Genomic DNA, 59376 nt, shown 5'->3' with positions numbered 1-59376 from the left:
CTTTTCCTTTTGTCTTTTAGTGTTATGGGCCACACCTGGCAGTGCTCACGGATTACTCCCGGCGGGGTTCAGGGGACCGTGTGTGCTCAGGGGAATCGAACTTGGTACCGCAACGTACAAGGCAAACACCCTGCCAGCGTTACTATCGCTCTGCACCTTGCTTTCTTCTTTTTCTTTTTTTTTTTTTCATTTGTTTGTTTTGCTCGAGGTAAAGCTCTCCCGTTGATCGTCGATTTGCTCCAGCGGGCCCAGTAACGTCTCCATTGGAGACTTTGTTGTTACTGTGTCTGGCATATCGAATACTCTCGGTAGCTTGCCGGGCTCTCCGAGAGGGGCGGAGGAATCGAACTCGGGTCTGCTATGTTGGCCGCTTGTAAGGCGAACGCCCTACCCGCTGGGCTAGAGCGATAGCACAGCGGTAGGGCGTTTGCCTTGCACGCAGCCAACATGGCCGACCTGGGTTCGATTCCTCCGCCCCTCTCAGAGAGCCTGGCAAGCTACCGAGAGTATCTCGCCTGCACGGCAGGGCCTGGCAAGCTCCCCGTGATGTATTCAATATGCCAGACACAGTAACAATAAAGTCTCCAATGGAGACGTTACTGGGCCCGCTCGAGCAAATCGACGATCAACGGGAGGGCCTTTACTTACTTTACTTGTTTGTTTTGGGCCACACCCGGCAACACTCAGGGGTTACTCCTGGCTATGCACTCAGGAATTATTCCTGGCAGTGCTCGGGGGACCATATAGGATGATTAAACCCGGGTCAGCTGTGTGCAAGGCAAGAGCCCTGCCGGCTGTACTATAGCTCCAGACCCCACTCCCTCCATTCCTACCCCCACCCTCCATTAAGAACTGACAAGTGGATCCAAGTCTTGACTACAAATTTTTTTATTGGGTTGTTTTTTGTTTATTTTTGGATCACACTTGGTGGTGCTCAGGGCTTAGGCCTGGCTCTGGGTTCTCCGGAAGGGTACTGGGGAACCATATGGAATGCTGAAGATCAAACCTTGACAAACCCTTGTGCAAACCCACTGCTCTGGCCCCTGACTCCAAATTCTAGTAAAAAGTAAAGTAAAGGCCCTCCCGTTGATCGTCGATTTGCTCGAGCGGGCCCAGTAACGTCTCCATTGGAGACTTTGTTGTTACTGTGTCTGGCATATCGAATACTCTCGGTAGCTTGCCGGGCTCTCCGAGAGGGGCGGAGGAATCGAACTCGGGTCGGCCATGTTGGCTGCGTGCAAGGCAGACGCCCTACCCGCTGTGCTATCACTCCAGCCCAAATTCTAAACTTTAAATTTTACAGTACTAGCGTCCATGATTTAAAAACAACAACAAGGGGTTGGTGCTGCCAGCAGGTCAATCTGTACCTGTGATGCCAGTGCATCAGCAGCCTGATGGTGCCTTCAGATTTCCAGATACTCCCAAATTGCAGCTGTGCCTTTGGCCAGAACCCAAAAACTTAGGACAAAGTTTACCAAGAAAGTAAATGGCCAAAAGTTAGGTTTGTGGGAGACACACCCATAGACCACGTCCAGCTCAGCTTTACAATTGGAGGCAAGGCCCTTTGGTTCCTGATCAAACTGCTGAACAGCCATGATCCCAGAGACTCAGAGACAAATCTCGGAACCCAGCGGTTTTTGGCAGAGATGCGTCCGGACTCCGCAATGGGTTACTGGCGCCAGATCACCCCAGGGGGTAAAGGGAGTTGTCCCTCCACCTGCTCCCCCTTGGAGGCTCAGGGGCCACGTCTTCCAGAGGTCATTGGACAGTTAGGTTTGGGACCGCAGTGTCGAGACACATAGGGCCTCATGGGATGGGGGTGGAGCCCGCCCTTTCCTCCCCGCCCCAACAAGACCCCTGATTCGCTGCCCACAACCGCCCTCTCTGGCTCCTGATCAAGCTGCTTAATGGCTATGATCCCAGAGACTCAGAAACAAATCTCAGACCCAGTAGCTTTTGGCAAAAATGTATCCGGTCCCCACAGTAGGTTACTGTCACTAGGCCACCCAGGGCGGAAAGGGTGTTGGCCCTCCACCTGCTCCCCCTTGGCAGCTTGGTGGCTACCATCCTCCAGAGATCATTGGCCGGTCAGGTTTGGGCCCGCAGTGACGAGACATGCAGGGCCTCACGGGATAAGGGGTGGAGCCGGCCCTTTCCTGCCGCCCCAAAGAGATCCTGAGTGGCCACCCACGAATGGCCTCTCTAGCTCCTGATCAAGCTGCTTAATGGCTGTGATCCAAGAGACTCATGAACAAATCTTGGAACACAGCAGGTTTTGGCAGAAATCTCTCCATATTTAATTGTTAAAATTTCAGAATTCCAAAATTGCGCGGCCACTACTGCAGCCGTGTGACATCATATGTGTAGGATGACATTGCTCTGTTCTTTCTCCCTTTCTCCACAAGGAACTTAGGTTTATCAGGTTACACCCATCACAGTGCTTCCAAGTCACTCCCAATCCCTTCATTTATCTGTAACCACTTCTCTATGCTCTCTTCCCCAACCAGTTAATCAGTTTTTACCCTAATCAGACTCTTAACTTGTAAGGTCAGATTCCTCAGAAATCTGTGATTTTATATGCATGAGTGAAATATTGTCTTTCTCCTCTCCTTATGTCTTATGAACAGTTTACTTTAAAGCAATGCCCTTTTTGTATAGATACAGGAAGACCGTTAATATTATGCTTTGTAACTTAGGATTTAATTGGCTCTGAATATTATTCACTCCCGGGCATCTGCTTTCTTGACTTAAGCCTCAGTTGCCCTTGGTTCCTAACACCCCAGAAGCAGGGTCCTGACGAGGAACTGAATGGACCCAGGGCAAGCGGTGAGCTACCCTGGCATCGAAATGGGCCAGGCCAAAGTGCCACGATTCTTAACTATAAGTTAAGAGTTTGATCATAGACAAATGCTGTCATGATTCAAAAGTAACGATGAGACTAGGACCCTGCTAGGGATAGGAAAGACTGTCTGGCCTGAGCATTGTAGTCTGAGATCAAGATGGCCCTAGGAGGGCAATTCTATAAGTTTAAGGTATTTCTTACTGTATCCATACAAAATGATTGATATTATATATGCTTATATGTTTGTTAGACAAAGAGAGGAGAAACACACCCACAGGAATTCGCTCTAGGGTGGATTGATCTGATAATGAGAATCTGTTCTGGGAGCGGATGTCCCCAAGGGAAAGAATTCTACCCCTATTGATTGTGATTGCACCTATGTGTAATTGTTACCCCAATCCCTCATGCTGTGGGATATAATGAGACTGTAAGAATGGGCAGGAGGTGGCAGAGGAGAGAGAGACAGGAATGAATGGAGAGAGGATTGGAATAAACTTCAACTAAGACCAACCAGCCTGGCCCTCGTTTCCATCTTTTGCCTGCCCATCGCCACCGACCTCCCCGGGGTGGGGGAAGCGAACGCTGGCGGCGGGACAGATAGACCACTGCTGCTGCTGTGCTCTTTTTGAGTTTACACAATATGTTATTCATAACCAGCAATAGAAAACAAATTGTCTACTGTTGTCTTTTCGGCAGATCTGAGTGTTGGGGTTAAATCCCAAATAATAATGGTGGGTCCAGGGGCTGGAGCAATAGCACAGCGGGTAGGGCATTTGCCTTGCACACGGCCAACCCGGGTTCAATTCCCCGCATCCCATATGGTCCCCTGAGCACTGCCAGGGGTAATTCCTGAATGCAGAGCCAGGAGTAACCCTTGGGCATCACCAGGTGCTACCCAAAAAGCCAAAAAAAAAAAAATGGTGGGTCTGGTGTCGAAATAGTGAACATAATCAAAGTAGAGAGAGAGTAATGTGGAAATCATTGTCCCACAGCTATGGGGAGGGTGTGGCATGAGGGAATATACTGGGGTATTTGGTGGTGGAAAATGGGCACTGGTGAAGGGACAGGTGTTTCATTGTATGACCGAGACTTAAACCCGAAAGCTTTGTAACTGCTCACACGGTGATTCAATAAATGAAATTATTAAAAAGGGGGGGAAAAGGAAAAGAAAAAAAACAACAACCCCCCCCCCCCCCAACAAACAAAACTGGGACCTGAGATATAGTATAGGCAGAGCCCTTGCCTCACACAAGGCTGATCCAGGTTCAATTTCCAGAATTCCTACATGGTTCTCTGAGCACTGCCAGGAGTGATTACTGATTGCAGAGCAGGAGTGACACCTGAGCACCACAAAGTGTGACTCAACACCCCCCCCCCCCCGCCAAAAAAAAAACCACAAAACTGAGCTTTTAGGCCTGGGAAACGCCTGGGGATTAGCATGTGGGAGCTCTGACTTTGATCCCTAGAACCATCTGGTCTCGAGAGTGAGGAGTGACTCCTTAAGCAATGAACCAAGAACAGTCCCTGGGTGTGGTCCCCCAAAACCACATCAATAAATCAAAATTTCATTTTTGTTTAAACTAGTGTGTGTGTGCATGTGTGTGTGTGTGTGTGTGTGTGTGTGTGTGTGTTGCCAGAGACTGTTCCCTTGCCTGAGATTTTAATTTTGAACATGCATACACAGCTCGATAGAATAGTTGATTTATTCATTCTGTGTTAACTACTTTCTACTATATTCCAAAATTCCTTTTCCCAGAGCCTTAGCTTGAGAAAAAATACCACCCCCAGTAAGAAGCTGAAGTTACAACTTCTGGCACCAATGGAGCCCTGGTCGTTTCTCCTTCCACATCTCTCCCATCTGAGATGCCCCCAACAAGTCCTTCTGGCTCCTGGGGAGGGGCGTCTTCCTTTCCTCCTGTCATGCTGGAGATCAGCTTGTGAACTCCTGCCTTCACTGCAGGCTTAAGGGCAGTGCCGACCCATAGGCCCGTGGGTCCTGCTGACAGTCCAGTCACGGTCATCAGCAGGTCATAACCCAGATCAATGGCTCCATCTTGGCCTCGTTCCTTGGCCTTGTCTGAGCAATTCTGCGTAATGTAATACAAAGCTGTGCCCAGGTTATAGAAGGTAGCCACTCCTGGCAACATCTGGACTATTTTGTACACTCTCTGCTCCTCCTCATTCTCGCATTCCTTCATGGGGAGAGAGCGTGGGGTCCTCTCATGGCCTACTTGCTGCTGTGCCAACAACTGCAGGGCAGACACCTCGGCTTCTGCTGACACTCTCCTCCCAGTGCTTCTGCCTTTCTGGAGCTCTCGAAGATGTCCAAGGAGGATCTGTGTAGCTTCTACACCCGCCTGGCGGTGGAGCTGAAGCTGTAGGGCCCGAGCATTGTCCTGGCAGCCAGCCTCCTGCAGCGCTATCAGAAGCGGCAGGCTGATGAGGAATTTGGGCAGAGGGGCCATGTGGGTGAAGCCAGGCAGGAATTTTGGGTGCAAGGTCTGGCAAGACAAGCCTGAAGAAGGCGACCAGGATCCCACGGACGAGGGAGGGTGCATCTGAGCGTTTGTCTGGTTTCCATGTGAAACGGCATCCACAGGGTGCAACAGGAAGTAGAGAAGAAGTAACTTAAGTGGTATAGTGAGAAGACTGAGGCCACACATGTCTGGCACAGAGTACACTAGAAAGAAGAGAAACTGGAAATATACAAACTGCTTAATACGGGGGCCTGGAAGAGCCAGACCTCAGGCATACTACCTTTCCCGCCTTCACGTTCCTGTTCTTTCCAGGCCAGGAAAATGCAACCCAGTTGTTCTCATTTGGCCTTCCCCAACTTCAGGTCATCAGGGGCTCCCTCTGTTGTATTTCCTCCACCTCTTTATGGGGGGAGGGGTCCCAAATTACCACGTCGTGGAGTCAATGAGAAGTGAGGCAGCCTTGATAGGTTTGGTCCTCCTCAGTCTGTTATATCAGTCTCTGTCCTGTGAGACAAAGGGCATGTTTGCTTTCCCCATGACCAATAGGTGCTGTAATCTTTGAAAATACTTTTCCGTTGGTGCTGGCTACGCAAACCTTGTCCCCGTGTCATACACTCAACTTCAATACCTAAGACCCTGTTCTTGGGCTTTTGTGACATGCCCCTGACTCAGTTCCACTGTACCTCACAACAGAGGCTGGGAGACCCCAGAATCAGGAGAGGGGTTTTCTTGTTGTTGTTGTTAAGGTTTGGTTGGTGTTTTATTTGGGGGAAGGGAATGTTCCTAGCAGTGTTTGGGGCCTCCATCGGTACAGTACCACGTAGTACTCAGGAGACTATGTGTTGTCACATGAGCCATCATTATATTCTGCAAGGCGAGTAGCTAAGAGCAGGATTTTCCCAAACTTCCCTATGGCCTCCCTTCAGTTTCTCCAGAATGACGGTGCTTCATTCCTTCCCTCCTCAGTGGGCTAAGTACTCTCACAGAGGAGGGGCTCAGCAACATCCTTTCTTGCCATCCTAACAAGCTGGCACTGCAGACTGTGGGCCTCCTTTGGTCAGCTGACCTCCAGAGCAAGCTCGACAGCCAAGTTGCACAGGTACTCGGGCAGAGGGACCTAGGAAGGGACTGAGTGCAAGAGGTGCTGGCAGGTCTCGGCATCTGGGAGAGAGCTGCCGGAAGTACACGTTTGAAAGAGTCCCAGTTCTTGTGAGAGATGGATGTATGTGCAGGGATCCTTTGGGGGCATTTATTGGACTATTTCTCTCAGGAACAACAAGTCACAAGAATGTGGCAAATATTTTGGATCGAGATGGGTGGGAAGAAACTGCCTATTGGAAACAATCTTCACTGGCTGGGAATTGGGGAAAGGCTTGGGACAAAGTCATATCAAGACTGATCAGGGCTAAGGAAGTATCTTAGCCCTTGCAAACCTTTGTGTATGTGTGTGTGGGGGGTGATGGGGGCACAGCTGGTATTGCTCAGGACTTACTCCTGGTGGAGTTTAGGGCCCATATAGGATGCCAGGGATTGAACCCTGGCCGACTGCATGCAAGGCAAACCCCCTACCCACTGTATTATTGTTCTGGCCCCAGCCCTTGGAAACTAGATATGCTTCAATCCCACTCTTCTGTGTGCGTGTTGTGAGGCTTCCCAAGCAGTGCTCAGGAGGTCCTGGGTGATTCCTAGTGACTCTTGGTCTACTGGGCTGACAGTTCAACATGAGAGCCTGAGGATATGGTGTTGCTTTGCTCTGAGTTGCCACAGACTATCCTGGGTTCACAGCAGTGCTCTGCGCTCAGGGAGCCTCTGGGACCTTACTCCATGGTGCTTTGGGGCTTATAGGCTGCACCTGGTGGTGCTGAGGGGACCAGGTGGTGTTGGGGATTAAACTGGGGCTAGCCACATGCAAAGCTTGTGCCTTCACCCCTGTTCTATCTCTTGACCTCCCCACTCTAATTTTATTTTTGTTTTATAGAGCCACACCCAATGGCGCTCAGGGCTTGCTTCTGGCTCTGGGCTCAGAGATCATTGTTGAATATTAACCCTAAGTGTTTTAGGCTTCATCAGTGAATTGCTCCTTTTACTCCCCCAGAGAAGCTTGCAGTGCTCTTGTGAGCATCCCTAATCAATCCCCTGAGTTTATCTTTTACCTTTCCTTTATATTTTACCTCTCATCGTCACAATTCCCCAAGTCAATGGTTACTTATAAGCGAAAAGTTTCTGGTAACTCTGGACTTTGAATTTGTAGTGAATTACTTGCTTTTCTATTTCCCCTATAGCCTTTTCATATTTCACTATAGAGCAGTGTTCTTTGCTGAAAGACAGAAAGACCGTTAATGCTGTGCTTCTAATACTTGAGAATTGATTGACTCTGAAATATATCTACTCCTGGGCATTCATCATCATTACTTGACTCACGCTTCAGTTGCTGTAGTTCCTAACACCCCAAAAGGGAGGTTCCACCATGGGACTGGGATGGACCTCTGGCGAGTGGTGAAGTTACCCAGGCATCGAAATGGTACAGTCTAGAAAGCAAAAAAAGCATGGTCTTGATGCAAGCTGTTCTGTATGGCATTAGAGTCAGGACCTCCGTGGGGAAGGACAAGCTGAACTGGCCTGAAGATGTAGTCTGGGATTTATAGTAAAAATCTTGCTTCCTTGTTCTCAAAAGAGGCAATGGGTGGCAATCATGTTTGGTCTATAGTCTACTTTCAGCATGCTTCTCCCATCCTGGGAGGATCCTTCCAAGAACAAGGGGGAGTGCTCTGCCACAGAGGCAGGGTGGGATGGGGGGGGTTGGGGGTGGGAGAGTTACTGGGATCCGTGGTGGTGGGAAATGGGCATTGGTGGAGGGATGGGTATTTGATCATTGTATGGTTGAGACCCAAGCACAGAAATTTGTAAGTCTACAACTGTACCTCATGGTGTCTCACTAATAATAATAAAAAAAAATCTTGCTTCCTCTCAGAGCCCAGAGAACTAATTTTTGGAATCTATATTTCTTACTATGTTTATCCAAATAACTGCAAGTATTAATAAGAAATAAATTTAATTATTTAACATGGACAACTTAAGGGAAAGAGAAAAGCAATACAGATGTCCCTGGGAGCAGAGTGTCTCCTTGAGTTAATCTCCCCAAGAGAATGGCCTCTGCGAAGATGTTTTACCTCTGTAAATGATCAACCCTCACCTATGTGCAGTCCTATACCTCAACCCCCTTCAGATGTTCTATAAGTAAGCTAGCAGCTCTGCATTAAGTGGGCCATTTTTATCATAGTCTGTGGTCCCCCATCTCTTTGTTTCTCTTCTGGGGAGACTGAGGAAGTGGCTCTCAACCTCAAAATGTGAACTCACAGTTTATGGCAGGGCTCAGGGGACCCTATGGGGTTCTGAGAATAAAACCTGAGTTGGTTGCATGAAAGGCAAGCACCTTACCTGCTGTACTATTTCTCTACCCCACAAATTCTTTTATTTTTTTTTTTTAAGAAGTTTATCTCTTTCTATTTCTCTGTCTATACACACACACATACACACACACACACACACACACACGTGTATTGACTTATTTTTCAAGCTGGACTCAGGAAACCCTAGGGGTGATGGCCAACTACTGCATGGCTCAATGAGGGCCACCAGTAGGGTCACTCTAATTAGTGCTCAGAGACCACCATGACCAACCCCATAGTACTCAGGGACATGCAGGGCTACATCCAATATTCTGGGGAAATTGCTGTGCTAGAAATTGAAGCTGGGTTCAATGCAAGGCATGTATCTTTGAGTTCAAACTCTCTCCCAGGTCCCTCAATCAAACTCCCTTTATTTAAATTTTATTATTATTATTATTATTATTATTATTTCAGTTTTTGGCCACACTGGGGAATGCTCAGCAGTTACTCCTGACAGTGCATGGTTTTCCATATGGGAAAACCAGGAATTGCACCCAGGTCAGCTACGTGCAAGACAGATACTCTACCCGCTGTGCTAGTGCTCTGGTCCCTCAATTCCACACTAAAGAGCTATGAGAAGCCAGAGGAATAAGGGTCCAAAAATCTTTTTGGCTTTGGTAGTTTTTCGGACCCAAATGATTCTTTTGAGGTGTGTGTGTGTGTGTGTGTGTGTGTGTGTGTGTGTGCGCGCGTGCGCATACCTTACCTCTTGTCCTATCTTTCCTATCTGATTTGTTAATTGTTAGTATTTTTTGTTGTTATATTTATTTATTGAATCATGGGAAAAATTACAAAGCTTTCTGGTTTAAGACTCGGTCATACAAAGATAAAACACCTTCCCTTCACCAGTAGTTATTTTTCACCATCAAGAACCCCCAATATAGGGGGTATGGTGTCGCCAGCAGGTCAATCTGTACCTATGAGGCGAGTGCATCAGCAGCCTCATGGCACCTTCAGACTGCCAGATACCCCAAAATTGCTGCTGTGCCTTTGGCCAGACCCCAAAAACTTGGGTCAAAGTTTACCAAGAAAGTAAACGGCCAAAAGTTAGGTATGTGGGAAACACACCCACAAACCACCTCTGGCTCAGCTATATAATTGGAGGCAAGGCCTCTTTGGTTCCTGATTGAACTGCTTAAAGGACATGATCCCAGAGACTCAGAAACGAATCTCAGAACCCAGTGGCTTTAGGTAGAAATGCATCTGGTCTCTGCAGTAGGCTACCGGTGCTGGGCCAACCCAGGTGGGAATAGGTTTTGTGCCTTGGCTTGTTCCCCCTGGCGGCTCCTTGGCCGCCATCCGTCTGAGGCCACTGGATAGTCACATTTGGGCCCCCAGTGATGAGACACACAGGGTCTCATGGAATGGGGGTGGAGCCGGGCTTGTCCTCCCCACCCCAATGAGACCCCAAGTCATCGCCCACGAATGGCCTCTCTGGCTCCTCATCAAGCTGCTCAACGGCCTTGATCCCAGAGACTCAGAAACAAATCTCAAAACTCAGCGGCTTTTGGCAGAAATGTGTCTGGACCCCGCAGTAGGTTACTGTCGCCAGGCCACCCCAGGGGGGAATGGGTGCTGTCTTTCCGCCTGCTTCCTCTTGGCGACTTGGTGACTGTCATCCTCCAGAGGCCATTGGACAGTCAGGCTTGGGCCCGCAGTGATGAAACTTGTTGGGCCTCACGGGATGGGGGGCGGGGGGAGCCGGGCCTGTCCTCCCCACCCCAACGAGACCCCAAGTCATCGCCCACGAATGGCCTCTCTGGCTCCTCATCAAGCTGCTCAATGGCCATGATCCCAGAGACTCAGGAGCAGATCTCTAAACCCAGTGGCTTTTGGCAGAAATCTCTCCAGATTTAAGTGTTAAAATTTCAGAATTTCAAAACCACATGGCCCTACTGCAGCCACACGACATCATATGTTATTCATAACCAGCAATAGAACACAAATTGTCTATTGTTGCCTTTTCAGCAGATCTGAGTGTTGGGGTAAAATCTCAAATAATGGTGGGTCTGGTGTCGAAATAGTGAATGTGATCAAAGTAGAGAGAGAGTAATGTGGAAATCATCTGCCCCACAGGCAGGGGGAGGGTGTGGGATGGGGGTATACTGGGATTTTTGGTGGTGGAGAATGGGCACTGGTGAAGGTATAGGTGTTTCATTGTATGACTGAGACTTAGACCCAAAAGCTTTGTAACTGCTCTCACGGTGATTCAATAAATAAAATTATAAAAAATGGAAAAAAGAACCCCCAATATAGAAAGCATTTGACAAGATCCAGCATCCATTTATGATGAAAACCCTAGCCAAAATGGGGATAGAGGGGACTTTCCTCAATATAGTTAAAGCCATCTACCATAAGCCTACAGCAAGCATCATCCTCAATGGAGAAAAAATGAGAGCCTTCTCTCTAAGATCAGGGACGAGACAAGGATGCCCACTCTCTCCACTGCTGTTCAATATAGTACTGGAAGTACTTGCAATAGCGATTAGGCAAGAAAAAGATATTAGGGGCATCCAGGTAGGAAAGGAAGAAATCAAGCTCTCACTATTCGCAGATGATATGATACTAAGAGAACCCCAAAACCTCTACCAAGAAACTTCTAGAAACAATAGGCTTGTATAGTAAAGTTGTAGGCTATAAAATCAATACCCAAAAGTTCATGGCTTTCCTATATGCAAATAGTGAAAGAGAAGAAAGTGATATGAAGAAAACAATCCCGTTTACAATTGTGCCCCAGAAAAGCAAGTACCTAGGAATCACCTTAACTAAGGAAGTAAAGGACCTGTACAAAGAAAACTACAAAACGCTACTTCAGGAAATAAAAGAGGATATGAGGAAATGGAAAAAATATTCCCTGTTCATGGATCAGGAGAATTAACATTGTCAAAATGGCAATACTTCCCAAAGCACTGTATAAATTCAATGCAATCCCTATTAGGATACCCATGACATTCTTCAAAGAAATGGAGCAAACACTCCTGAAATTTATATGGAGCAATAAGCCCCCATGAATAGCTAAAGCAATTCTTGGGAAAAAGAAAATGGGAGGAATCAACCTCCCTAACTTCAAACTCTACTACAAAGCAGTAATAATTAAAACAGCATGGTACTGGAACAAAGACAGAGCTGTAGACCAATGGAACAGGGTTGAATATACTGACATTTCCCCACAAGCATACGAGCATCTAATGTTCGATAAGGGGGCAAGAAAAGTGAAGTGGAGCAGGGAAAGCCTCTTTAACAAATTGTGCTGGCAAAACTGGATGGCTACATGCAAAAAAGTGGGCTCAGATCTCTGCCTAACACCATGTACAAAAGTAAGATCAAAGCGGATTAAAGATCTCAACATCAGACCGGAATCCATAAGGTACATTGAGGAAAAAGTTGGCAAAACCCTTCGTGACATAGAAGCTAATGGTGTCTTCAAAGATGTCACGCCGCTGGCCAAGCAAGTGAAAACAGAGATAGACAAATGGGACTATCTTAAACTAAGAAGCTTCTGCACCTCAAAAGAAACAGTGACCAAAATACAAAGACAGTCTACAGAATGGGAAAGGATATTCACCAAATACACATCCAATAAGGGATTGATAACAAGATATACAAAGTACTGGTTGAACTCCACAAAAAGAAAACATCCAATTCCATCAAAAAATGGGGAGATGAAATGAATAGAAACTTTTACAAAGAAGAAATCCGAATGGCTAAAAGGCACATGAGAAAATGCTCCACATCATTAATCATCAGGGAGATACAGATCAAAACCACAATGAGATATCATTTCACACTACAGAGACTGGCCCAAATCCACAAGAACAAAAGCAACCGGTGCTGGTGCAGATGTGGCGAGAAATGGACACTCCTTCACTGTTGGTGGGAATGCTGACTGGTTCAGCCCTTTTGGAAAACAGTATGGACGATTCTCAAAAAACTAGAAATTGAGATCCAGCAATACCACTCCTGGGAATATATCCCATAGAGGCAAAAAAGTATAGTTGAAGTGACATCTGCACTTGTTTGTTTATTGCAGCACTGTTTATGATAGCCAGAATCTGGAAAAAACCTGAGTGCCTGAGAACAGATGATTGGTTAAAGAAACTTTGGTACATTTACACAATGGAGTACTATGTAGCTGTTAGAAAAGACAAAGTCGCGAAATTTACATACAAGTGGTACTACATGGAAAGTATCATGTTAAGTGAAATGACTCAGAAAGAAAGGGATAGACATAGAAAGATTGCATTCATCTGGGGAACATAAAGTAACAAAATAGGAGACTAACACCCAAGAATGGCCGAGATTAGTACCAGGAATTTTACTCCATGGCTTGGAGGCCAGCCACACATGCTAAGGGAAAAGGGAGCTCAGATAGAGAAGGGAACACCAAATAAAGGTGTTGGGGGGATATGGTGCCACCAGCAGGTCAATCTGTACCTGTGAGGCGAGTGCATCAGCAGCCTCATGGCGCCTTCAGACTGCCAGATACCCCAAAATTGCTGCTGTGCCTTTGGCCAGACCCCAAAAACTTGGGGCAAAGTTTATCAAGAAAGTAAACGGCCAAAAGTTAGGTATGTGGGAAACACACCCACAAACCACCTCCGGCTCAGTTATATAATTGGAGGCAAGGCCTCTTTGGTTCCTGATTGAACTGCTTAATGGACATGATCCCAGAGACTCAGAAACGAATCTCAGAACCCAGTGGCTTTAGGTAGAAATGCGTCTGGTCTCCGCAGTAGGCTACTGGTGCTGGGCCAACCCAGGTGGGAATAGGTTTCGTGCCTTGGCCTGTTCCCCCTGGGCCGCCATCCTTCAGAGGCCACTGGATAGTCAGGTTTGGGCCCTCAGTGATGAGACACACAGGGCCTCACGGGATGGGGGTGGAGCCGGGCTTGTCCTCCCCACCCCAATAAGACCCCAAGTCATCGCCCACGAATGGCCTCTCTGGCTCCTGACCCAGCTGCTTAATGGCCATGATCCCAGAGACTCAGAAACAAATCTCAAAACCCAGTGGTGTTTGGCAGAAATGCATCCGGACTCCACAGTACGTTACTGTCGCCGGGCCACCCCAGGGAGGAAAGGGTGTTGTCCCTCCGCCTGCTCCCTCTTGGCGACTTGGTGGCTGTCATCCTCCAGAGGCCATTGGACAGTCAGGCTTGGGCCCGCAGTGATGAAACTTGTTAGGTCTCACGGGATGGGGGGCGGGTGGAGCCGGGCCTGTCCTCCCCACCCCAACGAGACCCCAAGTCATCGCCCATGAATGGCCTCTTTGGCTCCTCATCAAGCTGCTCAACGGCCTTGATCCCAGAGACTCAGAAACAGATCTCGAAACCCAGCGGCTTTTGGCAGAAATCCCTGCAGATTTAAGTGTTAAAATTTCAGAACTTCAAAACCACATGGCCCTACTGCAGCCACACGACATCATATGTTATTCATAACCAGCAATAGAACACAAATTGTCTATTGTTGCCTTTTCAGCAGATCTGAGTGTTGGGGTAAAATCTTAAATAATGGTGGATCTGATGTCGAAATAGTGAATGTGATCAAAGTAGAGAGAGAGTAATGTAGAAATCATCTGCCCCACAGGCAGGGGGAGGGTGTCGGATGGGGGTATACTGGGATTTTTGGTGGTGGAGAATGGGCACTGGTGAAGGTATAGGTGTTTCATTGTATGACTGAGACTTAGACCCAAAAGCTTTGTAACTGCTCTCACGGTGATTCAATAAATAAAATTATAAAAAATGGAAAAAGAAAAAAAAGTAAGGTGGAGTTCGTGTACAATTCAATCAGCTAATCAGTGGCTGAATAAATAGCAGTACTCCAAAAAAAATAAAAAAAAAAAAAAAGGTGTTGGGAGGATCCTCCCAGAATGGGAGAAGCATGCTGAAAGTAGACTATAGACCAAACATGATTGTCACCCATTGCCTCTTTTGTAAACCACAACATCCAATAAGAGAGAGAGAACAAAAGGGAATGCCCTGCCACAGAGGCAGGGTGGGATGGGGGGATGGGGGATGGGAGGGATACTGGGATCCGTGGTGGTGGGAAATGGGCACTGGTGGAGGGATGGGTATTTAATCATTGTATGGTTGAGACCCAAGCACAGAAATTTGTAAGTCTACAACTGTACCTCATGATGTCTCACTAATAAAAAAAAAAAGAATCCCAATATAACCCCCCTTCCCACCCCTCCCAATGCCTGTGAGGCAGATGATTTGCACTTAACTCTCTCTCTACTTTGATTACATTAAGTATTTCGACAAAAGATGCACCATTATTGTTTGGAATTTCCCCCCCCCCAACAATCAGAACTGCTGAAAAGGAATTGTGAAATAATTTGGTTTCTATTGCTCGTTATGAAAACCATATGATGTCGCGATAGCGGCTGCGCGATTTTAGATTTCTGATATTTTACTAGTTGAGTCTGGAGGGATTTCTGCCAAGAGCCGGATAATTACGAGATTGGTTTCTGTGCCTCTGGAGCCATGGCCGTGCCGGAGAACAGCTCGTGGGGGGCAACTTGTGGCCTCGGTAGAGCATGAAGGACGAGCTGGTACCGCCCCCCTTCCCATGAGACTGCAGTTGCCCCATCGCTGCCCGCTTATACCTGGCTTTCCTATAAGCTCCGAGGCGGCGGCCACCTTGCTGCCAGGGGGGAAAAAGGCGGAAGGGAGCAACACCCTTTCCCTCCCGGGGAGGCATGTAGTTTAACGCATAGTCCATTCATTTTTCTGCCGCAAGCTGCCGGGCTCTGGGTTAGTTCCATGTGCCTCTGGTGCCATGGCCGTGCAGGAGAGCCGCTCATGGGGGGCAACTCGTGTACTCAATAGGCCGTAAAGCAATTATTAGTATTTTTTAACCCTACCTGTCCCCTTACCCATCCAGCATCATGAGGGAGCCAGAAAGATGGTAGCTTACCCCAAGAGTGAAGGACGTGGATTTGCAAATATTTAGGCAGATCTTTTCTGCTCCCACTGAGTGTGCCTCACCTTTGCACCCTCGTAGCAAACAAGCCTTTCTCTGTAAAAAACAAACAAACAAACAAACAAACAACTACACATGCTGAAGGGTGTGTGTTCGCGGGCTCTCCAGGTGGCTCTATCTACTGCCCGTGTTCAGTGCTCTAGAGCCACTGTGTGTGGGCTGGATTGGGACGGCTGTTGACCACGGGCAGGCAAAGGAAGGAACAAGAGCCAGACTGGTTGGTCTCAAGAGGCGTTTATTCCAATCTCATCCTCGTTCACTCCTGTCTCTCTCTGTCTTCTCGCTTGCCCCCGAACCGGACTCCCTTTTTTCCTTCTGGCTCTGGCTTTGGATCCTACAGCCCATTCTTTTTTTTTTTTTTTTTTGCTTTCTTTGGGTCACCCCTGGCGATGCACAGGGGTTACTCCTAGCTCTGCACTCAGGAATCACTCCTGGCGGTGCTCAGGGAACCATATGGGATGCTGGGAATTAAACCCAGGTCGGTCGTCCACGTGCAAGGCAAACGCCCTACCCGCTATGCTATCTCTCCAGCCCTCCTACAGCCCATTCTTACTGCCTAGTTAAATCCCAAAACCTGAGGGATTGGGGTTTACACATAGGTGTGGTCACAATCAATAAAGGGTAAAGTTCTTTCCCTCAGGGGGTGCTTCTTCTAGGACAGATACCCTCTCAGTAGGAAGACCCACCCAAGGGCGGAATCCCATGGGTGTGTTTCTCCTCTCCTTGTCCAACATTCACAATATTAATAAGCACTCATAATATTAGGGCTGGAGCAATAGCACAGTGGGTAGGGCATTTGCCTTGCATGCAGCCGAACCGGCCAACCCAGGTTCGATTCCTCCACCCCTCTTGGAGAGCCCAGCAAGCTACCGAGAGTATTTCACCCTCATAGCAAAGCCTGGCAAGCTACCCTTGACGTATTCGATATGCCAAACACAGTAACAAGTGTCACAATGGAGACATTACTGGGCCCGCTCCAGCAAATTGATGAACAACGGAAGGACAGTGCTACAGTGCTTCAGATGGACACAGTAAGAGATACATTAAGCTTATAGAATTGCTCTCCTGGGGTCATCTCAATCTACAGTGCTCAGTTCAGATTAGTCTTTCCTATCCCTAGCAGGGTCCTAGTCTCGTTACTTTTGGATCATGACAGCATTTGTCCATGATCAAACTCTTAACTTTTATTTATTTATTTATTTATTTTTTGCTTGTTGGGTCACACCTGGCAATGCACAAGGATTACTACTCCTGGATTTGCACTCAGGAATTACTCCTGGCAATGCTCAGGGGACCATATGGGATGCTGGGAATTGAACCTGGGTCAGAACATGCTAGGCAAACACCCTACAAGCTGTGCTATTGCTTCAGCCACTCAAGCTCTTAACTTGTAGTTAAGAATCGTGGTGCTTTGACGTGGCCCATTTTGATGCCAGGGTAGCTCAGAGCTTGCCCTAGCTCCCTTCATCCCTCGTCGGGACCCTGCTTTTGCGGTGCTAGGAACTGAGGGCAACTGAGGCTTAAGTTGAGAAAGCAGATGCCCTGGAATGAATAATATTCGAAGCCAGTTAAATCCCAAGTTACAAAAGCATAATATTAATTGTCTTCTTTTGTCTATACAAAAGGACATTGCCTTAAGGTAAACTATTTAAAAGATATAAGGAGAGGAGAAGGGTAATATTAACTTACAGTACAAATTCAGAGTCTTAGAAAGATCTGACCTTATAAATTAACAGAAACTGATTAGGGAAATAAGCTGATTAACTGGTCGGGGAAGAGAGCATGGAGAAGTGGCTACAGATAAACAAAAGAATGGGAGTGACTTGGGAGCACTTTGATGGGTGTGACCCAATAAACCTAAGCTCCTTGTGGCAAGGGAGAAAAGACAAAGCAAGGTCATCCTACATTTCTCTGTACTGGCCTGCAGGGACTGTCCCGGACCCCTGCCGCCCTATATACAAGATGAGAACAAGTTCATGTCTGTCATCTGAAGGGGACATGGGATAAAGGCAGGAAGGGATATGACCTCTGGGAAGGGATCCCCAAATAATTCTTCTTAGAAAGATGTATTGGGGCTGGAGAGATAATGTGCTAGGTCTAGCATTGCCTTGCACGCAGTTGACCTGGACTCAATCCCTAGCACCCATTAGAGCCTTATAAACCCTATCAGGAGTGATTCCTTACCACAGAGCCAGGAGTAATGCCTGAGTGCCGCCGATGTGACTCCAAAACAAAAAGAAACGGACACTTGAAGACCAGGGACCTAGTTCAAAGAACTGTAGTGCCTATTGTGCCTATGGGAGCCCTGGGTTCCATCCCTGGTACCTCATAGTTCTCCAGCACTGCTGGCCACAACTCCTGAGCACTGAGCTTGAAGTAGTCCCCATAGCCCTTCTGGGTGTGGCATTTCTCCAAAAACGATTTTTTTTGGCTTACACCCAGCAATGCTCAGGAGGTATTCCTGGCTCTGCATTCAGGAATCACTTCTGGCAGTGCTCAGGGGACTGTATGGGATGCCAGGGATCAAACCCGGGTGGGCGGTGTGCAAGGCAAACATCCTACCTGCTGTACTATTGCTCCGGCCCCTCCAAAAAAGATATTAATGGGAAGATGGCTCAAAGGACTGATTCACTGCTTTGCATATGTGTTCGATCCCTGATACCACATGGTTCCCCAAACATGGATCTAGTGGTAGACCCCAAGTACTGCAGGTATGCCACCCCAATTACATAATGGACCAAGCAACAAAAATCTACGTAGAGACCTGTAGGATGACTCAGTGGCAAAACGCTCCTGCCTTTACAGCATGAGACTGGTTTGATCCCTGGTCCCACCCACATGCGCTGCGGCCTTGTGGGATCCCTGGTGTCACAGCGGTGTGTGATCTCCAGCACCCCAGAACCAAGTGGCAGCCTCTGATCATCACAGTAACAAAAGGGCAGGGAAAGAGGATTTAATAATTTGTAGCAAGAATTTCATAATTATAACAACAATAAAAATAGTGGTTTTCAAGTGAAGATGATGTTGCTGCTCCGAGGACATCTGGCACCCCCTAGAGCCCTTTCTGCTCCCACATACGGGCCAGGAGGAGGGTTTGAGGGGGCAGTGAGTGTGGAGAGGCCATCAATACCCCTAACTACTGGAGGGCACCCAACAGCTGTTAGGATTCGCATGTCCCAACGGTCAGGAAACCCAGGTGAGCAGCGCAAGAAAATTTAAAAAATGGCCAGGAACATAGCTCAACAGGCTTGAGCACTTGCTTTGCATGTGGGAGGCCCAGGTTCAAGTCCTGCCACTTCATGGCTCCCCCAGCCTGCCAGAGTGAATGCCAAACAACAACAAAAACAAGAATAAAGAAATAGGGGCCAGAGCAATAGTACAACAGGTAGGGCATTTGCCTTGCACACAACTGACTTGGGTTCGATTCCCAGCATCCCATATGTTCCCCTAAGCACCTCTAGGAGTAATTCCTGATTGCAGAGCCAAGAGTAACCCCTGAGCATCACTGGACGTGACCAAAAAAAAGAAGAATATGAGGAAAAAGTATAGCTCATTGGGGCCAGAACGATTGTACAGCGTGTAGGGCACTTACCTTCCACAAAAGCAACCCAGATTCGATCCCTGTCATCCCATATGGTCCCCCAAGCTCAATCAGGAGTAATTTCTGAGCACAAAGCCAGGAGGAACCCTGAGCACTAATGGGTGTGGCCCTCCCCCGAAATATATTTTTATATAGCTCAAGTAGCGGATGGACTTACAGGAAAGGTCCATCATTTTGTGAAGGCAGATGAATTGCAGGATGGCTCTACAGGAATACTGAACCGAAGTGACAGGAAATAAAAACCAGAAGGAAGTGTTGCATTCGGAGGTCTGTTAAAAATAGTTTGAGGTTGTGTTTAGCCTCATTAGCTCTTGCAGCTAAATTGCTGTAGCTAAAACAATTTTCTACAACTCTGATCTGGCGTTGGAATTCAAGGGAGAGAATGGTGAGGTTTTTTGTTTGTTGGGGCGGGGGTACACCTGGCTGTGTCCAGGGCTTTTTACTGGATCTGTGCTCATGGATCACTCCTGAGGTAAATCAGGCAAACATATAAGCTGTCAGAAATTGAATCTGAGTCAGCTGTGCAAGATAAGCGCTTTACCCACTGTACTTTCTCTCTGGCCCCTCAGTGAGATTTCTGACACTCCAGTGCATGTCCCAAAAGAATTGGGGGCTGGATAAGCCTGAAGTTGGATGAGGCAAAAAGGAAGCCAAAAAATTACAAAAGATTATTCAATCTTGGGCTGGAGCGATAGCACAATAGGTAGGGCGTTTGCCTTACATGCGGCCAACCTGGGTTCAATTCCCAGGATCCCATATTACTCCTGGCTCTGTACTCAGGAGCTACTCCTGGCAGTGCTCAGGAGACCAAATGGAATGGTGGGGTGGGGATCGAACCCAGCTTGACCACGTGCATCAAATCCTGGTAGGGCAAATGCCCTATCCACTGTACTATTGTGTACTTTTTTTTTTTTTTGCTTTTTTGGGTCACACCCAGCAATGCTCAGGGGTTACTCCTGGCTCAGGAATTACTCCTGGCGGTGCTCGGGGACCATATGGGATGCTGGGAATCGATCTGAGTCGGCCGCATGCTAGGCAAATGCTCTACCTGCTGTGCTATCACTCCAGCCCCCAAAATGGAACATTTTTTAAAAGGTGCTGATAGTATGATCATCTTACACCTTTACAATAGTGTGATTCCTTTTGCAAGAGCAGAAAGCCCCTTGATGATAAATATTTATAAAGAGCCCTCAGTGTAAGGTGCATTGACATTTATTTTAATTTCAGCGTTGCTGGGGATTGAATTCAGGGCTACAAATATGTGAAGCAAAGCAAGGGTCTGCTGCTGAATTATCTCCATGGTCTCAAATTGCTCTGTTTGAGAATATTAGATTTGTGCTGTCTACTATGGTGACCACTAAACACTTGTGACCAGCCACTAGTCATCTGTGGATAATACTATATAATTTCACTTAAATGAATACCTAGAGAAGCTAGTCCTTAGAAACAGAATGTAAAGGGCCGAAGAGATAGTACAGTGGGTTGGGTGCTTGCCTTGCATGCAGCTGACCCGGGTTCGATCTCCACCTTTCTGTATGATTTTCCAAGCACTGCCAGGAGTGATCCCTGAGCTCAGGGCCAGGAGTAAGTCCTGAGTGGCCCCAAAGCAAAACAAAGCAACAGCAGCAGCAACAATGTAAAGGGTGATGGTTAGGGACTGAGGAGCGGTGGAGATGAGGACTTATGATTTCTTTTCTTTCTTTCTTTTTTTAAAAAATCAGTGCTGGAGATTTAATCCAGGCTCTCATATGTGCAAGGCAGATACTCTATTCCTGAACTACATCCCCAGCCTCTGAAATTGTTGTTTGTTTGTTTATTTATTTATTTTTTGCTTTTTGGGTCACACCCGACAATGCACAGGGGCTACTCCTGGCTCATGCACTCAGGAATCACTCCTGGCAGTTCTCAGGGGACCATATGGGATGCTGGGAATCGAACCTGGGTCAGCTGCGTGCAGGGCAAATGTCTTACCCACTGTGCTATCGCTCCAGCCCCATATTTATTTTTATTTTGTGTTTTTTTTTCTTTTGGTCATACCTGACAATTCCCAGGGGTTACTTCTGACTCCGTACTCAGGAATCACTCCTGGCAGGGCTTGGGGACCATGTGGGGTGTTGGGGATCGAACCCAGGTTGGCTGCATGCAGGGCAAATGCCTTACCCACTCTACTATCTCTCCAACACTGAAATTGATGGTTAATGGGTATAGAGTTTCAGTTTTTCAATATGAAAAAGTTCTGGAGATGAGCTCCAAATAAACATAACATTACTGAAATGTACACTCTCAAAAAGTAAGGGTGTTAAATTTTACATTGTGCTTTTTCCAATTACAATTTTAAGAAACAAAACCCAAAGAAAGGAAGTGAGAAAAAAACTTTTAAGTTTTGAGATTTATTTTTAGAATACAGAAAAATTTTCAGATGGGGTAGACTCACGGGCTATCAGAAAATGGATGGGGAAAAAGAAACAACAACAACTTTGTGATCTGTGTGTCAGAGCCACCAAAACAAAATACCACAGATCGGGTGACACAAGAAGAATTGATTGTCCTACAGTGTGGAGGCCAATTCCAAGACTGATTTCTCCAGAGACCTCTCATGTTGGCCTGCAAATAACTGTCTCTGCCCTTTAGACTTCCATCCCTGCAAACGCACGCTAGAACCCCTTCCATTTCTTCTAAGACCACCTTCCCAGCCCCCACTAAAGGTTCAAGTACAGAGCTCACCAGTAGCCTATGGGCTCTGAGACAGCCCATAACCACCTCATTCCTTGGGTTATTGGAAGAGCCGTGAGCAGCTTGTTACAAAGCTAAGTCTGAGTTTGTAGAAGGTCCCCACTCCCGACAATAGCTAGAGCACACTCTATGTGTATTGTTCTTGCTTATGCCAACCTTCTAAACTGCCGATGACACATGTGAATCTCTCGGGACCAGCCTGGATCAGCCTATGAACCGCAGAGCAAAGAGCAGGCCGTGCGCTATTTATGTGGAACCAGATATACAGTTAAAGACAAACTGTGCATGACTGTGCACCCCTTAACCTATAAGGACGAAGCTGCAGGTGGGAGAGGATCAGGTGGGAGATCAGTTTGTTTTGGAAAAAATTCAGTACTGGACCTCAAATTAAGATCCTTAGTAGAGAAGCGATGAGTGAGGGGCCAGGTAAGAATTTCACCCGAGATATATAAAGCAGTCACAAAACTCAAAAAATCAAAAAATCCAGTGATCCCATCAAAAACGGGGGAAGATCAACGGTCACTTTACTTAAAGTCAGCAGGCATATGAAAAAGTGTTCATTAACAAACATTTATTTTAGGCTTTTTTTTCTATTTGGGGGGCTGGAGCGATAGCACAGCGGGTAGGGCGTTCGCCTTACAAGCGGCCAACATGGCCGACCCGAGTTCGATTCCTCCGCCCCTCTCGGAGAGCCCGGCAAGCTACCGAGAGTATTCGATATGCCAGACACAGTAACAACAAAGTCTCCAATGGAGACGTTACTGGGCTCGCTCGAGCAAATCGACGATCAACGGGAGGGCCTTTACCTTTTACCTTTCTATTTGGAGGCTACATGCAACAGGTGCTCAAGGCTTACTCCAGGCTTTGTGCCCAGGGGTCAATCCTATTGGGATTTAGGGGACCATATATGATGCCAAGGATCAAACCCAGTTATCTGTGCATAAGGTGAGCACCCTATCCTCTGAATAATTGCTCCGCCCTTCCCTTATCAAAAAACACTTATTAACAAAAGAAACCTTGGTACATCTACACAATGGAGTACTATGTAGCAGTTAGAAAAGATGAAGTCATGAAATTTACATACAAGTGGTACTACATGGAAAATATTATGCTAAGCGAAATGAGTCAGAAAGAGAGGGACAGACATAGAAAGATTGCATTCATCTGGGTAACATAAAGTAACAAAATAAGAGACTAACACCCAAGAACAGCTGTGATAAATACCAGGTTGTTCACTCCATGGCTTAGAGGCCAGCTGCACACTCTAGGGGTAAGGGCAGCTCGGATAGAGAAGGGAGCACCAAATAAAGGGTGCTGGGAAGATCTGCCCAGGATGGGAGATGCCTGCTGAAAGTAGTCTATGGACCGAACATGATTGCCACCCAATGTCTCTTCTGCAGACCACAGCACCCAAAAGGAGAGATAGGACAAAAGGGAGTGCCCTGACACAGAGGCAGGGTGGGATGGGGGATGGGGGGGTGGGAGGGATACTGGTAAAGGTAGGGGTGGAGAATGGGCACTGGGGAGGGACAGGTACTCGATCATTGTATAACTAAAACCCAAGCACAACAACTTGTAAGCCTACAACTGTACCTCATGGTGTTTCACTAAAAACAACAACGACAACAACAACAACAACAACAAAAACACTTATTAACAAACAGTGAGTGAAGGGAGGGAATGAAAATCAGAACAGTGGTAGGGACAGAATACAAAGTGACTTTATATTTAAGCACTATAAATTAAACACTACTGGATATCTACTACCTGAACTATAATTTAAAAAACATTAAAGGTATTTACGAGTAAAAATGAGGAAAAAGACCCCAAGTTTAAAAACTTTTTTTGATTTTTGGGCCACATCTGGCAGTGCTCAAGTCTTACTCTTGGCTCTGTACTCAGGGATCACTCCTGGTAGGCTCAGGGGACCATTTGGGGTGTCATGGTTCGAACCCTGGTTGGCAAGGCAAATGCTCTACTTGCTATACCATCACTCTGGCCCTAAAAGACCCCAAGTTCTTTGGGATCCACATGAAACGGCAATCACAGAGTACAGCAGGAATCAGTAAGGAAGCAGGCCAGGATAGTGCCAGTGATGCCTGCATGGAGCAGAAAATGCTCACATGGGAAATGACTTCTCCTGGGGTGTGGGCTGAAGGATTCCAGGAATCAGATATCTATGTTCTATGTGACTCTGGGGCCAGGGAATTCCTCTACTTCACTTCAAGCTGTTGGGGTCCCAACCACACAGTTGACACTGAGACTGAGTCTGCTCTGGGACATCACTCTGCCAAGTTCTTAGCAGGCCAGGAGGAGGGGAAAGGATCATGAAGAGACATAAGCTCTCAACAAGTGTTTGTCAATAGTATTGACTGCTCAAGCCTTGTCTTCTCATCACACTCAGCCTCGGAAGACTGTAGTTCTCTGACACTTCCCTGCCCCCAGCTTTAGCTCACATAGCTATGAAGACCCAAAGTCAAGAGAATAGTTGGGGCCAGAGAGATAGTACAGAAGGTAAGGTGCTTGTCTTGCACCCAGTTTGACCAGGCTTGATCCTTGTACGGCATATGGTCCCCTAGCACAGCTGGGTGTGACCCAACACCCCTCTCCCCCCAGAAAAGACAGAGACATAACAGATAATTGTCACTCAGGTAGAAAGCCAGCTTTTAATTTCTTGTTTCCACTTAAAAATTAACATAAACAAGCTAGAAAATAAGGGGACACAAATGGAGAAGGATGAAAATACTCTGCGTGTCGTCTAGTGTATAATTGAAAGAAACTGGGAGACAAGTATGGGCGCGAGGGGGCTGGTGCGATAGCACAGCGGGCAGAGCGTTTGCCTTGCACGCGGCCAACTAGGGTTCGATTCCCAGCATCCCATAGGGTCCCCTGAATACTTCCAGGAGTAATTCCTGAGTGTAGAGCCAGGAGTAACCCCTGTGCATCGCTGGGTGTGACCCAAAAAAGCAAAAAAAAAAGGGAGCGAAGGCCAATTGAGAGAGGACAAAGTTGACTCTAGTCACATGTCTTTAAGTGCTCAGCTCTAACGAGGGGTAGACATCTGCACAAATTTGTCTCCAAACTTTCAGCTACTTGATGTGCTCAGTCCTTAAATAGAGTTTTATTGGAGACACTGAGAAAGGGAGGGAGCTTTCCCTAACCGAAATAATGCTTTAGTACTTTAAGTATAAAGTTGAGTATAATCCGCACCAGAATGCTTAACAATCTCTTGAAAAAGTAAGTCTTATCATTTAAAGACATTGAGTCTGTGCGAGTTTCAGGACTTTTCATTAGCCGTTTGGCTACCTCTTCCAAACGCTCCCAAGACTCATTAGTGCACTCTTGGGTGACTTGGATTGCAGTATTTTTTAACTCCTTTACCAGGTCAGTGGCAGGGAGCTTGTCAGCAAATTCAGCTACCAGTGTTGCTGACTCATAGGTTAGCCAACTATGCTCAGACTTACATGTCTCAGGAAGGGCAACTGAGCGCTGGACCCGCCTAAGCTCCCCTGGGGATACCACAAGGTCTACCCTTGGATCTCCCGAAATGACTTGAGTATTGCCATCCTCTCCCTCTTCGCTGGGCTTTATACTCTCATGGAGGGTCTCAGCGATGTCCTTTCTTGCCATCTTATCAAGCTGGCGCTGCAGACTGTGGGCCTCCTTTGGGCAGCCGACCTCCTCCAGAGCAAGCTCAACAGCCAAGTTGGACAGGTACTCGGGCAGAGGGGCCAAAGAAGGGGCTGAGTGCAAGAGGTGCTGGCAGGTCTCGGCATCTGGGCGAAAGAGCTGTTTGAAAAGCATGTTTAGAAGAGTCTCAGTTTCTCCGAGAGATGGTTGGGTGCGCAGGGAGCCTTTCTGGGCTTGTGTCGGAAAGGCAATTGCTGGAAACAGCCAGACCCAAGAGAGCAGCAGCACAGCCTGGATCATGGTGGATCGGCAGGAATGACCCTGTTGGAAGGAATCAGTGCTCAGGTAGGGCAGCAGGGAAAGACTTCCTATAAAGACACACCCAGGTAAGGGGCTGGAGCAATAGAACAGCGGGTAGGACACTTGCCTTGCACATCGCTGACCTGGTTGGGCCCCTGGCGTCCTATATGGGCCCCTGAGGCCACTCAGAGTGATCACTGATCTCAGAGACAGAAGTAAGCTCTGAGCACAGCCCAGTATGGTGCACAAACAAAACAAAATTTAGAAACATAACTAAAAGAAGACACACCAAGGACCAGAGAGATAGTAAACAGGGGTTAGGGTATATGCCTTGCATTCCACCAACCTGACTTTAAATCCCTGGTATCACTGAGTCATTCCTGAGGGCCACAGAGATAGTATAGTGGGTAAGGCATTTGTCTTGTACATAGCCTGGGTTCGATTTCCTATACAGTCCCCTGAGCACCACCAGGAGTAATTCATGAGTGTTGAATCAGGAATAACCCCTAAGCATCCTGGATGTGACACCAAACTGTGTCCCTACCACAAAAAAAAAAAAAAAACCCAAAGACCCCCCCTGCCCCCCCAAAAAAGTCTTTCTGAGCACAAAACTAGGAATAGTCCCTGAGCACCTCTGGGTGTGCTCCAAGCCAACTTTTAAAAAAATTAAAATTAAGTAAAACCCCAGGCTGGAGCGATAGCACAGCGGGTAGGGCGTTCGCCTTACAAGCGGCCAACATGGCCGACCCGAGTTCGATTCCTCCGCCCCTCTCGGAGAGCCCGGCAAGCTACCGAGAGTATTCGATATGCCAGACACAGTAACAACAAAGTCTCCAATGGAGACGTTACTGGGCCCGCTCGAGCAAATCGACGATCAACGGGCCTTTTTAACCCCCCCCCCCCAAATTGGTCGAGTACAGAGAGTAGGAATGCTTGACTTGCACAGGGCTGACTTGGACTCCATCCCTGGCATCAAATATGGTTCTCTGATCCCTGCCAGGAGTTATCTCTGAGCACAGAGCCAGAAATAAATCCTGAATACCACTAGGTGTGGCAAAAACAAACAAACAAAAACACCAAAACTGGTCTGTGCAAATGAAATGTTTTAGTCCTTGGAAACCTCAGTTACTGCAGACATAGCTTCACCTTATTGATTGTGAGCTGAGCTTACCTGTTTTGGAAAGAATCAAGCCACAGGAAACAGATGATCCACGTAAGTCCTTTGCCTTGATGCTTCCCAAATCGAGTGAGTGCTTTTATAGCTCTCATCTCCATTTTACTCCAATTATTGTTTGTCTTCTGGAAAAGTGAAGGACTTAACACTTAAAAAAATATTTACTCACAGTTTTTTGTGGCTTGGACTTCAACCTTTCTTCTTTGGCTCATGCTAACCAACAAGCCTTTTACCCATGTGGCAAACGCTTTTACTGCCCCACATCCATGTCATCCTCAGGATTTCTCTAGACCTATTTTGAATTTGAATCCGGAAAAATTATAAATTCTGGAAGATAAAAAGAAGCAATACTTAGGGGTTCGAGCAATAGCACAGAGGGTAGGGTGTTTACCTTGCATGCGGCTGACCCGAGTTCGATTCCCAGCATCCCATGGGGTCCCCCGAGCATTGCCAAGGAGTGATTCCTGAGTTCAAAGCCAGGAGTAACCCCTGAGCGTCGCCGGTGTGACCCAAAACAACAACAACAACAACAACAACAACAACAACAAAGCAAAAGAAAAAAAAAGCAATACTTAGAAGGCAATAGATAAAAAGGCAATGATTTTTGGGACAGGAATCCCCAAATAACTCTAAATCAATGGGCTTACAGGTAGAAGAATGGGGAAACAGAACCTACTGATAAGGCAGACCAAATCAGGCAACTTTTCAGTTTTGGGGTGGGGTCGTCTGAGGGGTCTTCCAAGTGGTGCTGCTCAAGTCCTGCAGTGCCAGAGACCACCGGAGCCACTCAGCAGTGCTCTGAGGCCTGGGAAGTGCCTGGGGTTGAACCCTGTTCAGGCACGCTGTCCATCTCCTCTAGTCTCAACATTTTAGTTTTATCTTAATTCTAGTGAACTAGCCAAATGCTTATTATCATGAAAATATTGTAAGTGTGATGACAGTATTGGGTAAGGACATTATATGTCAATCAATAATAAAGCTTAAATATTGAAATATAGACCTGAGACTGTCAGGTTTGGGGTAAGGGAGTGAAGGCAACGATTAGGTTGACTGGAAGTAACATGGGGACATAAATAGAGGGTCTGGAACACACGGGTTCTAGGTTAGAGAGGTAGTAAGCACTGTAGCACTGTCTGTAGCACTGTCATCCTGTTGTTCATCGATTTGCTCCAGTGGGCGCCAGTAACATCTCCATTTGAACCATTGCATCTTTTATTATTGTATGTCCTGTATATATCAATATGTTTATCTGGATTTTAATTTAAAAAATTGGGGAGGGCACATCCAGTGGTGCTCAGGGATCACTTCTGACAAGCTTGGTGGACAATATGGGATGCCAGGGATTAAATCCAGGTGCATGCAAGGCAAGAACCCTACCTGCTGTACTATTGCTCTGGCCCTTAACTGGATTTTTAAATACCATACATAGAGTTTGCAAAACACTAGAACTATTTCCTGTGATAGACAGACAATTATGCCTATCTACCTTTTGGGTGGGTGAGTAGGGGCTCACAAGAGGTGGTGTTCAGGGTTTACTCCTGGATTTGCACTCAGGAATCATTCCTGGAGAGGCTCAAGGGACATATGGGGTGGTGGGGATTGAACCTGGGTCAGCCGTGTGCAAGGCAAGTACTCTCCCTTGTGTACTATCACTCCACTCCCACCACTCTTTTATTTTGTTTGCTTTCAGTTTTTCTGGGGACCACCCCCAGTGATACTTAGGGGTTACTAGTGACTTTACACTCAGGAATTCCTCCCGGAGTTACTCAGGGAACCATATGTGATGTTGGGGACTGAACCTGGGTCAGCCACAACAAAGCAAATGCCCTTCTCACTGAACTGTGCCTTTGCCTTCCACTCCACACTTTAAAAAAAAATCTTTAAAAAAAATTATTTATTGAATCACCATGAGAAAAGTTACAAAGCTTTCAGGTTTAAGTCTCGGTCATACAATGATCAAACACCCCTCCCCTCCCCAGTAATTATTTTTCATCACCAAGAACCCCAAATGACCCCCCCATGCCTGAGGGGCAGATGATTTTTAACTTAACTCTCTCTCTACTTTGATAACATTCATTATTTTGACAATAGATGCACCATTGTTGTTTGGAATTTCCCCCAACAATCAGAACTGCTGAAAAGGCATTGTGAAATAATTTGTTTTCTATTGCTGGTTATGAAAACCATATGATGTCACGCGGCTGCAATATTTTGGATTTCTGATATTTTACTAATTAAGTCTGGAGGGATTTCTGCCAAGAGCCGGATAATTACGAGATTGCTTTCTGTGCGTCTGGTACCATGGTCATGCCAAGAGAGCCGCTCATGGGGGGGCAACTCATAGCCTCGGTTGAGTGTGAAGGAGGAGCCGGTTCCGCCCCCCTCCCCCTGAGGCTGCAGTTGCCCCGTCACCACCGGCTCATACCTGGCTTTCCAATAAGCTCTGAGGTGGCAGCTGCCATGCTGCCAGGGGTGAGGGGGTGGGGGAAGGCGGAAGAGACAGACACCTTTTCCCTCCCGGGGGCGGGGGCATGGCGCTGTACTTTTGTCTTGTTTTGTTTTTGCTTTTTGGGTCACCCCCGGCGATGCACAGGGGTTATTCCTGGCTCATGCACTCAGGAATTACTCCTGGTGGTGCTTGGGGGACCATATGGGATGCTGGGAATCGAACCCGGGTCAGCTGCATGCAAGGCAAATACCCTACCCGCTGTGCTATCGCTCCAGTCCCCTAGCGCTGTAGTTTAAGGCATAGTCCATTCACATTTCTGCTGCAAGCTGCTGGGCTCTGGATTAAGTCTGTATGCCTCTGGTGCCATGGCCATGCCAGAGAGCCTTTTTATGTCACACCGGCAGTGCTCAGGGCTTACTCCTGGCGGTGCTTGGGGGACCATATGAATCAGGGGTCAAACCCAGTTGGGCCTCATGCAAGCACTTGCCCTATCTGCAGTACTATCTCTCCAGCCCTAACAGTCTTTTTTTTAAAAGGAGGATTTATTTGTTTGCTTTCCAAGCTGGGCTCAGGAGTTCTGGGGTTGATATGATGGCTAGTTGGATGACTCAATGGAGCACCACTGGGGGCCACCAGGGTCACCCCAGAAGTGCTCAGAGACCTCAGGGCCATACCCCATAGTACTTGGGGAACTGCAGGGCTACACTTAATTTGCTGGGGTGGATTCTGTGCTGAACTCGGGTCTGTGAATGTGAGACATATAAGCCTGTGTCTCAAATCCCACTCTTAAGAGCTATGAGAGAGAAGCCAGAGGAATAAGACACGCCAAATATCTTCTTTGCTTTGTAGTTTTTATGATCCAAATGATTTTTTAAGGGGTTTGTGTGTGTGTGTGTGTGTGTGTGTGTGTGTTGTGAGGGTGAAACTGATGCCATGACAAGCTGCACCTAACATTAAATCTCAGCTAGGCCTCAGTTTTTGTTTCCCGAAAGCAGGACTTGCAGTTTCTGGTAAACTCCTAGTTGAGCAATTTGCCGAGATAAGGAATTGGGCAGCTGGGTCTGGCTGGTCATGGTCACCGAACCCTCCTTAGAAACTGTTAGTAACCATTGTCTAATTGCTGACCACTGTTGTAATAGGGCCAATGCTAGACATTAACCAGTATATAAATTGCTTCTTAATTCTGAACCCTATATAAGCTGCTTATGATTTGGAGTCTGGGTCCTTGTCAAGACTCCACTGCGTGGATAAGATTTGGGTGTTTTTTTGTTTTTGGGTCACACCCAGCGATGCACAGGGGTTACTCCTGGCTCATGCACTCAGGAGTTCCTCCTGGCGGTGTTCAGGAACCGTATGGGATTCTGGGAATTGAACTCATAAATCACAAGTCACAAATCATCCTGTTAATCGTCGATTGCCTCGAGCAGGCCCCAGTAACGTCTCCTTCATCCTAACCCTGAGATTATATTCAAGGCTCTTTAGGAGAATGAGACCCATCATTGTTACTGGTATTTGGCATATTGGGTACGACACAGGGAGTTTGCCAGACTCTGCCGTGTGGGCAGGCTACATTTGGTAGCCTGCCAGTTTGTCTAAAGTAGGAATGAGATAATAAGATGTCATAATAAGATGTTCCGGGAACTGCGCGGGGGCAGGAGACTGCACTGTTCTCTTCCCGGAACTTGTTTTTATAGTCTCTGAGTCTTGGCCGCTGATGGGATTACACGGCGCCAGGGGGCCAGTTGGTGGGTGTGACCCCCGCCTACTGGAATTTGGAGGATCTGGGTGGAGGATGCTCGGCCCAAATCCAAGTAGGCTTGGAGATCTCGACCCCGGAACCCGTGTGACTTTGTCCCTCTGCCAGTACCTTCATGTGTGCGGAGAGTGGTCTCAGCATGGTGGTGGCTGGTCCTGGAGGTCTTTGGCTGCTGGAGCCCTGGTAGGGGCGGGGAGGAAAGCTCAACCCGCTCCCCTTCAAGGGGCCCCAGCGGCGAGGATGGTCAGGTAAACTGTCCAGTTGAGCAATCTGAACTCGGGTTGACTGAATTCAAGGCAAACACTCTACCCGCTGTACTATCACTCCAGCCCTTTGGATGAGAGTTGGAACCTAGCTCGAGCTAGAAATAGCTTGGGCTAGCAATAAAGGTCCTTTGCTTTTTCATTATCATGTGTGAACTTGATCATTCTGCAATTGGTATCTGAAACTCGTGCACAACAGTGTGTGTGTGTGTGTGTGTGTGTGTGTGTGTGTGTGAGGTGGTAGAGCTCGGGGCATCATATGTGGTGTCAGAGATCAAATCAAGATCAGCTGTTTGCGAGGCAAACACCTTACCTCTGTACTATCTCTCCCACCTGATGACCCATCCAGAATCATGAGGGAGCCAGAAAGATGGTAGCTTCCCAAAAGAGTGAAGGACATGGATTTGCAAATATTTAGAAAAATCTTTGCAGCTCCCACTGAGTGTGCCTCACCTTTGCACCCTAGTAGCAAACAGGCCTTTCTCTGTATTGGCCTGAGGGATTGTCCCGGACCCCTGCTGCCCTATATACAAGACGAGAACAAGTTCATGTCTGTCATCTGAAGGGGACATGGGATAAGGCAGGAAGGCAAATGACCTCTGGAAAGGGACCCCCAAATATTTGTTCTAATTAAAAAGATACACTGAAGACCAGGGAGCCAGTTCAAAGGGCTGGAGTGCCTATGGGAGCCCCGGGTTCCATTTCTGGTACCTCATAGTTCTCCAGCACTGCTGGCAGCAACTCCTGAACTGAACTTGTAGTCCCTGTAGCCCCTATGAGTGTGGCATCCCCACAAATGACATCTATTTTTAAAATTTTACTAATTTTTTGTATAACTTTTGATTAGCCCGTCGGCATGTATTAGCTCTAGAATTACCAAAGTTATCCAATAGGAGACTATAAAACCCAGCTTCCGGAAGAGAACAGTGCAGTCTCCTGCCCCCGCGCCTGGCTGTCCTCACTGGGGCTCCTTGGAGGGGTCAGGTTGAGTTTCCCTCCCGTCCCGAACAGAGCCCCGGCAGCCGAAGACCTCCAGAACCAGCCACAGCCAGGCTGAAACCACTCTCCACATGCATGAAGGAACCGGCAGAGGAACCCAGGCATGCGCAACATTACCGAGTTCTTACTCTGGAGAACCTGGCAGGCTACCGAAAGTATCCTGACCGCACGGCAGAGTCTGGCAAACTCCCTGTGGCGTATTCAATATGCCACAAACCAGTAACAATGATGGGTCTCATTCCCCTGACCCTGAAGGAGCCTCGGATGTGGCACTTTCTAAAATCTCAGGGTTAGGACAAAGGAGATGTTACTGGTGCCGTCTCGAGGAAATCGATGAACAACAGGATGACAGTGATAACTTTTGATTTTGGGCCACACCGTCAGTACTCAAGGCATACTCCTGGCTCAGTGCTCAGGGATCACTCCTGGCACTCTGGGGACCAGACTTTGTGCTGGGGATCAAAACCAATTTGGCACTGCAAGACAAACATTCTACCCATGGTACTCTCTCACCAGTCCCCTTAGAAAATGATATTAATGGGAGATGGCTTAAAGGATTGGCTCACTGCTTTGCATGTGTTCGATCCCTGATACCACATGGTTCCCCAAACATGGATTTAGCACTAGACCCCAAGTACAGCAGGTATGCCACCCCAATTACATAACGGACCAAACAACAACAAAAATCTATGTAGAGGCCTGTAGTGGCAAAACGCTCCTGCCTTTACAGCATGAGACTGGTTTGATCCCTGGCCCCACCCACATGCACTGAGCTAGGTCCCTATGGCCTTGTGGGACCGCTGGTGTCACAGCGGAGTGTGTGATCTCCAGCACCCCAGAACCAAGTGTGCAACCTCTGCTCATAAGACCTGAACTTAATACTCTGACAACTTAAAAACCTGTTCTTCAACCCTGTGTTCTCCTTTGAACATATCCCTTGCTTGCTTGTATCTGCTTGCTTTTTCCACTCTAAAGAAGCCATGTTATTGCCTGAGCACATCCACTCTCTTTCTCCCCTCACTTTCTCTTAAGTTTCAATAAAAACTATCTTGCTTTACAGAACGAACTCTGACACCTGCCCTTGAGAGCAAGTTAGCGTCTCCTCCAATTCACTCACCCAAATCCTGCCAGGGCTGTTTCACACAGTAGCTCTGGATGAGCTGTTAGACCTCTCATCGATGGGCTTAAATACAGGGCAGACCAGCAACTCAGTTGGTCCTAACCATAGTGCTCATCAGGACTGAGTTCAGGTCTATGGTCCTGACTCAACTTTTTATTGACCTAGGAGTAGTTCTGTTGAAGCACCATACTAAGCCTGTGCCCAGTCTGTTGCTGGATCTCACACCTGACAACACACAATTCCTACTGTGCTGTTTCAGCGGGCAGCTCTCAGTGCAAAGGTTACACCTCTTTCCCACTGTCTGAGCAGTTCACCCCAGCAGAGTCCAGAGTTTCTAGAACTGGAGGGTGGGGTGGGCCTACATGGCTTTCAGACATCCCGGCTTCGGGACTTAAAGGTGCTGCACCGGGTTGATTGCTCAGTTTTCCCGAGGGCTTCCCTTAGTACCAGGCCTATCAGGACCAGGGCAAGGAGGACATGGGATAAAAGCAGGAGCTAAATCTGGCAGATCCTGGGATATGAAGTGGATGGCTGGAATCCCAGGAATGGAAAAAAGGACACTGGGACCTTTTCCTGGGAACCGTTTCATTTGTTTCTTTGGGCCACACCTCGCAATGCTCAGGGTTACTCCTGGCTTTGCACTCAGGAACTACTTCTGGTGGTGCTCAGGCGATCATAAGAGATGCCAAGGATCAAACCCAGGTGGGCTGAGTACAAGCTCTACTGGCTGTACTATCCCTCTGCCCCCTGGTACTTACTTTTTTAAAATTTTATTTTGTGGTTTTTTTTTGCGGGGGGGGCACCAAGTGGTGCTTACTCTGCTCTCAGATATCACTCCTGAAGGCCTGGGGAACCAGTTGCAGTGATAGTATAGTGGATAGGGTGATTGTCTTGTACACCAATGACACCTGATATTATTTTAAATGCAGCCAGGAGCTGGGGAGATAGTACCGAGGAGAGGTCACTTGCCTTGCACGCAGTCAACCTGGGTTCAATCTTTGATACCTGAAATGGTCCCCCTTTACACGCCAGGAATGATTCCTGACTAGAGCCAGGAGTAAGCTTCGAGCAGCTCAGTTCCAGGTATGGCCCGAGAATAACACACACACACACAGACAACAGATACACAGCAGCCATGGGAAACGTACAGTAATTGGAGGTCGGACTAGTCTTGTCCAAGCTTCTATCCTGTCGGGATCCATGTAAATGGGAAATGGGACCCAAGTGTGTGTGTGTATGTGTGTGTTGTTCTCAGGCCACACTTTAAGATTTACTATCTTCCATTCTTCAGACATCATGGAATTGTGTTCTTGGCTTCAGTTTCTTTTTTTTTTGGTAGGAGTACTGCTATTTATTCAGCCACTGATTAGCTGATTGAACTGTGCATGATCAGTTTCTTTTTTTTTTGGTTGGGGAGGGGTCACACCTAATAGCACCCAGGAGCTAGGCTTGACCTTACAGTTCAAGGACCATACAGTGCTGGGGACTGAACTTGGTCCTCCCACATGCAAAGCAGGCGCTCTGGCCTTGAAACCGTCTCTCCAGCACATTCACTTTCAACTCAAAACAGGTGCCACAGAGGAGTGAGCCCTCCCAGTAGACTGTCTCATGGAAATGGTTCTTGCATCTCTGGTGGATCCGACTATTTGTACTCTGGTGCTGCTCAGATTCTTCCAGAGAATATGCAGGTAAAAGACTACTGAACCGACAGCCTAAAGGCTCCTTCCTCCCCTGGCATCTTCAGTGTCCACACCATCATTGACTCTCTCCATATTGCTCGGGGATTATAACTGGAGCCGCCCAAGTCTGCCACAGATGGGACTCCTCAGTCAGATGCCCTTGCAGGTGGACCCCCTTGTCACTAAGGTTCCTTCCCATCTGTCCCCTTCCCTCCCTATTCCCTTTCAATGTCAGGGATGCAACCCGGGACCTCAGACACAGAAGGTGAGTGCTTTACTGTTGCGCTACATCCCCAGCTCAAGGGTCAAGGTTTTCTGGGAGCACACTGCAGTCTGTCCCTGTGTCCCTTGCAGGTGTTGCCCAGCATCAGTCTTCCAATCCATGGCTGTTCTAGCGCCTTTCAATCCTTCCAAGGCATTTCCCCAATAAGTCTCCTGTTTTGTTTTTTTGGGGGGGCCACCCCCAGCAGTGCTCAGGGATCACTCCTGGTGGGGCTGGGTGGACCATATGGGATGCCGGAGATGGAACCCAGATCAGCCACACAAGGCAAGCGTTTTACCTGCTATGCTATTTCTGCAGCCCCTCTCCTGCATCTTTTTTTTTTTTTTGCTTTTTGGGTCACACCCAGAGATGTTAGGGGTTACTCCTGGCTTTGCACTCAGGAATTACTCCTGGCAATTGCTCAGGGGACCAAATGGGATGCTGGGAATCAAACTCGGGTCGGCCACGTGCAAGGCAAACGCCCTACCCGCTGTATTTTCGATCCAGCCCCCTCTCCTGCATTTCTAATTCTAGCTAGTTGTCTTCTCCCTGGAGAACCTGAATCAACATAGATGCGCACTAATTAGTTTGTCCAATGATCTCAACAACCATACCGGGAACTGTTTTTATTTTTGATTATGTTCACCTTTCTTGTCCCTGATGCCAGCTGGTGGAAGCAGTGCTTGGGCTGGGACCTGAGGGGAAAGGCATGCGACAAAGCTACATAGACTCCTCAGAGAGGTGCTGGAGAGAGGTCTCTGGGCAGCAGGCATGTTTCACATATGGGAGGCTCAGGTTCTATCCCTGGCACCACACATTGCCTGAGCAATGCTGGGAGCACCTCTGGGCACTGAGCCAGGACTAGGCTGAGAGCACAGCCAGGTGTGACTCCAAAACAAAATAACTATAAACAAAAACAAAGACCTCTCAGAGCTAGAAGGTGTCTTAGAATGCCTTGGAAACTTCATTATCTCAGACAGAGCTTAAGAGCCAGAGATAATACAGCAGGTAAGGGGCTTATCTTTTACTCAGCCAACTGGTTCCATCCCCAGCACCCCATATATATTCCCCTGAGCATTGCCAGGAGTGTTTTCTGAGTACAGAGCCAGGAGTAAGCTCTGAGCAATTATGGGTGTGCCCCCACTTAAAAAAAAAAAAGGAAAAAAAAAGAAAAACAGAGTTCCTTCCCATCTTTAGAGCATCAGGAAAGAACAAATTCAAGTCAATAAAACAAGACAATCTAATAGCACAGCGGTAGGGCGTTTGCCTTGCGTGCAGCCGGCCCGGCCAAGCCGGGTTCGATTCCTCAACCTCTCTTGGAGAGCCCGGCAAGTTACCGAGAGTATCTCGCCCACACAGCAAAGCCTGGCAAGCTACCCGTGATGTATTCAATATGCCAAACACAGTAACAAGTCTCACGATGGAGATGCTATTGGGCCCGCTTGAGCAAATCGATGAATAACGGGAGGACCGTGACCATGACCGTGATGACTTCCAGCTATTTCCTCACCATTACTGTAAGTCAGCCGGGAACCTCAGGAGATCAGAGAGCTAAGATTTCTAAGAAAGGTAAAAGACAGATATTTCAATATTTACTGTTCTTAACCAAACTTTGTTCTCCTGTCTAATATGCTAACAGACCCTGTGTGGTGTCTGCTTCCCATGGTTGCATCACCCTGTTGTCTCTGTGTAGGGAAAGCAGGAGAGGAAGGCTGATGTCTCTTTCAACCCTGACAGTCATGAGTTCTTCCAGGAACATAATAAGAGGAGGGCTGGGGGTACACAGACTGGCCATTCAAATCAAGATAGACAACTCTTCATTCTACAAATTTATTTCATTAGTGAACACGATCTCCATCTGGAGAGTGCCACAGTCTGACCTACCTCTGTGGCAGAGCCCTGGGCGCTGTGGGAATCCAGGAGAGGAGCGTGAAGAGGTAAATGAGGACATGGCCTCTGGCCCCTTTAGAAAATGGTGCGAAATGCCACCCATCATGCCCCAAAGCACCCCCTCTGGTGTGTGGGTCCCCCTCCAGCAGAGGTCCAAGGGAACAGGCCAATTAAGAAGATACAGAGTGCGGGCCAGAGTGATAGTACAGACAGGGCAGTAGCTTTTCACACGGCCGACCTGGGTTCAATCCCCGGCATCCCTTGTGGTCCTCCGAGCACCGTCAGGAATAATTCCTGAGTGCAGTCTAAGTAATCCCTGAGCATCGTCAGGTGCGGCCCCCACACAAAAAACCAAAAACAAAACCAAAATATTGCATAATTTTGACTTGTTTCTCTCCTTTGTGAATCACACACAACACAAAAATAATGCTTCCTGGAAGAAGAGGAAGTCTCTGGAAAGCTACCGTGGCACAGGGATCAAACCGGTGGACACTCAGGAGTTCCACTGGGGCTGAAACCTCTCAGACCCTAAATCCTGGCACTCTATTGCTTCTGCCCAGGAAGAGGAGTGACGGGTCCCATCTGATCTTCCCCTTCTGATCTAATTTCCCCATCTGGGGGGTGGAGCAATAGTACAGTGGGTAGGACACCTGCCTTGCATGCAGCCAGCCCCGGTTCGATCCCCAGCATCCATATGGCCTCCTGAGTGCAGAGGCAGGAGTAACCCCTCAGCATTGCCTGGTATGGTCCAAGAACCAAAAATACGTAAGTTAAACTCTCCCGTATGGACCCGAGGCTCTCCCTGGTCCTTGGTGGCCGGCGCCTCAGTCGCTCTCCTCTTCGTCCACAATTTGGTACCGTTTCCTCTTTGGGATTCCTGAAGCTCCCGACTCTGATGCTAGGGGGTAGGCAGGGGTGAAAAAATAGAACATATCTGAACACGTGGAGGGGAAACAGGGCGGGTGCCATCAGGGTGCAAGAGCTGGTGAGAGGGGTCAGGAGAGCGGGTGGGGCGCTCACACACTCCCTACCGGTGCTCCTGTTCGCCTCGGCCTCAGGCTCCTCCTCATCGCTGTCCAGCAGTTGTCGCTTCTTGGCGGCCACTTTTAGTTGCTCGTTCCCCTCTGTGGTCCCCTCCCCTGGAAGGACCGTAAGAGGCAGAGCATTAGGGATCCGGGTCAGTCTGTTCTAACAAACCCGCCCCACCCCCTTGACATCGGCATAGTGCCCAACAAAGGAGCATCGGCTCTCAGGCACACCAAGCCTGCTTATTTTTTATTTTTCAGTTTTGGGGCCACACCCGGTGATGCTCAAGGGTTACTCCTGGCTCTGTAGTCAGGGATAACTCCTGGCAGTGCTCAGGAATTACTCCTGGTGGTGCACGGGGGACCATATGAGATGCTGAGGACCAAACTTGGACTGTGCAAGGTACAAACGCTACCCACTGGGTCAAGCTGGATCAAGGGCAAGCGCCCTATCCACTGTGCTATCTCTCTGGCCCCGAGGCAGTTCATCTTGGGATGCCAGGGATTGAACCCAGGGTCGGCAGCATGCCAAGCAAGTGCCCTACCCGCTGTACCATTGCTCCAGCCCAGGCTTGCTTTTTTCTTCCGAGCCTCTAGGAGGGCACTCAGGGCTTGTGCCCGCTGCTCCTCCTGCCGCTGTTCCTCCTGTCCTTCGTCAGGGTCTTGCTCTCCGGGGACTTCAGGATCAAGCCCCGGCTGAAGCTTTTCCTCTGCTTGACTCAACGAAGCTGCCATCCTCCGGAGTTGGGTGGGATTCAGCTTGGCTGGAATTCGCCAAAAGGTTTCCTATGGGGGCAAAGAAAAGTTGAAAACGAGAGTGATGGAAGGGACCAGCCTTAGTTCCTCAGAGTTTGCACTATCACGATATGGAGTGAATGTTCATCGAGAAGGGTCCACCTGAGCTGCGACCTCTGCTTTGTGATGGTTTATCCAGTGCCTGTGACCCCTGGAGGCTCCCGAGAAACAGTTTGGTTTGTTTGGGGGCCACCCCTAGGGGTGTTCAAGGTCACTTTTGGCTCTGTCCTCAGGGTTGCTTCTGACAGTGATCACGGGGCCACATGGGGCTGGAGACGGAACATGGGCCTTCTGCATGCACAGCCTGTGTTACTGCCCTTTGAGCTATTTTCCTGGGCCACACCAGCAGTTCTTAGCGGATCGTGTGGTGCAGTGGGGATAAAGTTCAGACTCTTTTCATGCATCCCAGCCCTTTGAGTCTTCTCCCTGGCCAATATAGTTGCTCATGAAATAAGTATGATGGATGGATTCGGAGACTCTAAAAAGTAAGATTCCTGCTCTCAAGAAATCTAATGGGGAAAAAGAACCACTGTACTGCAACACCATAGGAATGGGACTATATCAAGGCAATACATGAACGCCAGTAACAACATTTGCTTCAAGAGGTTGATGAATGCTAGGTACAGCTCTTTTGAGAAGGTAACAAATGAATTTACTCTTTTTTTCCCAGTTGTTTGTTTTTGTTTTGGGGGGAGAGGTCACACTTGGCGGTGTTGGGGGCTGCCCCTGGCTCTGTGTGCAGGGGTCACTCTCAGAGAGAGACCATGGGGTGTAGGGATTAAACCTGTATTGGCTGCATGCAAGGCAAATGCCTTATCGCTGTAGCCTATGAACTGACTGCAGGTTGGGCGGAGGTTCATAAGAAGACGAGGGATATATGTGCATTGTTCTATGAGTCAGTCTAATAGAAGTCTTCTTTCGTGAAGGTATTAGCACTCAGTTGCTGGGGGAAGCAGTCAGGGAGGGATGACTCAGCTTTGATGTATGCGTGAGGGTGACGTGCCCATGAGGCTGCAAAGGCCAGTAGACTAGTTGGAGAGTTTGGATTCTGCTCTGCCAACATGGGACTCCACTGATTGCTCTGAACAACAGGGCTCTGGACAATACTATCAGCGCAGCAAGCTCTCCCTGTCTCCCTCCCTCCCTCCCCTTCTCTCCCTTTCCCTCCCTCCCTCCTTTCCGCCCCCCATCTCATTTGGGCCATGCCCAACAGTGCTCAGAAGCAAGAGGCATAGTCTCTCTTAGAAAAGAAGCTTGAAAGGCAGCAGGGGACCTGGACTTGGGGAAGGGGAGGCTAGAAAGAGGGGCGCTTGTGAGGCGGCTGCCCTAGGAATCTCGGTTAGAGATGACAGGAAACAAGGACAGAGGTGACAAGCGCAAGGAGAGGACAGAGATCTATTTCTGAAGCAGAACCAACAGAACCAAAGCCAAGACCTGGGCTGACCCCGTTCCCAGCGAACTCACCTGCCCAGAGGCCGGGGACCGGATCCCTAGCTTGCGCAACAGTTGCTGGAACTGCTTGTTTTCCATCGCTTCCTCATTCTCTTCGGACAGGGGTACCAAGGGCACTGCCTGGGAGCAGCCTGGGTCGGGGTCAAGTGACAGGAGACGTGAAGAAAGATCTGCCCCTTGGTCCACGACCCGCTGCGCCCTTGTCCCGAGACTTTCACTTTTTTTCACTCACCGTCTTCTTCCCGATCCTCTGCCGCTCGAAACAGGCAGTTCTGGAGCCACTGGAGAGGAGCAGAGTAGCCTGCGGGGCGGGGAGGATGGGCAATAGCCTGACACGCCTGGGCCCCGCTGCCCACCCCAAGGCCAAACTCCCCACGCCACACCCACCTTCCACGTGCAGGCTTTGCCCAAGGCTTTCTGCTGAAAGCACGGAGCTCCCCTGGGCTTGCTCTCCTTCCAAGCCCTCCCCATCCTCTCCATCCTCTTCATCTTCTTCATCCTCTTCTGCTGGCAGGTTTTCTTCTTCTTCTTCCTGATCTTGGCAAAAATCCTGGAGAGATTCGTCACCTTCGGGCTAACATTCAACAGGGACAGTAGATGAACAAAGACGATGAGAAGAGGAGTGAGTGGAGCCCCGGGATGCTGATGGCCCCCGAGGGAGACCCGGCCACATAGAGGTTGAGGCAGGAAGGATCAGGGCGAAGCGCCATAGAGCACTTGAGGGGAAGGGCGGGTGCTGGCAGAGCCAGGGTCAGGCTGCAGTTACCAAGTGGGGTGGTGCCGACTGCTTCCTCCGGCGTTTCTTATACAGCTCTCGCCGCTCTGCTACCAGGCCCAGGGCCAGCAGCTTATCCACTACTCGGGCTCGGGAGCGTTTGGCTGTGATGTTCTTCATGATGTGGCCCAGGACATCTGTCAAGGAGCAAGAACAATCGGGAAAAGGAAATGAGGACAATATGTCTGAGGTCCCAGAACTTGCCTGGCATGTGCCCAGCCTGGCACCACCTGGTCCTGCGACTGCCGGGTGCACCCTGGGGGCTCCTGAGTCCTGTCTGCTGTCATCCTGGAAGCCCCCCCCTCTACCAAGGTGGCACAGTTTATATCTTGGTACCACCAAGCCCATGCAACAGCGCATTCTCGGGCCAATGCCCTGAACCACTGGTTCAGCTGGCTGGGAATCACCAGGGGCCCCAGGATCTCCTGAGCATCTCTTGGGAGATGCCCACCCCCAATTCCCCCCCCCCCACCTCCAAAAAATCACAGGCTTTCTAGCTCAAGTCACTTGAATTTGATCCACAGACATATGACCTGCCAGAAGAGCGAGGATTCATCTTCCTGGGGCTCAGGAGATAGGAAGGAAGCACGGGGAAATGGGAAAGTTTGACTCTCGTCTCAGTGTTTATTTTTATTTAATGTCTTAAATTTTTTATTTTATTTTTTTGATTTTTATTAGTGAAACACCATGAGGTACAGTTGTAGACTTACAAACTTTTGTGCTTGGGTTTCAGTTACACAACGATCGAGCACCCATCCCTCCACCAGTGCCCATTCTCCACCACCACTGATCCCAGTAGCCCTCCCACCCATCTCAGCGGTTTTTCCCCCCTCACTGTACCGTCTGAGTCCCGGAACTCCTCAAAGAGCCGCTGAAGCTCCAGCTCCTGGTCTTCTGTCCACAGGAAAATGTGGGTCCCTTTCCTGTTTAGGGGAGGGGTCAGTGGAAGGGGGACGCGGGGGAGACTGAGGAGCCCCACCTCCACGCCCTCAGCGCGCAGACACTACCTCTGAAAGTCCTTGACGCTGTCAGCCAGCCCCAGCTGCACCAGGCGGTTGATCACCTGCTTGCGTGTGCGGGGAGTGCTGCGCAGGTGTGTCAGGATGATGGCCACCACGTCCTGCCCTGGGCGGGAGGAGGAGGGCGCCGGTCAAGATGGGTCCAGGGGCTCGGGCTACCCCCATGGAAAAATGCTCAGCCCGCAAGGCCCCGTACCTTCCACATCCTTATGCGCAAGGTAGAGTTCTTGAAGCTGGGCGTCCTCCTCGGGGCTCCACACCGGAGCTCTGCGACCAGACGAGCTACACAGAAAAGGGGAGAGGGGCAGGGAGGCTGATGGCCCCTACAAAAAAAAGGCCAAAGGCCCCCCGGGTTTGGTCTAAAAGGAACATCATAGTGACGGATAACGCAAAGGAGCTGGTCAGCAGTGGCCCACAGTGGACACAGCTTCCCCTCACGCTCTCTTCCCTTCAGAACTAAAAGTCATGGGCTGGGCTGGAGCGATAGCACAGCGGGGAGGGTATTTGCCTTGCATGGGGCCGACCCGGGTTCGATTCCCAGCATCCCATATGGTCCCCCGAGCACTGCCAGGAGTAATTCCTGAGGGCATGAGCCAGGAGTGACCCTGTGCAATGCAAAGTGTGACCCAAAAAGCACTGTAGCTTGTCTTCCCGTTGTTCAGCGATTTGCTCGAGTGGGCACCAGTAACATCTCCATTGTGAGACTTGTTGTTACTGTTTTTGGCATATCGAATACACCATGGGGAGCTTGGCAGGCTCTGCTGTGTGGGCGGGATACTCTCAGTAGCTTGCTGGGCTCTCCGAGAGGGACGGAGGAATCAAACCTAGGTCGGCCGTGTGCAAGGCAAATGCCCTACCCACTGTGCTATTGCTCCAGACCCAAAAAGAAAAAAAACAAAAGTCATGACCTGGAGAGACAGTACAGTGGGTAGGGTGCTTGCCTTGCATACAGCCACCCCAGGTTTGATCCCTGGCACCCCCATGTGATCCTCTGAATCTGTGAGGAGTAAGCCCTGAGCACTGCCAGTATGGCCAAAAAACTAAACCAAACCAAACAAAACCAAAATAAAACCTAAAAGTCAAACTGGTTGGGCCTATGGAACCTGACACTGTAGATCCCAGAGCATCATGGGAAAAAACAAAAAGAAGTGTTGGGGGCTGGAGCGATAGCACAGTGGGTAGGGAGTTTGCCTTGCATGCAGCCGACCAGGGTTCGATTCCCAGCATCCCACCTGAGCACCATCAGGAGTAATTCCTGAGTGCAGAGCTAGGAATAACCCCTGAGAATCACTGGGTGTGACCCAAAAACTTTAAAAAAAAGAAGGGGAGCTGAGAGACTAAGGGAAGAAAACAAACATCTCTATGAATCCTTCTGGCTTCCCAGCACGTCTGGGAAAAACGCCTCTGTGCGGGCCACCCCACTCCCAGTCAACCCCTCAATGAACAATGGTGCCGGAGAAGGAATCAGGAGATGGGAATCACTGGGTTCCAGTCCCAGCCCCTCTCTGGGGGGTCTTAGGTAAAAGCATGTCACCTGCCAGGGCCACTTTCTCACCTACGAGGGCAGAGGCAAGCTGGCGTGAGGCCTCTGCGACCCCCACCGTGGGCCTGCCACCCCAGCCACCTGCCCTCCACCACCTCTTCCAGCTCACCTGCCATCCAGGGAACCGTAGCCCTCGGTCATCTCGCGAACCACGGCTGTGTTCTTCCAGAACAGCAGCTCCACGAAGGCTTTCTGGTTCACCGCAGCCAAGGCAAAGAACTTGCCCAGGATGAACTTGGCAAAAGTCACCAGCTCCTGCGCGAGAGGAAAGCTGCTGCATTTGCCTGGCATGTGGCTGACCCGAACTTGATCCCCTGAGCCCCATAGAGTGCCCACCCACCCCCAACACTGTCATGAGTGACCCCTGAGCAGAGAGCCAAGAGAAAGCGCTGATCACTGCCAGGTGTGGCCTGAATCCAACCAAACAAACAGAGATTCCCATATGCCTTCAGACCCCCGTTCCCTGGCAGCCGCTCACCTTGTAAGCCCCGGAGGCAGGGTCACTGAGCAGACGGTTAAAGAGGCAGAAGAGGGAGATCTGGAAGAGCAGGGCTTCCATTTTGAGGTCATGGGCCAGTCGGTGCAGCATCTTGATGATACAGTGGTTCGTGTGGGCGCTGTTCTGGCGGTAGCTCCGTAGCAGCGACACGTATGCTCGGACGACAGTCGAACAGGCAAAGCTGCCCAAGGAAGGGAAGGAGATGTCAGCATAAGAAAGACCCTGCAGCAGGGGCTGGGGAGAGAGTGCAGGGGTTAAGGCGCTTGCCTTGCATGTGGCTGCACCCCATGTGAACCGCGCCACACACGAGGGTCCCCCCCAGCCCCCATCAGCACTGCCAGGAGTGATCCTAAATGCAGCCAGGTGTGGTTCAAACCAACCCACTCCCTCCTGCCCACAAACAAAGACCCTGCTCATCTCTCGGCTCTGCATTCTCTCGTCTGGAACCAACTCAGCCCATCTGATCCATACCGTTTCAGGTAGTCCAGAAAGTTAAATTCTTTCTCTGACACCTGGACCATGTCCAACTCTTCCTCTTCCTCCTCTTCCTCCTCTTCTTCCTCTTCCCCTTGTTCCTCTGGTCTCTGCTGCCCTATAGAAAAGAGTAAAGAGGTAAGTGCTTGCTTTGCAAGGGACCATCCTGGGTTCGAGCCTCAGTACCCCACCCGGTCCCCTAAGCACTGCTAGAAGTGATCCCCGAGCACAGACCCAGGAGGAAGCCCTGAGTATTGGCAGGTGTGGAACCAAAACAAAAACCAAACGAACAAAAAGGAAGAGTAAAGGGGCAGGAGATAGCTCAAAGGCTGTCTCCCAGCAAGTTCAATCCCAAGTGTCTCCCCAAGTTCAACCACGTGGGCTGAACGGTATCATATCCCTAGGGCCGAGCACTCGGGCCAGCACAGCTGGGTTGAGCACTGCGGAGAGTGTTCCCCGGACCCCCTGAGCACTGCTGGGGAGTTCTTAGGAGAAAAGAGTGAGGATTATGGGAGTCTCTGGGGGGAGAGCTGAAGAGAAAGGTGAGAGGAACCAGGCTCACGGGGAAGCGGGGCCGAGAGGATCTCCTTCAGCAGCTGCATTTCCTCCGTGGGGGAGATGTCCTGAGAGCCAAATATATCTCCTTCTGGCCACACCTCCCTGGAACACAGAGAACAAACGCTTGGAGCTGCAGGCAGCTGAGTTAGAATTCAAAGTGGGATAAGGGACTGAGATTTACTTCACTGGCTCGCGAAAGTGACAGTGAAAAGTCCCAAGAACAAGATGCAAAGACTCTGGGGTTGGAGGGGTAACACTCGGGTTAAAGCACTTGCCTTGCACTCATGCGAGGATCAAACTGCATATGGTCTCCTGGGCACTGCCAGGAGTGATCTCCAAGCACAGAGCCAGGAGTAACCCCTATGCATTGCCGGGTGTGACCACCTCCAAGAAAAAAAAAAGAAAAGATAGAAAGAAAGAAAGAAAGAAAGAAAGAAAGAAAGAAAGGAAGGAAGGAAGGAAGGAAGGAAAGAAAAGAAAGATGGGCTGGAGCAATAGCACAGCGGGTAGGGCATCTGCCTTGCACACGGCCGACCTGGGTTCAATTCCCAGCATCCCATATGGTCCCCTGAGCACCGCCAGGAATGATTCCTGAGTGCAGAGCCAGGAGTAACCCCTGTGCGTTGCCGGGTGTGACCCAAAAAGCAAAAAAAAGAAAGAAAGAAAACTCTCCCGGACTTAAGTTTCCCAGAGTTCGGAGGGGAATTCTCCCTTTGGAACCCAGAGAACCCCAAGCTTTCACTCAAGCCTCCGCTACCCACAAGTGCCCAAGAGCTGGAGCGAGGACGAAAGGGGGTTGGGGCTGGCGGAGTGTCTTACCGGGCAGAACGAAGCAGGGTCAGGGCCTGCGCGGCCTGGGCAGCCAGGAGGCAGTCTTGGATCCGCACCATGGCTTCAGCCCGCTGCTCTTCCACCGGCACCTCTGAGGCTGCATCAAAGGGAACCACGGAGTCCACGCTGAGGTCCGGATCCTAGAGGGGGAGGCAGTGGTGGGTCACGCGGGAGGCAGCCCACAGAGCAGGCCCAGAGCTCCACTGCGAGGAGCACAGCGCTCCGGGCTAACAACCTGGGCACAGCACTGCAGCTGCTCGGCCAGCGGCGACCACACGGCCTCCAGCTCCTCTGGGCTGAAGGGGACGCGAGCGGGAGCATCGGGCGGCGGGACGGTCTTCTTCTTCCTTTTCTTCCTCCGTTTGTTCTGCAGGGAAACAATTGGGCTAGGAGGGCTGGAGGGCCGAGGAGCCTTCCTAGTGCTCCTCTTTCCATGCATCCAGTGCCACCTCTGGACACAGGGAAGCAGCCGAGAACAGTGAGTTTCCTGGCCCTGGTGGAGCTTATGGTTCAGTGGTAGAGACACGGCAACGAGTAGAGAGACTTCGTGTCAGTAGGAATAAGACCCAGAATATGGCTGGACGTCAACTACCATGGCAAGGGGTGGGGTGCAGGCTTTGCATACCGGGGGGCCCAAGTTTTATCCCCAGCACTGCCTGGTCCAACAGCCACAGCAACACCAAACACAGAGCAGGGGGTTGGCCCTGAGACACACTGGGCTGGGGTCCAGAAAACCAAATAAACTAAGCTTTTATTTCCAATTCTCCTCCCCCCCCCATCCCTTATCTTTGATATCGCTGTTGCAATGGTGGGGGGATGGGAGGGGCACACACTTGGTTGCATTGCCCACACAATCTCTTTTTCAGTCACAGTGCTCATTTGTGGGGGCTTCACCCTGCAGCTGTGATGCTCAGGCAGTTTCCACAGAGCAGTCGGCAGGGTCCCACGCCTGCCTGTGGTACAAGGACTGTACGTTCTCTCGTGACACTGGGACCCTGGTGCCAGGTCGCTCTGGGTGGTACAGGGACCCGGCATGCTCTGCAGACACTCCAGCCCCTCAGAGAGATTTCTGTTCTAATTTTTTTAAGATTTACAATTGTCAGTACTCAGGGCTTACTCCTGGCTCTGTGCTCAGTGACCACTCCTGGCAGGCTCAGGGGATCACATATGGTGCCCAGGACGGAACCTGGGTCAGCCACGTGCAAGGCAAGCGCCCTACCACTGTTCTACCTCTCCGGCCCTTGCAGAAATTGATCAAGTTGTCAGGGCTTATGTCCTGGTCATGTGAAAACTCGACTGTGCGAAAACCCTAGCACCACATTGGACACATGGCAAATACTTGATAAATGTTAGCAACTAATATTCTTATTAATTTTGGTTTTGGGGCCACACTTGGTGATCCTCAGGGCTTACTCCTGGCTCTGTGCTCAAGAATCACTCCTGGTGGGGCTCAGGGGTTCACATGGGGTGCAGGGAATGAACTTGGATCAGCCACGTGCAAGGTAAACATCCTATCTGTTGTGCTATCACTCTGGTTCCCTTCTATTATTGATAATACAAGAAAGCACGAAAGTATAAAAGGTATAACAACGCCGATTAGAGGCCAGAATGGTAGTACAGCAGGAAAAGTGCCTGACTTCCACATGGTTGACTGGGGTTCGATCCCCATCACCCCATCTTGCCCAACCAGGAAGTAAGCCCTGAACACTGCTGGGTGTGCCCACAAAAGCCAACAAAACAAACAAATTAAAAAAAAAAGACTTTTAGTCAAGTCTCATAGTTATTACTGACTTTTTCAGGTCCAGTTCTGACCCAATTTTAAACTGAGGAAATACACTTTTACAGATTAGAGTTCCTGGGGAGGATGAGGCTAAGGTTCAGGGGTACAGTGTCTGCCTTGTATGTATGGGTCCAATCCCTGATGTCACACACACAGGCACACAAAGAAAGAGAAAAGCGAAAGAAAACACATGCAAAGCAGAGTTCATGAGTCTCCAGAACAGGGAATCCTTGAAGTAATCTTCTTGTCCCAGACTCTACATTTACTATATCACTTTAAAGTTATACTATAATCCCAAATCCTAATGATCTGGACCCTAACAGAAGCCGCTTAAGTTTATTCTAACAGTAACTGATACACCATGAGATCTGGGGCCTTCTGACTTCATTTCTTCCCATTTTACTACAATGTTTCTAAAGTACAACCAGGAAGCAATTGCATAAATACTAAATCCTCAAATGATCAATACCAGAGTTTACATGCTTAGTACTTCCTCCTGAATGAAGGAAGGCCTTCATGGTAGGGGTTGAACTAATGCGAGAAAGAACTAAAGCTGACTTCCAATAGTGACACCAGCAAACTCCCTGTCCTTTTTCTTTTTCTTTTTGGGTCACACCCAGCAATTCTCAGGGGCTCAGGGGTTGCTCCTGGCTCTGCACTCAGGAATTCCTCCAGGCGGTGCTCAGGGGACCATATGGAATGCTGGGACTCGAACCCAGCAGGGGTTGGCCGCGTGCAGGGCAAATGCCCTGCCCGCTGTGCTATCGCTCTAGCCCCTAAGCGGCCTGTCCTTTTTATAGGTGCTAACATCAGCTGAAACTCCAGGAAACGTGAGGAGAGGCGCCGTGTCCTTCTCCATCCTTCCCTGCTCATTTCCTTGTCGGGGGGCTGCCCAGTACCTGCACTACCAGGTTCCCTCGGTGCCGACAGAAACGCTCCAACATCTTGAGGAAGAGGTGGGTGGTTTCCACCAGGTCACGAAGGAACGAGCGGGGCTGCCATCGCTCATCGAACTTCCGAAAGAGTGCCAGGAAGAGTTCTCGGTATTCCATGACATAGAAAATATTGTCTGGAAACAGGGAAGGAGGAGAAAGGAATGCAAGGACTGGCCTGGAACGGTGGGGAAAAGGAGAGGTGGATGCAGCTGAGCAAAGAATTCCTCCTGGCGGTGCTCAGGGGACCACGTGGAATGCTGGGACTCGAACCCGGGTTGGCCTCCTGCAAGGCAAACGCCCTACCCGCTGTGCTCTCGCCCCAGCCCCCCGGGCCTCACTCTTGATGATGCGGCTGCTCTCCCTCACAGCCTCCTCAGGGGCCATGTCCATCTCATTCACTGTGGCCAGCAGCTCCTGGTAGGCCTTTAGAGCAAGGTGCATCCTGTGACATGAAAGAGAAATAAAATGAGGAAACTTATGAAGCCAGCATGTGAAAACAGTACTCGCCTTCCCCTACCTTATTAAAAACAATTCTAGAAGGGCTGGAGCAATAGTATAACAGATAAGGCACTTAACTTGCCTTGCACTGGCCGACCCAGGTTCGATTCCCAGTATCCTATATGGTTCCCCAAGCACCACCAGGAGTAATTCCTGAGTGGAGCCAGGAGTAACCCCTGGGCGCTGCTGGGTGTGTCCCCACAAAAAAAATAAAAGCAATAACAGAAGCCCCACCAAGCATCAACCCCCCCCAACCTGACAACTTAAACAACAACAACAACAAAAATCCTCAAAAACCAAAAAACAAAACCTGGGGGTTGGAGCGATAGTACAGCAGGTAAGGCGCTTGCCTTGCATGCAGCCAATCCGGGTTCGATCCCCAGCATCCCATATGGTCCCCCAAGCACCACCATCAGGAGTAATTCCTGAGTGCAGAGCCAGGAGGAACCCCTGTACATTGCTGGGGTTAAAAAGAAAAAAAAAATCCCAGAAACAGGACTAGCAATACAATTCAGAATTCAGGCCTCCAGATTCCCAGCCCAGCCAAGAGACCCACTCTGGTTCCTGATCTCATCCCACTCACCGGCGGGCCCAGGAAGCAGCTTCCTTCCGGTCGGTCAGCATCATCTCATAGTAGTTGGTGAGGTTCTGCTCAATAAAGTGGAAGGTGCGAACACTGAGGGTCTCGGAAACCAGGCCAGGCTGGAAGGAGGCGGCTCGGTTGAAGGCCATGAAGAAGGCCAAGGCCCACATGTAGTATGTCTCATCATGCTGCTGAGCCTTCTCGCGGAGCAGGTGATCCTAGAGGCCAGGTAAAAAACACAGACCACCACCACCTCAGGGATTCCAGCTCTCTCCTGGTGGTCCCCGGGCCCCACCTCGATTACACCGAGCCAGTGCCCAGTTTCCGACTCGCCCTTCTTCTCCTAAAAGGGCCATCGCTCTCTGGGGATGGAGAGATGGGACAGTGGGTAGGGCACTTGCCTTGTATGTGGCCGACCCAGGTTCGATCCCTGGCACCCCATGTGGTTCATCAGAGTCCCACCAGGAGTAATCCGGAGCACAGAGCCAGGAGTAACCCGAGTATGCTGAGTGTGGTCCCCCAAACCAAACAAATAAAGGGGCCCTGCTCTAGGCCCCTTTGTCCAGTAGATGCTCTCTGCCAGGAACCCACTGTGCTTCCTGACACTGTCATCAGGGCACAGGCCAACACTGTCACCTGCACCTATTACCCCCGGGTCAGTCCACACTCCAGGGTCAGCCGCCCACACTGTCCGCTCCCAGCTGCCGTCTGCACCCGCCACTCCCCTCCCAGCCCCCTTGCACCAACCTTCACGGAGCCCATGAGCCGGTTGTAGCAGTTCTCCAGGAACTCGGAGCAGAAGTCTCTGAGGAAGAGCCTCACGTTGAGGGCAGAACGGCGCTGAACCGACACCTCCTGGGCAGCCCGGCGGCGCTTGGGCACCCGTCGGGGCTGCTTTCCCAAGTCAGAAGTGTAGTTCTGGAGCTGGAGGTATCACAGGACAGAGGGGTCAGCGGAGTCCTCCGCGCCCCCTCCTCTTGTCAACTCTTTCCATGTCCCTGACGCTGTAATTTTCTCAGAATAAACCTAGGAGACCATCTCCCTGTTTAAGTCCAGAAATGCTCACCCATCCTCACGCGCCCACTCCTCCCCGCTCTTCTGCCTCTGGGTGGGAGCGGACTTACATTGTGGAGACCTTTGTGAAAGATGAGGTCCCTCTCCCCAATGGACTTCAACCCCTGGACAATGTAGGAGCCCCTGAATCGCGAGTGCCTGCAGAGGAAACCAGAGGGCTCAGGGTGAGGGCCAAAGTGATCAGAGTACAATGGGCTGAGCTCATGCTTTGCACCCAAGAGGCCCGAGTTTGATCCCTGGTACCACATGGCTCCCCCCAAGCACCACGGGGAGCAACTTCCAAGCAGAAATGGGAGCAGCTCCCGAGCACCACTAGGTGTGATCCCAACTCCTGCCTCCTCCTCCCTGCCCCCCACACTCAAAGAAGATCCAGGATGATGAGGGTGATTCTTCAACTCTCTAGAAGCTTTATCTTCATCCTCTTACCTTAGCCCGGCAGAACACTTTACAACGGTGAAATGCAAGCTATTTCCCACTACCTCAAAATTTTGGTCTGTTTTGGGGCCCACACCCAGCAATGCCTTGGGTTACTCCTGGCTCTGCACTTAGAATGGTGCTTGGGGAACCGAAAGGGGTGCCGAGGATCATACCCAGGCAGGCTGTGTGCAAGGCCAAAGTCCGACTACCCACTGCTGCTGGCACCCTGGCCCCTCCCTGCCTCAGAATTTAGTCCAAGCCTTCAGCACTCCATGCCAGGAACACGGGCGGGATGGCCCACTGCACACACCTGCTGCTCCGCTGAAGGGTTCGAGTCTTCTTTTCTGCCATCTCTCGCTGGCGTAACACCTCGAGCTCGGCCACATCAGTGCTCCGCTCCTGAGCTAGGCGTCCCTGGCCTGCGCAGGCCAGCTGCTCGGGGGTCTAGATTTGGAGCAAGGAGGGAAGAGTCGGCAAGACATTCCTGGGCTTCGTTCTTCCCGGGGGAGGAAGGAGGGAACCAACTCTAGAGTGCTGATGGAATCCCCTAGCCAAGACAGGACCCGCCCACCAATCAGTCACTTCAAGCGGCGACAGTGACAGCAGAAGGGGCAGGGGTGGAGGCAGCGAGCCCGGACCTCACCTGGTCCCGAAACATCAGTGAGATGACCTCCAGGACGTGGAGGCTCCACTGCTGCTCGGTGGGCGAGCTGGCCAGGAAGAGGAGCAGGTCGTCCAGGCCACTGAGGTGAATGGCCCAGAGAAGCCGGTCGTGGACGCTGGCATCGTCATCGATCCTCTGAGTGGTGAGAGGAAGGGGGAGGTCGTTCGGGCCCACTGTCCTGCCCTGAGGTTCTTCCAACTGATTTCCTTCACCAAGGTTCTTCCCCAGACTTGTTAGAGGGCTGAGGTGCCCAAAGGGGGAGTTTAGAAGCCCAGGACACGGCGACAGAAAAACCACGGCCCTTCACCTTCTCCTGATCCAGGTCAGCTGGGACATGAAGGATATTTCTGACCAGCAGCAGGATCCGCTCGATCAGCAGGTTGTCTTCCTCCTGCCGTTCCTCCCAGCCCTGGCCAGAGAACGAGAATTAGGGGATTGGGGCAGAACGTGGCCGGCATCTACTCTGGCAGGAGGCAAAAACCTGAGCACAGAGTCAGGAGTAAGCCCTGAGCACTGCCAGGAGAAGAAAAATAAAGAAGATGGAAGAAGGAAGAGAGAAGAGGTAGAGGAAGAAGGAGGAGGAGGAGAAAGAGGAGGATAAGGAGGACGACGAAGAGGAGTTTGGGACCAGAGACAATTCACAGCTTGAGGCACTTGCCTTGCATACCGCCTAACCTAGATTCAACTCTCCAGCACCACATTATATTGCCTGAGCACTGGCAGAGCCAGGAAGAGTCCCTGAGTACCACTCAAGTAACCCCCAAACAAAATAATAACAATGACAAAAGAAGAATACGGGCCTGGAGTGACAGTACAGCAGCGATAGTACTGCATGCCTTCCATGCAGCCGATCCAGGTTCAATCCCCAGCACCCCATGTGGTTCCCTGGAATAATTCCTGAGTGCAGAGCCAGGAGTAACTCCTGAGCACCTCTGGGTGTAGCTCAAAAAGGAAAAAAGAAAAAAAAAAGAAAGAAGAATGCACTCAGAGCTGGAGCGATAGTTCAATGGGATGAGTGCACGCATTACATGCAAAAGTTCTGAATTCGATCAAGGCACCATATGATCCCCCAGGACCACTGGGAGCAACCACTGAGCAGAAAGCCAGGTGTGGCCCCAAAAACAAAAAACCAAGAGTTCAAATAGTATGAGGCACAGCTAGGGAGATAGTATAGTGGGCAAGGTGCTTGACTTGCACACGGCTGACTCGGGTTCAATCCCCGGCATCCCATATGCTTCTGCCAGGAGTGATTCCTGATTGCAGAGCCAGGAGTAAGCCCTGATCACTGCCAGACGTGGCCCAATCCATTCCACCCCCCCACCCCCAAATGGTCCTTAGGCAAGCAGGGAGATGAACTGGATTACATATCCCCAAGGACTCGGACCCTGCCCCCAAACTTGGTATGCCCAGACAATGCTAGGTCTGAGATTCAATCCAGGCTAGGGGGCAGGGGGCAGGAGGGGTGACTGGTCCAGGAGGGTCTTGTGAAGTTGAAACTCACCAGCTGCAGCAGTTCATACAAAGTTTCGCTGAGGACGCAGAAAGCCTTCTCGCTAGCAAAAGCCTAGGGAATAGGGAAACCTTAAGCAACACTCACTCTCTCTGCCCCCCACCCCCAAATTCTGCCCAGGAAAGTTCTAGAGGAAAACCTCACTTCTTTGTAGGCCTGCAGGTAAGCGAGCACTTGCAGGAAGTGGTGCCGGGAGCTGGGATCCTTGGGCACACTGCCGAAACAGAGCAGAGCCGGCTGCGTCAGGTTCACCATCAGCCTGGGGGGACAACGGAGGCGGGAGTTGGTTCCTCCCTGTGGACGCAGAGACGGCTGGCCTGAGCTCCAGCGACAAAGCCGAGCAAACCACCTGATCACCGCGTCAAAGAGAGGCTTGTCCTGGCGGTGCTGGGTGAGGATGGGGAGCAGGTCGCTCTGCAGGATCTGCGCCGCCCCCAGCTGCTGCCGCACATCTCGGGTCTCATCCTCGTGCCTCAGGTAGCGGATCAGATCCTTCACGCTCTCTTTAGGGACAGAACGAACACTCGCATGGAACCCTTCAAGAAGCTCTGTTCCAGCCCTTCTTATCCGCAGGACTCGAGAGATTGACAGACCTCAATTCAAGCCACGTTATTAGACTATTTCCTCAAAGGGTACCCATCGAAGGCCCGGGGAGATGTGCTTGGAGCCGGAGACAGTACAGCAGGCAGGGCGCCGTTTGACAGCCGGGAACCCAGATGGCCCCCTGAACCCCCTCAGGAATGATCTCTGATCACAAGAGCCAGGAGTAGCCCCTGAGCACCGCCGGGTTTGGTCCCAAAACCCAATCTCCCATCATCCCTCCCCAACCCCCCCACCCCGAAAGGGACTCACCTAAGCAATCTGGCTCTTTGTAGTAAGTGTCTCCCTCCAAGTACCCCAGGGCACTACACGTGGCTAGCAGTTCACAGTCCATCATGTGCAAGTCCATACACCAGTGGGTCTGCCAAGATGGGAAGGCAGGTGGCGTCTGGGGCAGCTGCTGGGACAAGGAGAGATGACAAATGCAAGATCCTCTCCCTGAAGGGGGCGGGGGTGGGGGGCTCATACTCAGGATGCTCTGGACAAGATTTTCAAATGCTTCACTGGTATCAGAACGGAAACTACTGTTCCTGGTACCAAGGCAACCGCTAAGTGAAAGCGTTTTACCAGACCCGAAACAAGGAAGTCCCAAACCTAAGAACAAAGCTCCTGCAAGTGCAGAAAGAGCCAGTTTCAGAGTCTGATCACCTGTTCCCGAGCATCGACCGCAGGCTGGCCCTGGGGGTTCCCTATCAACTTTACACCCTCGGGTCCTTGCAGTGAACTGTCTGGTCCGGTTGGTTGAGTCTTGCCAGCAGTGGCCCCCAGACCCTCTGAGCTCTACTTCAGAATACCCCACCCCTATAAAAAGACAAAAATGAAAAAGTATGGCTGGAGCCATAGCACAGTGGGTAGGATGCTTGCCTTGCAGGTAGCCAACCTGGGTTCAATCCTCAGGACTCCATAGGGTCCCCCAAGCCCTGCCGGGGTGCAGAGCAGAGTCAGGAGTAAAACCTGAACATCACCGGGGTGTGGCCCCAAAACAAGAATAACAGAGAGAGAGAGAGAGAGAGAGAAGAAAAGAAAAAGTTTAGAGGAAGCTTGGTGAGCTTCTCCAAAGAGCTCTTCAGATTTTTAGAAATAATATAGGGGGAGTGAGCTTCCCTCTCCTTAAAACTGTCAGATTCAGTTCCCACCTACGTTTCACAGGCTTGTGGGGCGTGAGGGATATTCAGAGAGGATCTCTTCGCTCCAAAATCACCCCCGAATTGTGGTTATTTTAGTAGAATCCACAACTCAACAGGAGGGGGAGGGAAAGAGTCGATAACAAATGGGAAAGCTCAGACCCGCTGCTGAGAGTAACCAGCTTCCTTTCGATTACACATAACTGAGTAGGTGGAGACCCAGAATCCAGGGCATTTCAGGGGCTGGAGCGATAGCACAGCGGGGAGGGCGTTTGCCTTGCATGTGGCTGACCGGGGGTCAATCCCCGACATCCCATATGGTCCCCCCAAGCACCGCCAGGAGTAATTCCTGATTGCAGAGCCTGGAGTGACCTGAGCATCAATGGGTGTGACCCAAAAAGAAAAAAAAAGGTATTTCAAAGCCAGAAACTAACAAAGCAGGCACACACAAACATTTGCACTAACACCTCCCACACTACTTGCTCTGCTGGAAAGTCAGGACTCCTCAGCAATCACACCCCCTGGGTATATCAGTCTAGAGACTTTGTGGAACCCCTAACACCAGCCCAGTGGAAAATGGGCAGTGGCCAAAGGGCTGAGGTTTAATGACAGATGCTACCTCCCTTGCATTTACATAGCTGGTCTCCTGCAGGCTACTCGTTACCACTCCACCAAACCCACTGCTCATCTCCCTGACTGCCCAGGCCAGCAGTGAGAGCTCTTGTGTAAACATGCAGGAAGGAGTGAAAGGAGACTTCCCTTCACTGCCTTTTCTCAAGACTCACCGTCCCCAAGACCTGGGCTCAAAGGAATAGGAAGGACAGAAAGAAAGAAATTCAGGGAGGGTGGAGAAGAGACAGATAGGAAGCAACGGGGCTGCCAGGTTAACAGGATGAGGAAATGTACTATAGTAAAAGGGAGACACCCTTTTACTATTTCCTCAAAGGGTACCCGTACAACACCCTTGACCTCAGTGTTTAGACAGGAGAAAGACAGAGAAGGAAAGAAACCAGGGGGAAGGAAGAGAACAAGAAGTAACGGTGAACACGCATCGAGGCTTCAGTTATCCTGGTGATAGGGGGGAGTGGTATAACCATATACCCCAAATACAGACTCAACAATACTGAAAATGTGAGATCGAAGTTGCAACCACAGGAACTCTGTAATGTGTCTGTCAAGTGAACAGGTGAGGATGGGGTGGGGAGGGAACACTGGCAGAGGGAAGGTGGCACTGGTGGTGGGATCAATGCTGAAATATTATATGCCTACAATGCAATTGGGCTGGAGCGATAGCACAGCGGTAGGGCGTTTGCCTTGCACGCAGCCAACATGACCAACCGGAGTTCAATTTCTCTGCCCCTCTTGGAGAGCCCGGCAAGCTACCCATGATGCATTCAATATGCCAAACACAGTAACAACAAAAAGTATCCAATGGAGATGTTACTGGGCCCACTCCAGCAAATCTATGAACAACAGGAGGACAGTGACAGTGACAATGCAATTATCTATAACTTTGTAAATCACTTTTTAATTTAAAAAATGTTATTTAATTAAGGGGGGGATGCCAAAGGAAGAAGAGAAATAAATAAAATGTTAAAAAAGAAAAAACAGGTGGTACAGCTACCTGGAGACAGGGAAGGGGTTATGTAAGAGATCCAGGATTCAGGTGGATCATTCTGATAAAAGCAGAGCAGCAGACAGCACTGGGGATGAAATGGGCCGGATGACCGAGCAGAACGCTTCCAAGCCAAGTATTGAGGCTTGCTGGCTGTGCTGGGCTCGTGGGGGGAAACGGAGGGTTTTCAAGAGGAGTTTCACTCCTTCCAAGCAGGAGCAGGCTAGTTAAAAATCAGTCAGGGGGCGGGGGAGATGGCTCAGAGGCTTAGCTACAGGATGCCTGGGTTTGGGAGTAAGACCCACACTCCTGGCTGTGGCCCCCAAACCCTCCACCACAAACACACACCCAAAGCACACACAGAGACACACACATATGTATATATACAACCAAAACACACACATACACACACACACAGGGATAAACAACTTTTTTGTTTTGTTTTGTTTTGTTTTGGAGGCTCCACCCAACAGTGCTGGGTTGGGGGTTACTCCCAATTTGTTGGGGGCTTGCTTAAGGGACTGCTTGGTACTGGGGCACACGCAAAGCGTATCTCCAACCATTGAGCACTCCAGCCCCCCAAGGTTAAATTCTATCTCAGTGCAGCTATTATTAAACAAAACATACAATTAGAATACAGTCTATCTCCACTATTTAAGTATAACCATAAATGAAAAATCACAGAATAAAGCACAATCCTTTAAACTTGATACACTGACTTTTATAAAGAACACTGCATTTTCACATTTAATCACAGACAGATGAGATCTCTGGCCGTGTCCCCACACAGCCCATGCGGCATTTGAAAGAGATGCTGCTTTTCCCACTCACTGGTTTCCAGGCAGGTCCAAACAAACAATGTTCATCATAAGTCAAAGCTGTAGAATTCAAACTACGAAGAATCAAAGGAAAACAAAGAATAACACTCTATACTTGGAACTTAAAATGGAAAATTTGGGGGCTGGAGAGATAGCACAGCAGGTAGGGTGTTTGCCTTGCATGCGGCCGACCCGGGTTCAATTCCCAGCATCCCATATGGTCCCCTGAGCACCGCCAGGAGTAACTCCTGAGTGCAGAGCCAGGAGTAACCCCTGTGCAGGTGTGACCCAAAAAGCAAAAGAAGAAAAAAAAAAAGGAAAATTTACTTATTTCTGGGAAACAAAATAAACAAGAAAATTCTGCCACAAGGACCAGTTCGGGGAACAACTAGAACAAACAAAATGAGTTTAGCATGTGAATTCTAATTCTGTCTACTAAGGTACTGACTCAAGAGCCTATGGCTTAACCTCAACTTCAGCTTCCTTACCATTTACTTAAAAAAAAAAAAAAAATGAGCAGAGAAGTTTAAACACTACTATAGTGGCTGAAATAGATCTGACTACAGAAAACATTCAGAATGCCTAAGCACAAGCTGGCACTGTTGATGTATGCTGAACTCAATCATTTACAAGCCCTGATGCTTTTTCTTTTTGGGTGGAGTTTGTTGGGGCCATATCAGGCAGTATGTAGGGCTTACTCCTGGCTCTGATCAGGGAGAACTGGTGGTGCCGGGGATTGAGCTGGGAAAGTACAAGGCAATCACCGTAACCCAGTACTATCTCTTTGGCCCCAAACAGATGCTACTATAGATCTGTACTTCTCTTTCACCCTCATTCCAGATTTGAGATATAATTGGTTTTTACATCCTTTCCTAAAAATACTTTTGTAAAATACTAGAATTGCTACCTGAAAAACTGTAACTGGAAAAATAAAATTAAAAGAAAACAAACCAGTGGGGGCTGGAGAGACAGCAGAGGGGGTAAGGTGCTTGTGTTGCACGCGGTCAACCCTGACAAGGATTCCCTGTACCACATATGGTCCTCCCAGCATGTTCAGGGGTCACTCCTGAGCACAGTCTGGCATAGCCCCGATCAACACCCCCACACCCTGCCCGAGAAAGGTTTTAGAAAGTAAATCAGAGTCATGGAAAATTTCTCAGCTGAAGAACAAGATGGTCAGGC

At 49.5% G+C, this 59376-nt stretch overlaps 2 protein-coding genes across 6 annotated transcripts; both read right to left on the bottom strand.

Annotated features, from left to right (window-relative positions):
- Nucleotides 1-4529: 4529 nt before the first annotated feature.
- On the bottom strand, nt 4530-27285 carry APOF (apolipoprotein F). 5 transcript variants are annotated; one of them, XM_056120199.1, is made up of 4 exons: nt 27185-27231; nt 15684-15785; nt 5747-5823; nt 4530-5538 (listed from the first exon to the last, which is right to left on the bottom strand). In XM_056120199.1, the coding sequence occupies exon 4, from the start codon at nt 5503-5505 to the stop codon at nt 4603-4605; it is 903 nt and encodes a 300-aa protein (XP_055976174.1). In that variant the 5' UTR covers nt 5506-5538; nt 5747-5823; nt 15684-15785; nt 27185-27231; the 3' UTR covers nt 4530-4602. The 5 variants fall into 5 exon arrangements, 4 of the variants coding, with proteins under 4 accessions (XP_055976174.1, XP_055976173.1, XP_055976175.1 ...); XM_056120198.1 differs by having other exon boundaries at nt 4530-5522; XM_056120200.1 differs by lacking the exon at nt 5747-5823 and having other exon boundaries at nt 4530-5522.
- A 10709-nt stretch (nt 27286-37994) lies between these two features.
- TIMELESS (timeless circadian regulator) lies at nt 37995-55024 on the bottom strand. The gene is made up of 28 exons (XM_056120180.1): nt 54890-55024; nt 54387-54540; nt 54182-54296; nt 54029-54091; nt 52835-52936; nt 52507-52662; nt 52174-52307; nt 51497-51584; nt 51120-51296; nt 50373-50590; nt 49630-49733; nt 49256-49425; nt 46812-46943; nt 46565-46716; nt 45750-45847; nt 45185-45305; nt 44693-44894; nt 44324-44469; nt 42868-42953; nt 42660-42777; nt 42493-42575; nt 41644-41789; nt 41265-41451; nt 41110-41178; nt 40890-41008; nt 39185-39416; nt 38637-38744; nt 37995-38503 (listed from the first exon to the last, which is right to left on the bottom strand). Exons 1-28 carry the CDS (start codon nt 54984-54986, stop codon nt 38430-38432), a joined length of 3651 nt encoding a protein of 1216 aa, XP_055976155.1. The 5' UTR covers nt 54987-55024; the 3' UTR covers nt 37995-38429.
- Nucleotides 55025-59376: the final 4352 nt, after the last annotated feature.

Source organism: Sorex fumeus, unplaced genomic scaffold (assembly GCF_029834395.1).
Source record: "Sorex fumeus unplaced genomic scaffold, SorFum_2.1 ptg000042l, whole genome shotgun sequence".
Taxonomy (NCBI): Eukaryota; Metazoa; Chordata; class Mammalia; order Eulipotyphla; family Soricidae; genus Sorex; species Sorex fumeus.
This window is presented reverse-complemented; position numbering and strand designations above follow the sequence as displayed.

Coding starts and splice junctions, on each gene's coding strand:
- APOF (XM_056120199.1), bottom strand. CDS start 5,505: ATGTGTGGCCTCAGTCTTCTCACTATACCACTTAAGTTACTTCTTCTC.
- TIMELESS (XM_056120180.1), bottom strand. CDS start 54,986: ATGGACTTGCACATGATGGACTGTGAACTGCTAGCCACGTGTAGTGCC. Junction 46,717..46,811: donor AGCTGCAGTGCTGTGCCCAG/GTTGTTAGCCCG, acceptor CTCCCCCTCTAG/GATCCGGACCTCAGCGTGGA. Junction 42,778..42,867: donor TGCGCATAAGGATGTGGAAG/GTACGGGGCCTT, acceptor CCTCCCGCCCAG/GGCAGGACGTGGTGGCCATC.